The sequence below is a fragment of the Barbatula barbatula genome (assembly GCF_947034865.1).
Source record: "Barbatula barbatula genome assembly, chromosome: 13".
Classification (NCBI taxonomy): Eukaryota; Metazoa; Chordata; class Actinopteri; order Cypriniformes; family Nemacheilidae; genus Barbatula; species Barbatula barbatula.
The window spans coordinates 20658298-20729949 of NC_136776.1; the positions used below are offsets into that span (position 1 = coordinate 20658298).

The 71652-nt window shown below is 38.6% G+C and overlaps 1 protein-coding gene across 2 annotated transcripts; it reads left to right on the forward strand.

The window, feature by feature from the left end:
- The first annotated feature begins 19957 nt into the window (after window positions 1-19957).
- LOC306903076 (uncharacterized protein) lies at window positions 19958-36120 on the forward strand. 2 transcript variants are annotated; one of them, XM_079472021.1, is made up of 5 exons: window positions 19958-20170; window positions 32815-32853; window positions 34893-34937; window positions 35424-35600; window positions 35704-36120. In XM_079472021.1, exons 1-5 carry the CDS (start codon window positions 20164-20166, stop codon window positions 35712-35714), a joined length of 279 nt encoding a protein of 92 aa, XP_079328147.1. In that variant the 5' UTR covers window positions 19958-20163; the 3' UTR covers window positions 35715-36120. The 2 variants fall into 2 exon arrangements, with proteins under 2 accessions (XP_079328147.1, XP_079328146.1); XM_079472020.1 differs by lacking the exon at window positions 19958-20170 and adding an exon at window positions 20957-21222.
- Window positions 36121-71652: the final 35532 nt, after the last annotated feature.

The window sequence follows — 71652 nt, forward strand, 5'->3', positions numbered from 1 at the left end:
ATAAACAGGATTTAAATTTAATTTAATTTAATGAAAATAATGGTATACAAATGTTAATAAAATAATAATTTTGCATCTTGCATTTTCTTTCAGAAAACAGGATTAAAAAGTATTTCAATAAACAATATTAGAAAATAATTAAATGTAAAATGTATTACATTTTCATCATTTCATTCTGCAAATGAAAAGTACAATTTAAAACCGATTAAAGTACAATTTGTCTTCTCAAGTGTGTTTATTCAAGAAGTAAAACATACATTTTGGCTGGTATGTTCCTATTAAAACCAGGCAGGTGGTATTCATTGTTTATTGTGTACATAGTTACGTTGTGTCTATATACAGTAGTTGTATAAACAATTTAAAATGTGTTTTAAAGATCAATGGTTGCATTTCTTATCACACAGTTCCATAGCTGTTTCTGTGTCGTGCCATCTAATCTCTTCATCTTAACCCAACAGCTTTATCAGCTTGAATTGCTCGATACAGACAGATTTTTCGCTCAAGCGGTGAATTCGTGAAAGAAAGTGAGCTGTGTTTTCTTTTATAAGCAATTTATTTTTAAACTTTCAGGAACGACGTCGCTTACTCGTACCGATGGGATGAGGCGAGTGGTGAGCATGTAATCAGTCTATTATACTCCTTCATTCTTATGCCAGGCTTCTGTCTCTAACTCTCTCTCTGCATCGATTCAAGTTTGTTTGTTGGCTGTCAGGGCCCACGTTAGAAATCTATGATGCTTTGATGAATTAAACGCAACGCAACCTATATGCCTTTAACTCTCGTAAACCTGACAATGCGAGAGACGAAGTATGTCTACAAATGCCCTGCGGTCCGTTTATTTATAGTTGAAAGATTACATTTGTTTTGATAAGAATGGAGGCATTGTTTGAAACACATTCACGTATCGATCTTTACTCTCTGCACTTGAGAAGTTTGAATTAAAACTGTGTTTTCAATGGCTTGAGATGAGACTTTTTCATGACCAACATCTGTAGATCATCCAGTTCCTCAGATGATTAAACATCTCAAATGCACGAGCAGAGGATATCTTGAAAAAAAAAACCCACGCCGAAGTTTGACGTCTTTTTGAAGCAGCTCTTTTGTCTGCCAAATCTACAACGAACGCGCATCCTGCATTTCATGGCAGTCCACATCTGGAATTGCTTTAAAAGTCGGCTGAAGTCTCAAATTAATGACCCCATTTAACTGCGTATTAAATGTCCTTGGTTTCAATGTGCTTGATTCATAAGTGTATGTTATTTCAAATAAAACATGTCTGCTTTCAACAAAGCATGACAAAGTTCTCCGCCTCTGAATCTTCTTTTATCTGGCAATTTCACCAAGGCCGCACAGGCTGGGCAAAGAAATTAGCTGTATAATATCTAAGGAAATAAATGTCTAGAAATATATCTAACGTCTCTATAGTCTTTCAATGTACTGTATTTGCTTGTTTGTTCAGAATTGCACACCCATGAAATCTTTCATCATTTATTCATCCTCGTGCCATTTTAAATGTGTATGACTTCTGCAGAACACAAAAGAAGATATTTTGAAGAACGGTGGTCAGCAAAACAACATTGAAACCCATTGACTTCCTTTGTATGGACACAAAACCCCAGAGACATTACTTAAAATATCTTCTTTTGCGTTCCACTGCGTCATTTACAAGTTTGGAATGACATGAGGGTGAATAAATGATGTCAGAATAAAAAATGTGGATGAACTATCCCTTTAAGGTTATTGTTGAATTGACAAAGTAAAAGTGCACATTAAAGTGCAGAGATCCTTGCAATGGCACGTTCACTTTGAACGATCCTTGAGCCTGAAAAATGCGGTGCTCAATCTTTTCAGCCTCGCAATACGTTCGCCGCAGCCGGTAATATAGACAGGCCTTTAGCCCCTAAGGTAATAAAAACCAATGAGATCTCTGAGGCACGCCAGGTCTCGAACTATAAACTCTCTTTTCTCAATGCCAGCCACGCACCTACAGACGGAAGCGGTCCTGTTCAAGTCGTTTAAATAACAACTTTTATTTCTACCACCCTTGCAGCATCACGGCCGTTTCCTTCCACAGAGAATTTTTCACAGAGCGCTCAGCATCTCATGTTTGTCTGCTCGAAGCCGCTTGCAGAAAAATCTGCATGACGGCTCCTTTTGCCAGAAACAGCTGTATGAAGGGCATTTTTAATGCAAACTCGCAGCTATACAAATCCCTGTGAAATCCAAAGCTTCCAGGTCATCACATTCTAGCCTGGTTTTTGTGCTACGTCCGTGGGATCGTTTTCTTTCTGATTTGATCGTCTGAATGGGTCATTTACCTTCTCTGGATCTGTTCCACTTATGTGGAATGATCTGCCCGCTGAAAAAGATCGGCAGATTATGTAGCCATTTTTAAGAATCGTCGGAAAACGCATCTCTTCGGTCAACAGCTGACCGATCAGTTTTGACTTCTATCTCTGTTCTCCTCTTTAAAAAAAAACTAGCGACTTAGCTCTGTATACTATGGTAGGCTATATAAGAGCAGTTTTTGGTTGCTCTTAAGCTTTTTGTTGACCTTATGTTGTCTCTATTGCTTCCATTGTTGACAATCTTCTGTAAGTCACTTTGGATAAAAGCATCTGTTAAATGACTAAATGTAAATGTAAAGAAAAACATCAGCATCGTGAATTCTTTGTTCAGTGTGCTTTGATGTGACTTAACAGAGGTTTCTCTTTTATAGCTTTGGAGGTCTTAATAAAGTTCCTCTGAGATCTCTGACTTGTAAGCACAGTCGTTGTCTTCTCAGTTGATGTGCTATCTATCTTGTCCTTGATGCATCTTTTTCTTCCTTTTAATCTAAATGGTGACTTGAGGATAACAACCTTCGAGGTTTGGTCGGGGGTTATGGGGAGGATTTGTTGCCCATCAAACTGATTCAAAGAGATGGTATTGATCCCTTGGCCTTATATGACTAATTCCAGCCGAGCTTCACACCATCAAACATTCTTTCAAACAGCTTGATTTATTATCAGACACAATGACACAGAGGTGGAACCGATCGAGATGCCCATCTGTCCATCACTTCATGCTGTAATGTGCTTTAGAATAAGCTGTGGTTGGCTTGCCATTACTACGCCTTTCACAGCGGTTGTCACAGCACATCGAGATTTTAATTTCAGCTAGCGAGAAGCTAATTTAGATTTTTATTTAATGTGCTTTGTGTGTGCTGTCTATATTTGGAAACGTTTTTTCAGTTTTTGTTTCAATTTTCAAGTGTCAAGTATTGAATATTACAGCTTCACGTTCAAGATCTGTATGGATGAGTGGCTTGTTTTTAAATAATTCAGTAATTATTAAATGATTCATAGAACGGATGAACCACATGGTCTCTGCGTTTAGCAATCCCGGCATGCATCTCTCCAGCTGTGAACCTGGCAGGTGTATTTCTCTTATCACGTTTCTCTTCCTCCACGTTAAACCGTCATCAAACATCACAGCCTCCCTCACGCTGCGCTGGATGTTTATGGGAAGTTATTTTATTGCGCAGATAAAATCCGAACAAGGTGAAAATGTGGAAAACTACAGCGTTTTAACAAGTCACCTGCAGTTTAAAACAAAGCTGTTCAGGACGGTTTTATAACCCTGTATAACGTTTCATTGGGAAGACCTGAATTAGCAATTAGTTCAAGAACCGTGGTTAGTGTCGCTCGGTTTCTCTTACGATGCGTTCCTGTCATGATCATCTACTCCAAAGTTTACTTTGAAATCCCGCAGGTGGACAGAAGGTCATTCCATGCGGGCCTGAGCGCATTACCGTGCAACCGCTTATTTATTAATTTTCCGCCGGCGATTGGTCACAAGATGCTTTTGAAAGCCGAACGGCGATGCCTGGAATAAGTATCGAGTGTTTGTGAAGGCGTTTGCACGAGGGTGTGTGTGATAGAGAATGTAACATTTACCTCCAGAGACACAGCATTTATTATGCTCCGCTTGCATGCAGCCCTGACCTTTACCCACAATCCCGCAGTCTCCCATTGGCACCACGCAGTCTTTAACAGGGTTTAACCTTTCGTGGGCATCAGGGAAGGGAGAGGAACGGCAAGAGTCCTGTTACATATTGGTTTTATAACACAGAGACAAACGTCTTACCACAAAACCCTGTATAGTTTAACCAGCAGCCAAAGCAGCTAAATCCCAACACAAGAATTAGCGGGAAGGAATGATAAAGATAGGAACCAAAAGGATGCTGGGAAGGAATGATTAAACAAGTTCAAAGACGCTGATAAATAGAGCAGTCGCCACCATCAGATACTGAAAGAAACCAACATGTCGGGTAAGAGAGAGACAAAGAAAACGATTAGACTGGAGACGGTTTGGCCAATAAGATTACCAGCTGCCACTGGAGACCCAGCTGGAGCCGCGGGTCCTTCAGAAGATGCTAGTGAAGATCGACCCTCTGATCAGCACCTTATGAGAATACCTTTCTAGATCTTCTACAACAGTTCACACAACCCTATACAACAAAGCTATGGTAGATAGAAATTCTGAATTTCTATCTACTTACACCTTACATGGAATTAGTCCTGTTGTTTCTACAGTTGTCCTAAATGGAAAAATTGCACTGCAGAGCGCATTTCGATAAATATGTTATCTCCTTCGACAAAGAAACGAAAACGTGACCACTGTGTCAGTCATCGTATCGTGCTTTAAAAAGGGAGCGAGGAGTCGGTGGAGTGAGCAGTTGGCTACAATTCACAACCATACCGCTAGATGGCGTTAAATTATAAGCACTGGACCTTTAAGATGGTATTGTGATATTAATAAGTAGGCCTCTACCAAACTGTGTACCAAGACCCCCTGGTAACAAGTAGAGGGTTTGTAAAGAAAGATAAAACTAGATTATTTTTTAATTTCATAATTCTTAATTATTTGCTTTTTATCATGTTTAACATTATTAAGGTATGTTTCTTACCAATGCGCAACTGTAGTTGTTTTTTACTGTTAGCCTGTGGTCCAGATAACCGTGAAAGCAAAATAAATTGGATTGCGCTAAATGGATTAGCAAAACTGAATATCTGTTGGCTAATCGGCTCTCTGAGCGCAGAGTAAATAACGCAAAATCGAGTTATAGTAGCCTATTTGATTCGCCATAAATCAGAAGGAAGACATGCAGGACAAAAATTCATGTCATCTTTATTTGTATTGATCCACAGTGTTCTGGAGTCGCTGTTGACAGCTTGGTTAGTCTAAAACCGTCAGTTGTGTTCATTAGTGGCGTGGGTTGCGAACAAAAACATAGCTGGAGGCTGCAGAACTGCTGCTATGTTAATTGATGCTAAAAATGTTAGTTCGGGTTTAAACTCACAAATAGCTCTCAGCAATGAATTCTGGGAACGAGTTGGGATACGAAGAACAGATGAGTGAGAACGAACAGTCACAGGAAGTAAATGGGTGGTGATTAGACTTTATCCAGAGAGATCGGATTGGTTGGGCTGGATGATTGACAGCTCTACTTTATCTTAGGTCGTGGGTTCTCTTGTTATTCACCTCATTGGGAATGTCAGGATGTGTGTTTAGTTAACATAAAATGAAAATGTTACTTTTACAATTTTCCTAAATATTGTTTTACTTACTTGTTAGACAGTACACATACTTCGTAATGGCATTTATTCATATAGCAGACGCTTTTATCCCGCATGACCTTTTGCTTAAGTAACACGAAAAATAAGCTTAATTTAAAGTGAAAAGGTCATTTTCATTATTTTCAATTGTCTTTATGTTTCAAACATAAACTTGACCTAATTAAGCTGTGTTTATTTAGATTTTATACTAGATTTGATAGACTAAAAATTATTAACTTATTTTTTGTGTTAATTTTCGTAATTTCTTTCAGTTTAATTTTTCTTTCTTTATTTATTTTTAGTTTTTATGGAAATGTACTTACATTTTTGTGGCAAGTTTTTGTAAATCCTACTAGTTTAAAAAATGTTCAGTGCAGGAAGAATATTGTTCAAAACATTTAAGCACAGTTCACCCACATATAAATATCTATTATTCATCCTCATGTCATGTCAAACCTATATTACTTTATTTCTTCTGTTGAACACAAAAGAAGATATTTAGAATAATGTCGGTAACCAAACAACATTGGACCCCATTGACTTCCGTTGTAAGAACACAAAACCGCTGACACATTTCTCAAAATATCTTCTTTTGTTTGAAGCCATATACATGTTTTTGAATAAATGAATAGAAATTTAGCCAACATTCATTAAGCACTTTTAACATTACTTGATGACAGCAAGTATTCATTTTATTCCCTGTGTACAAGACAGTAAACCATGCTTTCATTAATTATTATATTCCTTTATTTTTCCAGTGTTCGGGGAACTTCAAGAGGTTTGGAAAGCCATGCTTCATCATTCAGAGCAGATTCCCGCGAGGAAACGCTGGAAATCTCTCAGGCACCTCTTTGCTGAAAATATCTCGGCAGACACACACACACACACACACACTCAAAGGCAGCACATACTGTCAGTTTTCTACTGTTGGCTCTTGATAAGCAGCCCATCAGAGTTGTGCAGAGGTTTAGCAGTTTGAACTTCACAGCTTTACTCTTACTCTGGGGGTATAAAATAGAGTCAAGGTTTTTTTAGACACCGAACATGCATAGGAAAAATCTACAATGTTGCCTGCCACACACGCAGACTCGCATATATATGCACACACAAGGGATTTTTTTAACCAAAGATAAGGAAGGGTGCGTCGGGAAGACTTGAAATTATAAAACCTTTGTCTGTTTTTCTATTTAATGGTTCGTAGTGTCCTGGGAAATCAGAATATATTGCCTTTCACGGCTGATTTTACGCTGGAAATGGTTTTGGAAACACAACGCTTTGAAGGCGTTGCACTGCAAACAGTTTTGTTATTAAACGGGGAGCGTTGGTGGCGGTTTGTGTGTTTTGTTGTATAGGGCTGTGTGAACTGTTGTGTGTTGATCAAACCTGTGGAGGAGTTTAAGGTAAATGTATAGTTTAAGCCGCGGTTCGAAACCAGTGCCTTCGGTTTGCTAATACTCTCTGTATAGATGCTGAGACAGGGTGTAAAGAGGAAGAGAGAGGAAGAGAGTCTGAGAAAGACTGTGTGACATATAAACAATGAAAACAAGAAAAAAAATCTAAGAGAGAAATGTGCGAGGATGTGTGAAGTAGTTTTGGATAGAATATTAGTGTTCTCTGCATACTGCACAGTATGTACTGTAGTATATAAAAATGCTAAATGACTAAATGTAAATATACTGTACATTGTAAAAAACTGTAATCTACAGGACTTTACTGTTTTATTGAACAGATTTTCAATAAACTTAAATTTAGGTTAAATTTTAAATTATTGTACAGAAATTTGCTGCAAATGCACAAGTTAAGGTGGTATAAAATAACAAAAAATGTATATATAAATATATAAAACTAAAAATATATAAAACTATATACAATAAATACAAACTATGTGCAAAAAGAGATTTAAATATGAACGCAAGCATTTCAAATTGGTTAAAAGGGATGTGCAACGGTGCATTATGACATCTACGTGTTTTACATCCACTTTATAAGCCAAAATGAGCTCAGACATGCCTATGTGCATTATTTTATGTTTATTGCACTTTACTCCCCATGTATATAAATAATTGTCTCTTTTTTATTTCTCATAGAAAATGTTAAATAATCATTGAATTTGTTTCTTTTCTCAGGAGATAAAGTTGAGACTTGAACTCCCTCAACATCACGAAGGCAACCGTCGAGCAATTTAACCGTCTTCAAGGATAACTACACCACGTAGCATGTTTAATTCAGCAAGCGGTGTCCTGTTATCATCTCATACATAAATACATTTATTTTGCACTTTAATCTCATTTTACTTTCCCGAAATAATCGAATTATGATAATGGTCACGCTAAGCACATTGCATTGTGGAATATTGTTCTGACATAATGTACTCCGCCCGCATACTGCACGTTCCGACAAATGTTGTAGGTCATCCCTTGCATACTAAAGTACGGTAATATTGTGTAGTCATACACAGGGCACAGTATGCACACTACATACTACGTTCTTTCAAAACTAGAGGTACTAGTACTGTATGTCATTGCAAACATGAGATGCTCGTACATTCACACTCGCTTCCCACCGGTATTGTCATCCTTTGAGCAGCTGATATCTCAAGGTCTTCTGTAGAGGTACGAGCGATCCTTAAACGCCACAGTATATATTTACCTCCGTGTTTTTAAGCTGTCTCTACCCCCCATGTGTGAGGATAATAATATTCTGCTCTATTTCTCATTGTCTCCGTGAAGCAAATTGCTTGTCGTCGCTTATCGAGGATGGGGAGGCGGAGAGGGAACACAAGAGTGTTAAATGATCGTCATTCCTTATGAAAGTTGGCTCACGTGTGCAGCCGAAAAACACACGCTCGGGAGTAAGCAGTGACCTTTGACGTTAACTTGAGATTTGAAACATATTTTGAGACGACGTGCCTCTTTAAATATAATTGTTAAAAATAGCAAATTATAGCATTTACTGAACAGCCAATACAGATGTAGATATTTTTATATGATTTGATGTGTTGTGTTTTGTTCTCTATAAGATTCTTCTACACCATTTCATTGAATTGAGCTGAAACTATCCGTTATTGTTTTTCATTTCATCGAGATGTAATGTGCCCAACTTCTTTTAAGAGGTCTGTTCTCTCTCACTTTTTTGTTTCCTTCTTGGCAGCGTCTCGGGGACGGCTCGTGTGTGCGTGGGGAGGTATTCTCCTATAACATTCCCCCAAGAACATCGAGAAATTAATTGCTTCAGACTTAAACAAAAAAACAAAATCAACCAATTTCACGCGTATCGGAAGGCCCTTCAAGGTTTGTGCACCTCGTCTTATAAAAAATAATAAAAGACAACTGATTATAGAAGTCATGTTTCATAAACATCAAGCATGCCAATCACAAAAAACAATTCTGTTTTGCCGTCACGAATGTTGCATTGTTTTGTCATCTATTGTTTTTTATTGTTTTGGAAGCTCTTGCATTTTTCTAGCTCGGCGTTTTTTATGAAAGATTTCAGTTCGTCACAAACTGATTTCGATTGTCTATCACGCGGTTTAACCTGTTTCTTTATCTGCCTGACTAAGTCGAGTAATCAGGCTTCGACGTTGCACAATAACATCGATATAGATCCAAATACAGCTGACTTGCTTGTGACTTTTGTGGGAATGGCAGGCGATTACCGTGAACAGAAAGCGAGTGGATGTGTTACGGCGGTACAAACTGTTTAATTAAACCCCGTGTCGGGTCATTGATTTCTACATGTCAAAAGTCACACAGATTATAAAAGATTTCTGGGAAGATTTGAACACCTGGGTGATGTAGCTATTCCTATCATGTGTTTGTGAATTTATGCCTAGAGGACTCTGTTATTATAATTATAATAATAATAATCTTTGGCAAAAAAATTGAAATATGGAGATACGAGGTTTCAGAACTTACCATTGTTTTTTTCCATGGGAGTGGCATTGCATATAAAACGATTTTGATTTATTTATTTATTTGCATATAAAATATTTTTTAACGTTATAAAAAACTTTCATTCCTGCCCCTTGTTTCTGTCTCGGGTTCTGTTCTTTCTACACATGAACGATTCACCTGTCAGCGAGAGAATGAAGGAGATTTCTGCCAAATCACTCCACGACCTTTTCGCACCGGGGGTTTCACGGCGGTCAGACTCATCAAACACGGCTGAGATGACGGAGCGTGCTGGTCGACAGAAGAGAAGCGGGGTCAGGTAACGCACACAATAAACACGTGTTAAAAAAGCACAATTTCACAAACGCCACTTTAAAGTCAACATGGAGTCGAATTTGACCGTACCTGCATTCTTAATACATATTTATCTGAATAATTGCAAAACTATCTTCACAATCTTTGAAATTTAATCTTTGAGGTTTATTCGTCAACTACCCACTTGCACATATGGCGATATGGAGTCAAACGACAATACCTAGATAGCTCTATCTATTAGCATTTACATGCTACGTCACATTATAATAATACAAGTAGTATTATTTAATGTTGACTTGTAACTCCCTAGAGGAGATGTCCACAAACAAAAACTCACACCACACTTTTTTAAGAATAAATACACAAACACAACAGGCTTGGATGGCAAAGGACTGTCGCTTGACTCCATTGATCCTCTCTCCGCCTCTGGTTCCATCTCTTTCACCTTCTCTCTAAAGCACTTGAGCATCAGACACTCTTGTCAGTCAGCAGGGAAGGCACCTCATCTAACCCCTGATATGACCTCCCATGGGAGGGGGACAGAGAAGGGGGACCCCGGGGTGTAGCCGGAGGTTCTGGAGGTTCATCTCTACCTTCATAAATCCACTGACAACCTCGCTCTGACCTCTCGGTATCTGTCGATACGGCATCTGTAAGGCAGCATTTCTCACGGTACCTGCTCGACGGTAGAGGTTTGCATTTGTTATCTGACAACTCGTGCCTTAAAGGTTAGTTTTGCTCTCACCTCAAAGTTGCTCAAATAAAAGAAATAAAATCTCCTACGAACTACAGCAGGTATGGCAGAAAAAGGTAGTGGGGTCCCATGAAACCATAAAAAAACATTGTTCTACAGTAGAGTAAAACAATACAAAAACACAGTATTAAAGACTTAGAATCTAATAAGAGACACCTACAAAAATGGGGGAGAAATTGCCGAAAATCTGCAATTTAAAAAATATTTGTGCATTCACAAAAAAGATGTGTTTAATATTAACCATTTGTGTTGATTGTGCCATAATAAATGTAATTGTTATAAAGGGAATTGTATTGGTTTTGAATGGAAACCATAATGGTGTCTATTGGTGTGTGATTGACTCTATTTGTGGGGTGTTATGGGAGATTAATCTCATTAATGCCCAAAACACACCACTAAAAGGAATTTTGTAATGGTTTTAATGGAGAAAGCCAAAGGTTCATGATGGTATTTTAACAGAAACCATTAGAATTTCTGTGGTGGTTTTTATTGGATTTCTAGTTATTTTGAGCAGGCAGTGCACTTTAGATCTAAATGCTAAATATTTTATAAATATTTTTTCCTGAAATGTGACCTGCATGTGTTTCTAGAGATTCTGCAAATAAATAAGCGAAAGAACACCGCCAGGGTCATGACACCGCCCGCTGATGGCCGGTTCCCGAAGCTGCATGAAAACAGCCTAGTCACAGTTGTGCTTCCTCCGGCGTTGACAGTTTCCAGGGAGGGATTTTCATTTCCGACTTGATGAATGATGATTGCAGGTAAGAGCTCCAGTCGGTGTGCGGCTAATGCACTTGTCTAAGAGGTTGTTTTGTCAAAACCCCCTATAGCGGAAAAGAAAAAGGTGCAAAGTTTGTTTTTGGTGAGCTTAATAGGGCCACCTGCTTTTCCTGGTGTGGGAAAAAAGCATCTGTAAATATCACAGCTCACGGTACACAAACACATTCACAAAGTTTATCCATTCAAATTACCAGGGAAGGTACGAGGGCCTCGCATGAGAAGTGAATACCGCATCGTAAGAAGGCAAGGGTCTTTGTTGAGGGAGTGTGTTTGCACTTCGTTTGCATAATATGAAAAAGGTAAGAGCAAGAAAGGAATAGTTGTTATTAAAATAAAAGACAATTTAGAGAGAAGACTTCAGGTCAAGAGCCTCTGTCTTGCGCCGTCATTGGACGGGTTTTTAATTAAGAAGCCATATGTCTTTGTTGCCGAGTAACTCGGCACAGAATCGTGGGTAAGGTATCGAGAGTATAATTAACTTGTGTTTTGATTGTTTAGGCGTAAGTGATTTTAATTGATGAACATTAGTTTGTTTATTTCGGTAACAAGGTTTTGCTGCCTAATTGGTAACGTGTGTGTGTGTGTGTGTGTGTGTGTTGCAACAAGTACCCACAAGCTGACAGTGACACCTAAATAAATTAAATTACATTGAATAATGTAATGTAGTATTTTCTGCACTATTTGCAGTATGTATTTTGTTGATAAAACTTTACCACAAAGTGCTATTTGTTAACAGTAGTAAAAACACTGAACAGTTTAGTTTGCATTTATAAATCTTTGTTAATGTTACACGTGTTAGTTCATAGTGCATTAACTAATATTAACAGACATGGCATTTGATTTTAAAAGTGTTTTAGTAAATGCTGAAATTAACATAAACTAAGATTAATAAATGCTTAAAGTATTTTTCCTTGTTAGTTCGTGTTAGCTAATGCACTTGTTTACAAAAAGCACCTTAATCTAAAGTATTACCATTTTGTAATATTTTTGACAGGTTTAAAATATCTTCTATTTTCATTTTGGGTGAACTACACCTTCCAAGGCATTTTATTCACGCACACACAGGTCCATTTGGTCATGTTGCCAGGGATGACATCTTTAGGTGCGTGTTCACTCCCGACGGGAATCCCGTGACGTGCAACCTCTCAAAACGTCTGCCTGGATCTATCAAATGCACCGTCAACGTTTCATCCATCTCAGTTTGCGTTTTTTCTTTTATTCATTCCATTCCCCCTTTTTAAATCCCCTTGATGTTTCAGGTTGGCAGCGTCCTCTGGACTGGATCCATGCGTTGCTGCTCACTGTCTTTCCCCCATTGGCTCATCCGAGTTGAAAAGAGAAATCCAGATTGAAAGAGCCAAAGGATGCAGCTAAGAACCCTGTCGGTTCTACAGGTGGTCCATGATAAGTTCGAGAAGCGCTGTCGTCATCTTGTGCTCATTAGAGCCTCCTGACAGTTCGGAGAAAGAAATCTGAAGGGGGAAAAACAAGAATAGGAGTGGAGGAAGTTCACGAAGATCAGCTTGGAGATGAGACATGGAGCAAAAGATAAAACGGAGAAGAACCGCCTTTATCTGTTCATTCTTCTGCCCTGCGAGAGCCCTCCTGCCATTGTTACCTTGTTGTATGACACGGCTGAGGTTTCTCATTATATCATACGGTTATATTTTACCACAGTGTCACCGAGACCAAAATATCACATTTCAGAAGGCGCCTTCAGGAGAAACATTAGATAAACAGAATAATTCAACGCCATTTGGTCTCAGTTTAATCTCTTTTTTCTCATCTGAGATGTAACTCAACTAATGCAGATGTGTCTAGTACATCATGGTTTATTGGTATTGGTTGTCATTTGCTTAATGTGGATGGTACAATTTAGTTTGCACGCATTTTGTAATAATGACTTGTGTAATTATGACTTCCAAATGTAAGAAGTTCCCAGGAGGACACGGAGGTAATAAATGTAGATGCAGCATTTTCACTCCATCTAAATCCCGTCCACGCTACATGACATAAATGACATTCATTGTGAAAACCCTGAGGTGTGTTTGAAACCAATTTCTAAGAAAGAAAATGCAATCCTTAGCTTTTGCCTCTCTATCACCATCTCTGTTTGTATCCTATATTTCAGGTTATTTAAGACACTTGTGTGGTAAAGTCAAACGACGTCACGCTTGACATTTTTCCAGAAATCATACCCAACATCAAAATATGAATTATTTTAGTAATGTTGATTCTGAACCCCAACTGATTTTAGTTTATCTTGAACCAAAAGTTATGGATTGCGGCTTCAAAAATCTGTGAGAAAAAGAAAATGACGAAGGAAAACTTCTTCATGGAGAAGTTCTGAAGTCGTTCCAGTTAACCATCAAAGAAACTCATCCGCCTTTCGTTTTTCCATATCTTTGATATTCAGATGGAGGTGTCGTGAGAAATGCATCCTTATATTTGTTTGCAACTTATAGAGCGAGTGAGCGCGCTGGAAATGTCAACGTTGTAAATACCAGCATTTGTTCTTCCTCTCTCGATCGATAGAGAATATCATTCTATTCCCTGTATCCCTCCGCTAGGCGCAGGCGTGCAAAGTTTCCTGAACTTTGCGTTTATAGCTCTTGCTCTTCTCACATTTTCATGAGAGGAGACGAGAGGACAAAAAGGAATCCCTTTCTAAAACACGAGAAAGATAGACGGAGCAAGAGAGCGAGAAATAAAACAGGCGAAATATCAAATGAAAGAGAAAGAAAAGAGAGCAATAGTGTCCTGATCTTATCTGTTTAAAACAGACGAGAAGAGAAAAGCTGAGAGTTGATTCTCCCTCTTATAAGAGAGCGATGGAGAGAGAGAGAGAAATAGAAATGGACCGACAGTCGGTCAGTCAGCAGAGCCGGTAACAGAGATTTATTACTGTAACAATGACGCTCCTGAAGGAGCCGTGAGAGTCAGAACAACAGGAAAGCGTGTCCCAGAATCCTCTCTCGTCAACACTGTAGCATCATTGCATCTCCTTTCTTTTCTCCCCCCTACATCCTCCATAAAACACATCATCCGTCATTACACGAGCCCTCGTGGTTAGAAAAAGTGATCGTAAAGCCACAAAGAGTGAAATAGCGGTGAGGGTGTGGTGATGCATGTCTGTGTTAACCTGGAGGCTTCATCCGTTTGTAGAGATGTCAACAGCACCACCAACTGGAGAGTTCTGTTTTCATTGTGGCACTTTTGAAGTCTGTTTTATTAGCATGTGTTTTTCTCTCTTTTCATGGATGTCTGTGGAAGGCTGCACGCAATTTGCGCGTTTCCTTTAGAGCCCGCTTACGCAATCCCTTTTATCTCCAAAAGAAAAATATTTATCCCCCGAACAACGACGGCGGTTTCAAAACAACTATTGGTTTAAATTTCACAGTTCACAGCCGAACCCAAGCTTCCGTTTAATTAAACATCCACGCGGCGGTCGGCGTGTTTGAATCTGTAAAATCCTCTGGGTTGACCCCGCAGTCGTGGAGTTTTCGCCCGCTGTGTGGGAGAGAGATAATTGGCTGGCCGTTCGTTCTCTAATTGTGTTTTTGTGGTAATTGTCCTCTTTTTCATCATTAATTCGGGCCGCTCTGGATGCGGTAATGAGCGGCAAGGAGTCGCGTGAAGTGTCCGTGGGTGGCGGAGGACACGGGAAATGAATTTCAACGGAATGAAAGCCCTTTCGTGAGGCGCGCGTGTGGGTTGTGGTTTGGCTCGGACTGGAATTATCTCTGATTTTCAGCTACAGTTGTGATGTGGGCCAGACACGCACCTTTTGCTGCCAGAAATCCCACAAGGGTCTCGACGTAGTTTTTTATTGAACAAGGTTTCTTCAGAAATTGCTCATGAGAAATAATATTGGACACGGATGAGACAACTGTTGACCGAGAGCGAGAGAACAACGCTATAAATTGCATAAATGTGCATACAGAGCACTTTTTTCTGAAGCTTTTCTGAAATTCGGAATGATAAACATTACTAGAGCGTTTTGTTTCTCAGGAAAACACAAAGAAACAGACATGCCTCGGTTTGCTCTCTATTTCATCTCATTGCTTGAGCATTGGAATTTTTTACATAATCTCTTTCTTTTCCTGTACATCACTTTTATTTTTGTGGCCTTTTTCTTTCTCGCTCCTTCAGGTTGGCATTTCAGTATGTAGGGCACACAGATTTAGGGCTTGCGCTTCTGTAAATGTGCGTCTCCGATCATCACACTTTGTCTGCGTCCGAAATCACATACTGTGACAGTAAGTACTGAATTTGAAGAAGTGTCTGGTCTACCTATCGGCCATTAAAACACTACTATAACGTTTGACTGGGAGTAGTATTTCAGACATACTGTGTCCGCCATGTTTTATGGTCATGTGACCCGTGTGCTCTTTGACCTATGACGTATTAATAACAACCTACACGTGAGCGCTGATAAAAACATAATTTAGCCACATACATTAAAAACGGATGTCCGCCATAAAAAAATGTTCATCCTTTATTTGGTTTACTTTTACTTGACCGTCGCTCAGCTCCCGTGGCATCATGGGATCGAGAAGTGTCCATCCGATCCGCACTCACGAATCTCGGCGGAAGCACTAGACCATCCGGGTATTTCTCGCCTACTGTTTTGTGCATACTGAGGTTTTGGACATTCTATTCATGACTCATTCTCATTTTGACTACTGTATAGTATGTAAGTAGGCAATTTCGGACGCAGCCATTCTTTCTCTGCAGTCAGGCCTTTTTTCAGTTTTGCGCACTGATTCGGATTTTAAGGTGTTTACGGTGTTTGTTACCGTGTTGGTCTGGGCTTGACCGAGTAAGTCAAATAAGACTTTCTTCGAATAAAAATAGTTTTTTGTTACGTGAAAAATTAATCGGGGACCACGATGGTTTTACTATGGTCAAATTTTTTTTACTTTTGGTTTGCCGTTTATGAAACCATTGTTTGAACTATACATTTTATGGTTAAACTGGTTAGCCTATATTGTGTACCATGTGTGATAATAACGTTTAATACAAATAAAACCCGAAAACTATGGTTACTACAGTATAGCAATGTGGGAATGTTAGCGGCATCTAGTGGCAGAGCTGTGAATTGCAACCAATGGCTCACTCCCTGCTCACTTGCGAAGCACGGTGGCTGACACACAACTAAGAGGACATCATGTTTTCGCTTGTTTGCTGAAGGAGACAATGTTTTTATCCGTGTAGGGCTACTGTAGAATCAAACTGGTGAATTCCATGTATGGGGCATACTGATAAGCACCTGAACCTGTTTTTTTTCCTCCCAGAAAATTGTCAAATACATGTACAACCATAATGAATGTACACCAGGCAGTGTAACCAGAAAATTAGCTTCAGTTATGGTCTTCTGCCAATGTCAAAATACGTGAGAAACATGATGAAAAAAACAATATACCACACTCACGGACACTCCTGTCCGGGCAAGATTAGTTTTTCTTTAGTGGATGCTTCAGTTAACTGAAAAGTGGTGGGTAATTTACTCTTATTTATACGGGGAATGTGCCAGTAAAACGCATGTTTGGTTCAGATTCAAAATTACAATTTATGTTTTCTCCTCGGGAAACAAACAATATCTAGAGCTTAAAGTATAGGTAATGCAAAAACACTTATTCTGTCATCTTTTTTTCGCCTTCATGTGGTTCAAACCTGTATGTTTTTCTTTCTTCTCCAGAACACAAAAGAAGATATTTTGAGAAATGTCTCTGTGGTTTTGTGTTCATTCAATGGAGGTAAGTGTTGTTTGGTTATCAACATTCTTAAAAATTTATTATTTAGTGTTATTCAAACGATTAAACGTTAAAATTTTTGGGTGAAATATCCCGACAACCGATATATGGCCGATATATTGTATCTAAATATTAATCTAAAATTGCTTAAGACTTAAACAAAAGGCAAACAGTGGCCAACTGCTTTTATTTGAAAACATTGACTGCAGAAAACAAGGAACCATTAGTTATCTTTTCCCCCTGAGAATCATGTACCAAGCCTATACTTTATCAACAAACCTACACTAGTTGAAGATTCTTCCAAAACAAAATTATTTGATAAACAAAAATTATAGATGTTCTTCCAGAACGACCCAAAAAATGTCTTTATCTTTATAGTAACATCATACGGCATTCAGACAACAGTTTGATTCGAACTATAATTTACACATCTATAAAAAGCAGTAAGTGAATGATCACGACAGAAAGATACGGTACTGTACTGTATTTTAATTTTGAGCAGCGTGCAGCTGATGAAGTTTAACCAGAGGAAATTATTTTTGATTTATCGGCTATAATATTTCGGCATTATTCTTTATAATCTGCCGATACGATAACATTAAAAATTATCATTTTTCGCCGGATACCGATATGGCCGATAATTGATCGTGCATACCTATTTTTTATCACACTCAAAGTACAACAGCCATGCATGGATAGTTTGATTTAACACTTATCAAATCATTTTATTATTTCCCTTAGCGCATTAAAACCTTGATATTTACAGAGGATCTATTACAAATTGCTGAGGCTTGTGTGTAACATTTAAATGCCAAGTGTTCGGTCTTATTTTAAAGGGGTCGTATCTTTTATTATTATTACTATTATTATCTCAGGTCTATTTAATGTTAGTCAAGCATTGAAATTGTCGTAACTAACCATCTGAAATACAATATGGTGCCAATTATTAGTTTTGCAACTTTGGACTTGCTGTCAGGTCTAAGCAGTTACGTGAGTGGATTCGGTTTCCATTGTCCAACTTTGAAACAAGACATTTTGTGCCCCTTTATATAAATGTTCTTTTTTCACGGTACATTTTCAAAGCACGTCAGGATCTTACATTTCAAAAGATGTACTGGACGAAAACACGCTTTCTCATTTTCGACCTCTTACGTTTTCTGGAAGTAGATGGAAACAGAAGCTGACACCAGCAGATGTTTAAACGCTAGCACCGGGTCACATGACATCCACGATGACATTACAGACAAACAGAGCGTCGTGTGCCTGCACATCTAAACAACGACATTTAACAGAGAAACGAACACCCACGCTAATTAATTTCTCAGTGAATATGTTTGTTTGAAAACACAATTAGCGAAAGCCACGCAATCATAAATAACACGAGTCGAAGCGATCATTGTTTACTTTTCAGTCATCCACTACGAATCTGGCAGGTGGGTCAGTGTGTTTTCACAGTAATTAATATCCTCGCCTGTGTGATCCAGCTGTAGCCGGCGGGGCGGGGTGCGCTGTGCACCTCTCCTTTCCACGCAGCATGTGTGGCTCTTGACAGCCAGCATCAGTTCATTTTTGGGCGGAAAATGGCAGTAATTAAAAAGCCATTCCGGCTACCCTAACAGCTTCTGTCTCTTACCAACTTCGAGTAAAACAAGCTGGATGCTTACTTGGAAAACAGAAGATGATAATCACGCGGTGATGGCTGAAGCTCAGTTTGATTACCTAGAAACATAGTTGCTTTGAAGATCTTAAAGGGACAGTACGCACAAAAAAGGAAAAGTCATTCATCATTTACTCAACCTCATGTCATTCAAAACCTGTATGACTTTCTTTCTTCTGCAGAACACAGAAGATAGTTTGAAGAATGTCGGTAACCGAACATCCTTGGCCCATCCGTGTTATGGACACAAAACCACAGAGACATTTCTCAAAATATCTGAGAATATCTGTGCTGCACCAAAGAAAGAGTCATAAACAGGTGAACCACATGTGGGTGAAGTCTCTTACAGTCGGTTTTATTTAACAGTTTCTCACCATTTCCAGAGCATATCAATTCTGCCCCATTTCTATCAGACGTGTTGCTTCAGAGGTGAGTGAGTATGGAATTTCTATTTCGCTGCCGCGTTGAATAAAGCCTCCATTTTGTAAGATATCGAAACATTGTAGTTTTTACTGTCAAGTGTTCAGAGAGTAACAGAACAGTTATAATAGATGAGCAGCTGAATTCAATGACGCTTGGATTGAAAGCGTCAGATCTTTGCAGTGATGTGTGAACATTTGATTCATGAATCTGGGGCTCTTTGTAGTTTCAAAAGAGCGTTATTGAAAAGTGGAGAACTTTGAGTGATGAATGGAGATGGGTTTAAAATTGGCATTGCTTATCAGAAATGTTGTTTTGGGGATTTTAAAATACTTGCCTTTGGTTAATGTACTGTTAAGGGAACATGTACGTACAGTAGCGTTCTGCTTTTAACACAACTTTGAGTCCGTTTTCAAGCATTTCTTTTTATTTTACTTGTATCTGCTACTATTCCATTTTTATTATGAGGTAGAAAATAATCGGCCTAATAAAATTAAAAGTGCAACTATATTACAAAATTAATTGATGTACTGTACTTTATCATTAATCTTGAGAACTAGTTCACTTTCAATTCAATGCAGTTTGTAAGAGGAAAAACATTTAGACTACACGTTAACTGCAATAAGTCAAGGCCAAACTAACATCTGTGTTGACTTCTGTCAACTTCCTCCAACACGTGTGTTTGGGTGTGGGTCGTTCTCTCTGGAGACCTTTGCATTTCTTCTCCAGAAAACAACGACTTTTTTCAATTCAAAGGGTGGGGCCTTATAAACCATGCTACACATGTTCAGATAATCCAACAAACATCATCACATCCACAACCCACATATCAGAAGACGAGTCAGTGAGACATGCAGAAAAGCAAACACATTCAGCCCACAGCCCTACAGCCACGAACGCTGTCAAATTCGTGAGAACTTTCACAAACTTTGCAAAACTTGCTTTCAGTGGACATCAGTCCAAAACAAGGCGGTCTTCCACAAGACAACTTATGTCGGGTGAGTTTCTGCTGTGTCATTTACAATATGCAATAGGCTGAAAACTGTTAGACTGAGACTGAGATAGACTGAGTTCCCTGAGAAAAGTTTGAAATAAATTCACAGAACTTTAATTAGCGGAGTAGCCCGTGTACTGTATTATGTCTCAAAATGACCTTTAAGAAGGATGTGTACCAAATTCTGTAACAAAGGTTGGCGAGACGCCTATATAATGCACACAAATTGTCTAGAAAAGCAATGTTGCTGTACTTCCGCTGGTAGAGCATTGCTTTAGCGAATGTGAAAAAATGTCGCTTTGAAATGCATAAATATAATTTTTATAAGTTATTGTATAGTTTGTATCCTACACTGTAAAAAAAATACATTAAAATGTGACATTTTCTGTCAGCTGGAGCGACAGAAACATACGGTAAGAAAAAAAAATTCTTGTAAAATTACAGGATATAACCAATTGTTTTCCTAGGTTTTCTTGAAAATTAGCTGTCCTTTCCTGTAAATTTACAGTTTTGGACCGTGTTTCAAAAATAAACCAAAAAACTGAAATTGTCTGGCAGCTGGGGTAGTAACACTCAGGGTTTTTTTTACATGGAAAGTCTGTAAAAAAATATCAGAATTCTGTAAAATTCCTCAAGATTTAAATTCCACAAGCTTAGTTTCTTCTTAGTTGAATGTGTTCTTGACTGATAAGTCTGTGTGGTCGGCTTGCTTTGACAGCCAATCAGATGTGACAGCCAATCAGAAGCCAGCTCTGATATGGAGTTTGTCTGCTTCGGTTAATAGGTTCGCAGTCGGATATCTGTCAGCACTTTCTAATCACAACTAACTTAAGTCTTAAACAAGTTCATGCATAGACAATCCACAGTATCATTTCAAAAGGAAAAGTATAGTTTGTCTTATCTTCTGGTCTAAGGCAGTTTGTGCTGTTGGACAACAAACGTACAATTCATTCATGATGAATGGGACAGAAACTCCTTTACTGGACGTAACTTCTGACAGTCTTTATGTAGGGATCACTACAAGGCCTCCAGTATGGATATCATCAAATGACACCTGTAAGTGTGCTTCTCTTGCGTCTGAATAACTGCATATATTTATTTGTAGTCTGTGTTTGCCTTTTTTGTGATTCCAGGCTGGTAATGCTTCCTTCACGTTGCCCTTTGATTTAGCGCCACTGAAAAGTGCACCAATCGTGTATGTTCACGAGGGCCTTTCGTAAAATCTGACCTTGAGCGAGCAGAATGCCACGTTCAGAGAAAGCCTTTCTGAATCAAGCTGAACAACATTCAAAGCGAAGTAAGACTGTGACAAAAACGCAGATTTAAAAGAGAGAGAAATTCTGTACATAACTAGGACCGTCACAATATCAGATTTCATTGTATGGCTATCTTGACCAAATATAGCGAGAACGATATCATCGCGATAGCTAGGGTTTTCAACCAACACACACTATGCACTAAATAATTAATCGTTTATTGATTCAATTTGCACTTTTTCACCCAATGAAATGATTGAGAAAGGTTGCGAAGGTTTTATCATACGTGAAGTATTAACATGATATTGTTAATTGTGGTTTTTAACTTATAGCACTACTATAGGTTCATATATATGATATACTGTATTAGGTCATATATAATGTTTCTCCAGTTTCTTTCTTGACTGTACCTCTATAAAAGCCACGACTGACAGCATGAGGCATCGTCGAAGGAGAACGCATTGATTCAGCACCTGTCAACTCGCTATTCATGCAAACAACGTACACTGAGCACAGCGACTCTTTTGAGAAAGTCTGAGCTTTGCCGTGACTGGCAGGAAAGTGGAGTGGCTGTATATTTTGCCGTTGTCTGAAAGATCTCGGCGCAATAAAAGCCCTTTCTTCCAGTGACGGTCCTCACTTTAGCCATTATGGAGTGTCTCTCTGTAAACAAATTGCACACCACTTCAGCACACAGACCACCGATGAGAGAGCAATGTTTCGAAAGCTTTATATTATTGGCCTGCCATACACAACTTACAGAAAGAGAGAATGAGGGAGAATACTTATTACCTAAATAAAGGACAATGACGTCATATATTAAAGTGTTATTTGGACTGCTGGCCTCAAGCTGATGTTCTCCACAATTCACCATTAACTCTTTAGAAATGCATTTCATCTTCTTGCTAGAGGCTTGCTAGACACATCTGAACCGACTCAGACCCGCAAATATTGTGTTCGTTCTACACATACCGTAATATCGCAAACTGTCTCTCTGCCTCACTATTTCAGTGTGATTCATTAAGCAAATTAAAGATAAACACAAAATAAACCAAATGAAAGATTCATTTGTGTCGGGATGTGGTTATGAGTTTTAGCACCTGCACCGTTGCATTGCTGACACTCAAAAGAGAACAAGAACAGGAAATGTATACATTTTGTGTATATACTGCATATAGCTGTACGGCCGAAAGTAATTGTCTTACGGACGTGTTGTGGAGTGCGATTGCGATTGCGAATGACATCCACAGCATTTGAACATGAGTGTCCATGCGTGTGCACACCTACATGGAAAAATATTAGCGTAACAGCTTAAAAATGACCTAACGTGTATATTGTTCACAGTAGGTTTGGTGTGTGCGTTTTCTATTCCTCAGGGGCTACTGGAAACAAGTAACATGCTACAAGAGTCCATTGATAGAATAGAGAAGGTACAATTGAACTACAATTGTGTGGGTGTGCGGGATGCACATACACAAACACACCCACACTGTGGCTTCAGATAAAGAGGGAGTGTCACTTTATCATGGACGCTCAGAAAGTCACCGACGCCGAGCCGTATGTCTTCCGAAATGTGTCTTAAAGTCGTGTTTTCACACGTAAAAGCCGTTTGAATTACTCTTGTTCACCTCTGCATTCGATGAAAGTCTTCATGTCACATATCACTATAAAGCAACATGCAAAACATAAAATATTGGTGAGAGTTTACCGTACGTTTGTATTTTCTAACATTCGTTTTACAGCGTTTATTCATTTTGATTCAGTGAATAAAAATAAGTGCATTTACAAATGTTACCAGATACAACTTTTGTTTGCCAAATCTTCCCGAATGCTGAAATTCACGTGAGCTAAGATGAATAAATGTCGTGAAAGTATTGTTCGTTGTTAAATCATATTAACAAATTGTGTTAAGTAATGTTAACAAATGCATCGTTGTAAGGTATTACCCAAATATTTTCCTTCAAAAAATGTGAACTAAGCCTGACTGTGAGGCCGCGCGATCTTTTTCTCGTTGTGTTCTCAAATCTAGAATTTCTTTTGGACATTTTCATGAATCATTTAGCACAGATGCCACATGTATTATAGATACATGGATATTTGTGTTTGTCCACTTTTACAGAATCTAAAGTCCATTACCCCTTTAGAGCCCTCCTGTGCTTAAAATAATAGGTGTGCAATTAGGCATTTACCCAGAATTCCATAGTACTTCTGCACTCCCCTATCACTGATAAAGTTGACACAGGAGTCAAGGGAATAGTGGCATGTTTCCGATGCAGTCTGGGATGTAAGCAGACAGGAGTGTTGGGAGTAATTATTGGCTTGACTGTGCAGTGCATCTTTAAGCAGGAGGGTACAGTAAGATCTGCCCCGGATCGATTCCCAAGATCATTTACTATAATAATAATCATTACAAATTATTTTAATGGTTACAATACACATCTCAGTAATTACAATAATTGTATTTATATAAAATATAATTCACTTATTTTAATGACAATAATAAAAAAAACAATAATACCATTACTACAACTTCTATAATTATTAGTAGTACTAGTAGTTGTGGTAGTTTTATTACACTTATACTTTTTGTTGTTGTTCATATTTACAATATTATTATTATACTTTATATTATTGTTATTATTAGTAGTAGTAGTAGTAGTAGTAGTATCTATTTGAAGTTCACATCTTTGAGATTTCTTTGTGTGTAAAGTTAAATTGAAAGTTGCTGTCTTTAATGGTTCGTGGAAATACATTATAAGATGACCTGGACAGACTACAAATCCAAAATAAATTCTTCATTGAATATGAATAGCAAAAAGAAATTGTCTCATTATCTAAAAATGGAAGGTGCAATTACAGCACTGTTTCGCCCACCACTGAATTAACATCTAATGAAAATCAGTTTTCTCACAAGCACACAGGAATTAAGATGTTCTTCACCTTCAGCTTCCAATTTATTTCTCGAATAACTTTTTCTTCCTGAATTGTCTATCTTAATTGATCCGTTAGGGAGGAAAACAATATTGACTTGATCGTGACTTCATGGTTACCATGAGAATGACGGGTGGACACGGGTAGTTGTTGCGCTGTGCTATTTCGACTCTTTTCTTTGGTAAAAATGCGAATTAATCATGATAAAATGGTTTTCTACGGCTGAACCTATTTAAATGTTTATGGAAATCTAAGTTCCCGTATTACATACGTTCCCGTATTACATACGTTCGATTGAAAGTCGTGCTGGGTGACACGGAAAAGTGGAAATTCTTGACCATGAACACGTATGAATACAGTTCGTGACAATGTCACGAATTCCCGTGAGACTATTCAGAGACCACTTAATCATTCATACTTCAGGTTGATATTCCCGAAAACTGTCAACTTTGTATATTCTGTAAAACACGCTTCTGAGGAACATCATCCATTCTTCCCATTCTCTCAAAAATAATGTTCTTCTTCCCCAGAGTGGATGTGCGGAGGCCGTTTTTACGAGCGTCCTTATCAGTGCCCGAGATATCAATTTTTCCAGAAAAGTAGTTTTTGCAGGAAAGTAATTTCATCTTCCCCTCCGCTGAAACGCAAAGGCTGATCTAAAGAGATCACCAACACGCCACTGGAACCAACCATCACAGAGATGATGTTTTTTTAAAGGTAGTTTAGTTTGTTTGTCATAAAAATTGAAAAAAGTCAATTTTGATCAATTTGACCGCTACTGGAAATCAATAGCTCCACAGTGGCGCTACCATACCTTTAAGATTTCTAAATACTTTCTAGTGAATGGACACTAGTTTATAGACATATCCAACACATTTCTACTGTGTTTATTTGTTTTACTTTACATACTTTTCCGTTTTTTTCTGACTGATAACTTCGCACAGTATCTCAAATATGCACACCAACCTAAAAACCCTTCTGCTCTATACCTTGTATTTCTCTTTATCACGCCACTGTCGCGGCATATGTGACAAAGACAAATCGAATGATGAATCAAAGCGTCGCGTACCGCACGTCAGGTCTGACGATCGTGTCTGACAGCTCCGCGCAGCCACGCGTTTGATGGGACCCTTTGATCTCCTGAGAGAGCGCGTGTGTAACAGAAGTGGAAATGGCGAGTCCATCCTGTCAGGCAGGTGTCTGGAAAAAAGAGGCACGTCCTGGTTTGCCTGTACACGCCTGTCCAGACATCTCAACGTTTTCTTATCTGCTTGGGTGGTTTTGACACTCTGGACAGACTGAGTCAGTCGATGACGATTTATCATCATCAGGCCTTTGATTCTGCGGGGTTTCACCTCTTATCTTTAGATGTCATATATATGTCGGATTTGTAGCCTACATATTGAATACAAAAGGGAATACATTTATATGATGTGACCTATAGAAAAGTGACCTATAGAAGGTCACTTTGAAGCATTTAAGGAACTGGAATTGAATCATATTTACGTTTACATTTATTCATTTGGCAGACGCTTTTATCCAAAGCGACTTACAAGTAGTTTTTTTACAGTGGCACATTACTGCAGAGCAATCAGGGGTAAGTACCTTGCTCAAGGGCACTTCAGTCATGACCTGCTGGGACTGAGATTAGAACAGGTAACTTTCTGATCACAAGCCCAACGATCTAACCACCAGGCCACAACTGACCAAGAGGGACACTTATGACATTTCTGTTCCCTTGACAAATTCAGTCCCTATAGGTCCGTTGGGGTCACTTTTACATTGGTGCTACTCCAGTTTATAATTTGAGGTCACTGAGGTGTAAAAGCAGGCCCTTTCCTGTTAGATTTTCTCATTTCCGAATGAACCCATTGTGTCTTATTATTAATTGACCTGCTTCACAAAGAATCGTCCCAAATCGGGTCCCTTGTGTGTCCACGTGACTCTCTGTCTACGTCCGGCCCTTTCTTTTCCCTCTCGCCTTCTTCCAGATCATACCAGAGTTAATGAGAACAAGGAGAACATCTGTCAGATGTGCGAGCTCCATGCCCCAGAAGTAGCGTCCATGTTTGTGTAAATGTGAGTGTGTTTCGCCTGTAAAAGCTCTGTGTCCCACTATGACTCGTAGTGCCACTGTTTCGGGCCCTCGGAGAGCCAATGACATGCTGCAACACGCCACTGTGACAGCTGGGAAATGATGGTTCAGATAAATAAATCAAATGCAAGAAGAAAGAGAATGTTCCATCTAAATCAGGCCATGCCTTGTATGATAAGCTTGCATTCTTCATAAGAAGCGTACTCTACTTGTCTTCAGTCACAAGACACGTTTGTTACCCAAGTCTTCCGTTCGCGGTTTCTGACTCGAATCTGATTCGTCTTGATTCATCTGAAATCATAAGGATGTCACTTTTTTCAGAAGTTATTAGCTGCATTGAGCCCAGAGGAATCATGGGATTTGACACATTCGCTAAGATGAACTCAGAATAGGAGATGAAACCTCTCAGTGCTGGAGTTGGCTGATCTTAACCTCAAAACGCAAGCTCCCTTTAATTGTCATTTCCCCTTTAAACATGTCAAAACACAGCGCTGCTAGCTGTTAGCGCTGGTGCGCTTTAGCAGTTCTGAACTTGAGAAATCCATGTTAAACGAACGCTTGTGTTCACTCATTTGAGATTGACTTCAAATGTCAATTCAACTTAATCAAAAACATTTAACAACGAGGTCGCGTTAAATTGTTAGCACAGTTTAAATTGCGAACGTGACCTCTGTGAGAAGTTTCCCACAAATCCTACAAAGGCGCAATTTCGACCAATGGTCTCCAAAACTAAAAATCTGTATTTTATACCTTGATTTTTATCAAAACTATTGTTGGAATATAAAACGTATAAAAGTTAAATAATTATCATTAAGTTTGGCAAAGACAAGAACCTTTAAAGAAAAGAAAAATCTTAACCAGCCACCTAGCAACCACCCAGATCACCTTAGCAACCTCATAGCAATGCCTTGGCAACCCCTTTATATTGAATCATTGAGTTTTGCACAGGAAAACATGCCTTAAGACGTAAAAATCCGGCTGACGGTGAAATAGTAAAAGATATTTACGTGATGTGCTGATGCCAGAACTGCGTTCAATAATGTCCTACTAAACATCTTAGCTCTGTTGATCAAAACCAAGCACTGCAGGTTGTCCGATAAGATTCACTGATTCACAGTCTATCAGTCATTTCCTCCATAGCTCATCTGAGTCATATCGACGGTGCTGACGGAGAAATGTTACATTGTACTGACATCAGCTGACGGAGGAAGCTCAAGCAGTCAATGTGGAACATTTCATTCTGAGGACATTATCTTCTGTGCTGAAAAGCACTAGGCCGCGTCGCGGTTTACCGCCCGGTTAAGTGAACTGTTGTGTTCTGGTGATGTCATGGGTGCAAAGGGACTTTTTCAGTGAGTATTTTTAACAGGATGTTAAAATCTCAGGAGTGAAGTTGTGTCCTGTTTTAGCTTAGGCTATATTTCTGTATGATTCATACAATGCTGGGAACAAATAAATATTTACTAAAACAAAACACCGTGTTAAAAATATGGCCGTGTTATTATAAAGTGTATTTAACGTATGCTGTCTATTAAATTTTTTTTAATAATATGATAAACAGAATTCATTATGCAAAAACATTTCAACACAATCACACTGCAAACTATTTTACGAGGTGGCTAAGTGGTATGAATTGGTACGATCCATTCTTACATTTTTGTACAATTGGCTTTCGCGCCTGTGACGTTAGAGTTAGGGGTGGGGCTACAATATTTCCTTTTAAAATGTCTGTTTTTATAAAAATCACAACGTGCAAATTCATGCTGTAGATCAGGCTGACCGTTTTTAAGTGTTGTGACGTGACCTTACATGTTAAATTGAATTTGGGACGATGTGATGATAAAAAACCTTTTTTTGCATTTTATGTACAGATTGGTATCAAAATGGGTCAGCATTTGATGTTGACACGTATTCTGGTTTGTCACTCCACAAATTGAAGATGAAAGTTTGTTTGAGAGAAATATCCATATTGAGAGCACTATTAACGTTAATGTCTAACTTACGTTATCCCTCCGCTGCACGTAAACCTGAGGCTTGTTTTAAGTTACGGTGACGAATGCAGCATTTTATGTTATTTTCCATGGGACACCGTCTCTGTACAGGAGCTTTTGTCACCGTCGTTTGCTGGAAAAACAAGTCTCTGGTATACACGCAGCCGAGGCATAACAGATATATGGATATCTATCTTAAACAAACGCATTGATTCGCTTCAGAAGACATTTGTTAAGACCACAGAGCCGTGTCCAGGAGTTCTTTGATCGATGGATGCACTTTTTTGGAGCTTCAAAAAATTGCCCCTATTCCCTCCCATTCCACCACTTGGATGAAAAATGAAACGTGGCATTATTACTCCGACTGCATTACTCTTCAAGAAGAAAGTTGAATTCCGTCAGGGTGCCTTGAGGGCGAGTAAAACACGGGGAAATTTTGTTTTGCCTCTGAAATATCCCTTTACATTTGCATCTTGTTTCTGTAGAAGTTGTAGCAGCATGCTAACATATCTCACGTCTCTGTATTCTGGCACATAACTGATTTCCTCTTTGCAGGTTTCTGAACTGTTGCTAAATTTAGACTCCACACAAAAAAGGACTGTTCATTGTTCATTGTTCGTGAATGTGATTTTTGAATCTGTAATTTTTCAAACATCGCAATATTTCGCACATCTAAGTCAGCGCTTCTTTACTTTTTATCTCATTTCTTTGCTAAAGTATCTGTTCAAAGAGTAACATGTTTAAACAAAGACCATTTATTTCCCAGCGCTTGGGACATTTTTTTGGGCCAGATGTGATTGCCACTCAGTTTTCAGACTTTCTTTGAGAAACCTGCACATTTCAACTGAACCTGCTAAAGAAACATTGGACCTACTCTCCAGTTGTTAGAGCTACACTTACAGTTTCTAAGCCCATGCTGTTGTCGCTTGATAAACCAGGTACAGTAACCTTGGCAACAAGGATGTAAAGATAGTATTTAAAATAGATTGTAGGATTAAATGATGGAGAAAATTTACTCGCTGTTAGTAGCGTTTCAGTACAAAAACTTTAGGCTTTTGTGTTTCTTGTTTAAAGGTACAATTCACCGCCAAAGTAACTTATATTCCCGTTAACTGTACGCATCTGAGGATGCTTTTAGATTACAGATTTACAGTACAGTGGTTTGAAGATGTACATTTGACAGCCACGTGGTTCTCTGGGAATCGAACCCGTGACCTTGACGTTGTTAGCATCATGCTATTCCAGTCGAGCTCTGACAGAAACGTCCAGCCGCGGCCTCACCATATATTTTCCGAGTGAGTGGCTCGACGTATGTTTGCTAAGCTGTCTCTTCATGTGCGCCGGCGTGGAAAAAAGCTTTTCGTTCCTCCGAGGAAAATATTAACGGCTCTTTTAGCTTTTTTCCACAACCAATCATCTTGTCATTTTGATTTATCTGAAGTGTATATCTCGCCGCGTGCGTCTGAGAGCGAGAAACTATTAGGTGAGATTTTTATGAGCAGAACAGAGAGGTACAAACTACTTCCAGGGGGATGAACTTATGGCTCGATCCAGCGGCTCAATTTCATTTCTCGCTCTCGTCGTCTTGCGAGACGGAGAGAGTAAGTCTGCGTTAATATGCTTTAAATTATAGCAGTGACTACGGTAAAGACCTCACAATTACCACACGCAGGTTTATCATCCACGTTTGATTCTTTTAATATCGCTGTTCCCAAATTCACTTTCATTTCCTTAATAAAAGCAATTTAAACTATATTATAACAAACTTTTTCTCACTTAGTTACAATATAAACAAAATGCACCTTTATGGTTTTGTTTCCACAATGGAATTTGATAGGCATAAGATATTCCACCTGATGGTTGAAATATACAGTTTTGAGACTGACATTACACCGAATATCTTTGAAGTTGTATATATTTTCAAAGTTATATACAGTAGTTTTTTTTCAAAGAATGCGTTAATTTATTTATTTATCTAGAAAATAGGACTTCAGAGCTCAAATAACTGTAATATATAATAATGCTGTATTGTTTACTGTACTTTTTCTTACGTATTCCACAGTCACACATGCTGGTGTTTGACTTTCTTTATAATGCAGTACACATACACACAGTCGCTCTTAGTCACACTTTTATAGTCATTAAAATTCATACGTTGATCTTCATGGGTGATTGTTTACTTTCATTATTCTGGACGGCAATAACATGCGGTTTTCAACTCTCATTGCGCTCTTTGTATTACAAACTATTAAAAACCTTTCTGCTGACCATGAACCGTTTGCAATTACATATTTGGTTTTTGGAAACTTAACCACGACTATAAATTATTTGTTTAGAATCGATATAATGACTGAAATACTGTTATCTGTTGTCATTATCCTTGGAAATAGCAAGGGAATTCATTTCTAGCCAATACAAATTATTGGCTTGTAAATAAAAGCATAGGAGACCTCCAAAAAAGTCCATAAAGTGCATTAGACAACAAACAAAATATTAGTCCTCTCCCTGCGGGTTCGGACCCCACATGGGTCAGCAGCCCACTCTCGTGATATTTTTAACAAAAATGCCACTTTCACGAATGCTCAACGCACGGCCGCTGTCATCCTCGTTTCTTACATCTATCAATTCCTACTTCACTTTATAAATAAGAAATATGTTTTTCTCATCTTTCCATTTCAACTCTAATGTAAGAAATGGAATAACCAGAAAAGGAAAGACGCCGGGCTTAAAAATCATTCCGCGGTAACTGCTAAATTCATCAATAATACAACAAAGCCGCTAAAATCGGATGCAACCGATTTCAGCGAGGAAAGTATGAATTCTGTAAAGTTGGGTCATTTTAAATTGATGCGACGTTAAAACCAAGCCGGCGGAAAACAAAACCTACAGTAGCATCAGCGGCATAAAACACAAGTTTAGAGTGAGGTCATGTGATCGAGCTCTAAGCTTGTGGAGGTCTCCAAAAAGAACATGTACAGTAAAGTTTTCTTTATTAGGAAGATATTGTTGGAAATCTGGAGTGCTCGCTTGTGTTTAGCTTGTGAATAAGATGTTTTAAAGTCATAAGTTGTGTATGAATCTTTGTAAGAAAGTGAGTGATCGACTATCACAAGATCAATTGTGAAAGACATTTGAAAATAGCAGAGTTTTCCTCACACTGCTAAAATAAAATAAAATGTAATACAATAAAAAGTGGTTAAATTAAATAAAATGTAAGAAAATAAAACATAATTTGCTTGTTTTAAGCATAAAATTCCATAATTTGAATAATATTCTTTTATTCAATCTTTAATAATTCTTCTCAAGTATATGTATCTTGACTTTTTTCTTAGGGATTTGTACTGGAAAATAAGACAAAAATCCATCCCACCCAACAGCCTCCGCAATCAGAAAACCGTCTGCCGTGCATCCAAACAGCCGCCTCTCGCCTCCATTAATTTTGCAGAAATCCATCAGAGAGTCTTCATCAGGACCCATGCGAGCTGTCTATCAGCATGCCTGTCTTTAAAAGACAAGGTCTGTTCGGGCCTGACAAACAAAAGCCGTTATTTTGACAAATTGCCCACAGATTAGGGGCGTTTTTAAGAGCTGGGCCCCTCGAGGAACCACGGGAGTGAATCTGCACTGGGTGTTTTATTGTCTTATTGTTTACTTGTGCTGAATATGGGGCAGGTGGGTAGGGTTACAGTGATGGAGCGACTGACAGTCTGAAGGGTCTCGACTCTGTAGGGGAAGTGCGCAGATCAATAGAGGCCCTATTTGTCATTCTGCATCAAAGAGAGGTTTTGAAAACAACGTTTAAGTCGACAATCAAAGAAGAAACGTTCGCGAATCTCGTTGCTTTGATTTTAATTCATTGTGGATTTGAGGTTTTTGTTGTGTGTTTGTTTGTAGCATGTGTGCACTGGCAATATATAGCCTAATAATCTATCAAATACATTTATTTTCACGGACTCTTGTACACATACACCTTCAGTAATCGATTAAGCAACACTAAAAAAACTAAAATGGGACAGATTTATTTCTTATTTTAGTGAATTTATTTTGAGAATTATTTCGTATTTTTGAAATGCAGTGAAAATACAGAAATAAATAGCAGATTTAAAAGTTTTGTTTAAAGCAACATTATATTTTTTAATTTTATTTACTTACAAAACGTGTTTTTTCTGGAGCTCCAGCGGCCGAAATGTGACAGTTTTTTTACTGTACTTTTTAGCAAAGGAAATGTTTGCTGTGAATTGAAAGTGAATTATTGTGCCTACAAAGTTTACAAAAAATTATCAAATATAATGAATACTATATACGACAAAGGCTACTTCAATAAAATAAAGAAATGAAAACAATATTGTTATAAACGTTTTTTTCTGTGTTTCAGTCATCAACCTCACAGACACCATGAAGGACCCTATGGCTGGTAAGAACAAGAAACATTTCACAAATTCACACTACTGTAGGCATAGATAATATAACCACTAGCCGACAAAACACATCTGAGTGTTACCTAATTTACAGAACGGTAAACAGCAGAGGAAGAGATGCGATCTGCCGGGTCTGTCATGCATCGAGTGTGTGTATAAAACAGATGGACGTGTGTAAATGAGGCAGTGACTGATGTAATGTTGAGCCGCTGACGAGAGATTTAATGAGGCTTGGAATTGTGGGTAGTGGCGTGTGAGGGGAGATGCTAAATAGAACCGAAATGAAAAAAAAGGAATCAAGAGATGAAAGATGAAGATAGAGAGAGCAATATGAAAAACAGAAACGCGCAAAGGCTCCGTGCCAAACGTAGGCATCAGCCATCCAATGCTGTCACGCAAACAAGTGTTTGCAGTCTTAAAAATAAAGGCGGTAAAAAGGTTTTTATAGTGCTAGAAGAAATGTTTTCGTCAAAATAACCATGTGTTTTAAGAACGTTTGTGCTAACATTTATACAACGGTATAAAAACGTTATTTCTAAATATTTTGGACAAACCACTTACCATGTGTGAATAACGTTTGAATTCCTATTTTTATAGTATAGCAATGACATACAGTATATTATAACACTATTATTATATAACTTTGAGAGAATTTTTTAGGAAGAACGTTCTTTGAAGATGTGTTCTTTGTAAAGTAGGACAGTAAAAAAGGCTCTTCACGCATGACATAAAAAACTATAAGCATCCATAATTTTCTAAAGTGTATCTTAAAAGGCATCACGATCGTGCTCTTTCCCTTTTTTCAAATATCCTTCGTGTCGCAAGCACACCCATTATGTGTTAAAACTCTGCCTACGTAGGGAGCTCACTAGTTTTTGGAAGAGAGCCACAGACACCTCTCGCTCAATTCTCTCTCCTCTAGTTCCAGGTGCTTCATTACCATGATTTCCTCTCCGAGGCTCTCTTTTTTTCTCGCTCTGTGTTATTGACTCTTGCTCTTTAATGGCTTGGAGTGGGCAGTGCATTTTAAGCTCTGATTAATGATGCTGTAATGATAGGCTAACACCTAGATGTAGAAGGTAATGAAGCATCGAGGAGCCGTACAAACACACTCACACACGCTCCGAGATCATGTCACACATAATGACACAACACAGCTGAGGTCTTTCAGGTTGTTCTACAATCATTCAGCAGACTTAATTGAGTTCTCAGTTGTGTTTCAGTTAAGTACTTTGTTTCTAATGAAATTCGAGTAAAAGTGAGGTGATGATGTTGACATAGTAAAGGAATCAAGTAAACTTAATGTGAATGACATCATTCGGATAACCGAGAAAGGGATAGTTCACCCAAAATAAAAATTCATTCAATCATTTATTCACCCACAAATCATGTCAAACGTGTATGACTTTCTTCTGTTTTGAAGAATGTTGGTAGCCCAACAACATTTGCTCCCATTGACTTCCATTGGATGGACACGAAACCACAGAGACATGTCTCAATAGATCTTCTTTTAAAAGGGGTCATATATGGGTTTTTAATGGCGCGTGAAATAAATGATGAAAAATAAATGTATTTGTGGATGAACTGTCCTTTAAGATACAAGATCTATTTCATGAGAATCCATGAAGCTTTAAGTCTCAAAAGTCTGACCTGACATTCCATCTTCTCCTCCATTAAAAAGAGATAGAAACAGGTTTGGAATGACAAGAGTAAATGACAATTATAAAGGAATTTAACTCTTTAAAAGAGAAAGCCCCGCAATGGATGAACATTTGTCTATTGAAACCCAAGTGCAAACATCTGCTCTCCACTCCACGCAACTTCTTCATCACTTATCCCCTAAATGATCCTCTTCACGGTCCTTCCTCGCCAACATGTGCTCTGTCTCTAAAACTACAGCGTCGGGATAGTTTTCAAGTACAGTGAGATTTCACACTTCCTGTAGGAAAGCGAGACGCTTCTGGAGCCAGTAAAAATCAAATCAGTGTCGATTCAACGAAATTATATTTCTGAATGTTTTTTGCTCTTGTTTCAGATGTGGCTCAAGATATCTTTGAATCGGTGGATGCTGCTCTGTTGGGTAAGACCGCAATCAAACAGTAGTTCTGATACAACTATAAACGTATCACACTTATTATATAACAGAGTGTTTGAATGAATGCTTTTGATATTTCATTTGTTCAGGTGGGCATCACTGCATATATTTAACAATATATACAAATATTAAACACGTTCACGCAGAGTGACTTTTTCAAGTAAAATCAAGAAACGAGAAAATACAAACTGAATTAATTTACAGACACTAGATTATCATTAAGATTGGGGAGCACTTTTGATTTGGACCTGTAACCCCCTAGGAACCACACAGGGCACCCTAGCAACACCTTAGCAACACCTTAGCAGCCTCATAGCAACTGCCACTTTTCTCTTTTTTTCACACATTATTTTCCCCAAGCGTGCCGAGCGTTAATTTGATGACTTTCCCTTAATTAGTATCTCAATAAATACATTAATGTGATTGATGAGTAATACTATCTCGTTCTATTGTGGCTGTTCCTTTAACTAGGAGTCTCGGTTGTAGCGGTCATCGTGGTGATTTTGCTGTTGATGATAGTTGTTCTCCGGTACATGGCCCATCAGAAAGGCACCTACTACACGCACGAAGAGGCCTTAACATTTAAAAGTGACCCGGATGTGCAGATAGTCCAGGAGATCCAAGACATCCAGGAGGATTCGGAAGAAGGTTAATGTCATAGGAACTTATACAGTTTGTGCGTCAAGTTATCAAATACGTTCGTATCAGTGTTTTACAGTGATGTTGCTGTTGAAAACGTTGTGTTTTACAGAGGAATCATAGTATCTTCTGGCAGCACGTCTGTCAGGATGTTTCCTGTGTGAAGTGCATCACCGTGAGAGAAAGAAGGATCTGTCGTGCCTCCACTTGCTTTTCACTCTCATATAACAGCCACATCTCCAGATGTCCTTTTCTTTCTGAAAGCTTCTAAAAAAGAGAACAGATTTCCATGCAGAGCGCTCTCGTGTCTAACATATCTTACTTCATTATGTGCCGCACTGAATACTCGTGTACTAACAAAGATGAATGCTGAGTTATTTTCGGGTGTCTATTTTAAAGAGTCACTTTGTTGTTTTGGGATTTTGTCAATTTCTAATCTTTATTTTAAAAATGTCCAAATGCAACAGTGTATGTAAGATAAAAAAGTTTCAGTTTTGTGTGAGTGTTAAATAAAATCTGATGTACTTTTGCTGTAGACATAAAATGAACTTTTTTCCTGCACTTTCCACAGACGTGATTGGATATTAATATCTATACATGAGTAGATACCGATGTGAAGGTTAATTAATGTATTTGTGAGCCTTTCGCTATGCCTAGAAGTTTAATTATTACTTCTCTTAGTAATTATTTAAATCCTCAACAGATCGCGTTGCTGAAACGTTATATTATATGGAACAAGCGTTGTGTTAGACTTGAGCCAAGAATAGGAACCATGTCACTGCAGTTCAGTACAAATGAGGTCAACTGGGTGCCCGGTTATCATTACGTATATTTATACGCGAACCGTACATAACATAACCCATCCTTTGTGACATTTATTTTAAATATAATTACATGTATTTTATTTAATCGTGTATGTGTGAAACTTTTCTAAGTCTATAAATAATGAATGTGGGAGCATTTCAAGTAAATGCTTTAAAATCACCATCTTTACTACACTGCTTTTGATACCCACTGATATCTTCTGAACCGCTTAACTCCTGCAGAACCCTTTTAAATCCCCCTTCAAGTCGGTAGTCACACATCACATATTTAAATAAGTCTGAAATGTGTTTGCTGACCAGAATGCAATGTAGATTCAGTATTATCACTAAACTCTATAAATACACATAGAGGAGAATGCTACGCACAGCGATTTCTAAATAACGTAAACAATGCGCTTTCGGCGATATTCCATGTACAGATCTAAAGAAAAACAAACAGCGACTGTTGTTGTAGACGTTCAAAAATAGCCACGAGAAACCAGAGCGTTCGAATTAAAATCCACATCAGCGCAAACGCACCAAGACTTTCTTTATCCGAAGCAGTTTGTGGAAACTGGTACATCTCGGTACTACGGAAGCCAGTGACCTGATTAGGGCTGGATGAAAACTGTTTCTAATTAGTGGTGAACGCCGTCACCCCCCCCCCCCCCCCCCGAGAGTTGAGCTGAAATAAAGTGTCAACAACAGCAGGAAACTTTGAAAGAAAGCTCCGATATAGCATGAACACTGGGGAATTTGCACGTACCCGAGCTCGCGACTATGCGTCCATGCAAAATACAATTTAGGAGCGAGAAGCTCAAACTAAAATCTGGATGATCGAACGTAACCGGTTCTTTCTAAACCATTTAGTCCGCATTTGAGATCTCTGGTTTCCAGAGGTGTAAGCGACTACTTTGTTTGTTGTATTAAAGGTCCAGGGAGTAATATCTAGTGGCAAGGTTGCGAATTGCAACCGACCGCTAACTCCACCCCTCCCTTTCCAAACACTACGACGGCTGACAGAACATGGCAAATTATGCAAGGGTGGCCCGCGGTGTATGTATATAAAAAGTAGCTCATTCTCAGGTAATAAAAACATCACGCTTCATTATGTAAGGTCTTTATACACCTCTGAAGACACGGGTATGTATATTATATTGCATTTCTATCAATGGATATTACACACGGGACCTTTAAATGGTTTAATATGATTGAGAATCAAGCGATTACCTGAAGTGAGCTTTCAGAGAACACTTTGTAAAAAAAATTACACAATGGAGCAGATTTGATTCATCTCGGCTTGGACGTGAATCATCTTCAAATGCACCAATTCGCATTGATTCCTCGTCTCCGAGGAAACCATTAGGGGGAATCAAAGCGACATCTATGACAGAACGGGTTTCAGGCCTGTTAAGAGAGGTCAACCTTCATCTGAGTTTCTGAAACAAAGACATCCTCCGTCAGACATCACTGTACTATTGCAAGACAATTAACGATTCATGTCAGTCGCTGAATTGCTAAGAAAAAAGGAGTTTCTACTGTGGAAAACAACCAGGTGCGTCTACAAGATGTCTGCTAAAGATCTGGAAAACATCTGCTGTATAAACGTCTTAGAAAAGGCTGTTTTACACACATTGTAAATCATAAACATCTTCTAGATGTCTATATGATATCTGACATTAATCGACAAATTGCAGATGAGCAGACATCAAATAGACGTCTCCCAAATATATGTGTGCTATCAGGGAAACAGGGAAACGGATATTCATAAAGAATCATCAATCTGGAGGGACATTAAGGTTAGTAAATGACAGACCTTTTTACTCTTGGTGGACTGTTCCTATAAGAACCTATCTTAACCTTTAAGCTCGATTATGATGTAAAACGCAGTAAAAATTGCTTACAAACAGGTCATTGTTGTGCATCATTTGTTAACAAACCAAGCCTTGTGTCACTTAACTAAAATGTAACAAATTAGGCATCTCAAAGTTTGTTACATTTTCATTTTCGGAGAGAAGATGCTGCTTATTCATCAGACAATCTGGGTGTATGAGCTGTTGATAAGGCCAAATGTTTTTAGCCTTAAATAATGTCTTAATGTGATTTTGCAAAGCAGCTTAGCATGGATTTCAGTCCTATATTTTCGTGAAGCCAAAGTTGAGCGTGTGTGTGTGTGTGTTAACATGTCCGGAGGACAGTTCTGAGTGGCATGAATTTAATCCCATTTCTCCATCTCCAGCACTGCGGAACCAGAGATAATTTACCCCGAAACCATCTCTTCCTGCGTCGCCATGGGTGCGGAGTCGACGCCAACCGGAAATTAGCGCAGGTTTGGGTGAGAGCAAATATTGGTTTATCTAATGCGTTTTCATTATCCGAAAGGAGACGGTATTCCCACACTCTGGGAATCTATTGTCTCCAATTCCGCTCTGGAGCTGAGCGAGCCACATTTTCCAAATGCCCCAAATAGGATCGGCAGAATTAGTGATAAAGCTTTGGCACAGGCTTCTGTTGAAAGTTCAAGCTGTTAGATGCTTTGTGAAAGCAGATGATGCTGTTTCCATTTTATTCAAGCATCTTTAAACAGGGGCATGTTGTGTAGGCCCGTTCTTAATAGCTGAAATAAGAAATTATATTATGAAAGGAAATTAATCATTTTCTTAGGTACTGATGTTTTGCTTCGCTGAATGCACATTGCCACATCTCACTTTCATTTAATGTGAAAAGAATTGGTACTCTTTGTTGTACTGCACATGTTTATTAAATGAAGACATTCAATACTGAGAATAATTATTTACACTGAAGCAAAATACATACAAAACTCGAGCATATGGGAGGTTCTTGATGCCACAATGACGTTTTATTCTCTTTTTGATAATTGCCCCTACGCAAATCCTACCCCCCTTCGTTTACTGTCGCTATGTCCGACAAGCTTTCTGTATCAGCCATGCTGATTTCAGACAAGGTCTGCAATATGGATTCAAGGGATACAGTTTATATTTATAGACTTTTTATATTCTTGTGGCTCAGTGGTTAGATAATGGCGCTAGCAACACCAAGGCATGGGTTCGATCCCAGGGGATTGTATGTACAGTAGTCAGAAACAAATGTATAAAACAATGCAATGTAAGTTGCTTTGGATAAAAGCGTCTGCCAAATAGTTAAATGTAAATGTATATTTAAGATTTGAGATAACTGTAACAATAATCATACCTATATTTACGTCCACTCCAGCAGACGAGAACTTACGTTATTTTAACCTCACACGATGCAGTCGGCTGCTAGCGTTACCGTCACCGTCACACAAATGGATGTAAAGCTAACAGAAATGTGGTGTATAAAGTGTTTATGGTAATTCGGAAATCTAAAAATCTACAATCTATATCATCTATAATTCGTACATTAATGATTCCACCAATATCGTCTCTCGTATCTGTATTGGTACAGTTGTGATGTTAACTCCTATTCTCTATATATCTATATATATATCTCTGTTTACTATTACAATAATTAAAAAGCAATTTCTTTCCTATTAATCGCCAAGGCTTTACTACGCCAGGTTTCTCGTACTAGTTTATTTGTCAAACAAAATGTTGGTCAGTCACGAGGGCACATAATATCAGCGTTATGATTGGTCAGATTGCCTGTCAATCACACTGCTTGCTACAGGTCAATTGTGTAAATTGTTTTGCATGGTTTTCTTGAGATTAACCCAACATTTATTTGATAAAAGGACACGTTATTTTCCCCGTGTGCACAGAGAGAAATTTGAGTTGATTCTATTTGAGTTTATTTTAACAGTACACATTAGAAGGACTTAATTTACCGCTCGACACTAATGTCTTCAAACAGCTGACGTCCTTCGAGGAGTTTTTCTTCATAAAAACAGAATCTATCAAACTTGATACGCAAGTAGAAAAAGAGAGTTATAAGCTGTTTTTCATATTCCTCGTAGAGTTTGTTGGCCCACGGTTACATCAGCAGGAAACAATAAAGCAAACATCATCTGTCATTCAGTAAATTCTTGATTTCACCGATCCACTGATCTGCAGGAGAACCTCAGAAATATTGTGGTATAATCTCAAATACACAAATCCTGAATGGCTGTTTTGTATGACCGTAAAGTAATAGTTTGCCCAAAAATTCTGACATGAATTACGAAACTTCAAGTTGTTCAAACCAGTATAAATGTCTTTTTACAAAAAAAAGATATTTAGAAAAATGTTAGCATCTGAGATTTTGGGGGCACCATTGACTACAATAGTGGGAAAACCATTTTAGTCAAAGGTGCCCCAAAGCAGGTGCCCAAATATCTTTATTTGTCTTCAACAGAACAAAAACATATACAGTACAATATCTTTTCACTGTGGTAGTCAATGGTGCCCCAGAAAACTCAATTGCTAATTTTCTTCCAAATATCTTTATTTGTGTTCAACCAAACAAAGTATGTATTCAGGGTTTTCAGGATGAGTAAGTGTAATTCCCTTTAACTACAAATACATTTACATTTATTCATTTGGCAGACGCTTTTATCCAAAGCGACTAACAAGTAGTTTTTTACAGTGGCACATTACTGCAGAGCAATCAGGGGTAAGGTGTCTTGCTCAAGGGTCCTTCAGTCATGACCTGTTGGCACTGAGATTTGAACCTGCAACCTTCTAATCACAAGCCCAACGCTCTAACCACTAGGCCACATCTGTGGCCAGTTTCGCACTTTAGAGCAACAGAGAAATGCAGAAATTCAGAGAAAGACATTATTTCCCTCATGCAGTTCCTGTGTCACAGAAATGATTTGCCTTCGATGCTCCGGGATTTTCAAAATGTCATTTGAAATGGCACAAGGTGGTCTGTAGTTTGTACGAACGGCAGAAAAGGTTTATTTTTCTCCCCTGGCCTTTGAGTACAGTGCGAATACCTTCATAACGCAAAAATCAACTATGCTATTAGGGCAAGCATCCCTCCAGGGTTTAGAAGTTTTTCACTATTGCTTTAAAGTGCTTCCCTGTCTCTCGCTCGATTTAAAGAAGAGCTTTTCTTTTTTGAAAGTTGGAAATCATAGTTATTGAAAAGATAGGTCACAGCAAAAAAAATCTGAATGTGTGTGATTGAGGGTATGCGTCTGTGTGATGATTTTGCTCTCCAGTGCTTTATTTCCAAAAGGTCAAGAAACAGACGTCATAAATGCTTTTGCAGCTCTGGTCCACATCAGACTCCTTTAAAAGTCACCACTTCAAGAAGCATTGATAAAATTTGGATATTTTTATGCCGGTGTTAGAATAACAAATTGTTATGCACATTCGGTTATTATTAAGGATAATAACAATACTTATTTTACATAAGTACTGCCAGCAGGCATCTCCCTGAAAAATCTGAAATAACAAGTTGGGACGATTCCCATGAGCCCTCCATACTTGTTCTAAAGATATCTTTACAAATTTTATCAAACTATTTAACTGATAATAAAAATAAGAATGTGACATGTCCAAAAAAACAGCTTTCTCTTTAAAACTAGGGCCGTCACTGTAGCACATTTTCACTACATGGTTAACCTGACCAAAGGAATTTCCAACAACTATATTATCGCAATAATCCAAATTTTGTTTGTTTTCTCTTTTTTTGTCAATAAATATAGTAATAATAATCTTGTGCTGAATTATTTACGATATTATCATATTAGTATTAATACAAAATCGATAATCATGTCTTCGATGTCACAGTTATTGCCGGTGCCGGTATACTGTGACACCCCTAACAGTCATCTAATTGAGAAACAACCCTATAGATCTCCAGACAGTTTTACATCTACTCTAAAGTCATAAGCGGTCAGCATTTGTAACACCACGCCTGGTCCGAGCCGAAAGAAAAGTGCACTGTCAAGAAAAAGAAGATTAAAGGCGAGGTGGCTTTATATCTCAGCGAGATGTCTCTTGAATTCCACACACACGACTCCAAAACACACCCTTGAGACCCTGCCCATTATCTGTCCGGTGTGTAAAATGTTCCTCGGAGCGATCGATAAAGATCCAAAGAATTGATAACCTTATAAAGTCTGTAATTACTTTCCTTCCTCACCAACGAGCAATAAAGTTTTTATTATGGATCTCTTCGCTCACCACGCGAGTCGTCGACAGTGAGGGATGCTGGAAATTAAAACTCACGGGCGGCGATTGTTCCGCTGATTGAGGAAACACAGATGCAGTTCGGTTCAGCTAATGGACAAGAGTAAAAGAGTAATGCAAGGGCAGCTTTTCGCTATCGGACAGCAGCGACTGTGAGCAAACGTAAAGATGAGCACATGAGGAATGGCGTCAACATTGAGGTCTGGCAAAAAACGCTTTCGACTGTGGAACTTGAAATCAGGGACGATATGACCCCTGAGAGAATGTTTAAATGTCAGGAAATGTTGAACTTTAGATTTTGTTCCTTGATAGCAGACTATTCTATGTCTATTGGATGTCTGCATTTACATCTGCAAGACTTAAATGTCATAAAGACGTCTAGAAGATATCTGTAAGATGATTTTGAATGGATGTAAAACCACCTTTTCTAAGACGTTTATCGGATGTTTTTACAGCGCAGATGTTTCCAGGGCAGGGCCGGTTGCAAAAACTTGGCCGCTAAGTTAAGACCAATAACTGACTTAAAGTCAGTTTTGAAGAAACAAATTAGATGACTAGTCCAAGCATTTTTTGCAAACAGATCTCCAGATCTCTAGCAGATGTCTTACAGACGTACCGTCTAGGTTATAACGGCAACCTCACTTTAATTTTCATTTACAGCATTGTGGTTGTGACAATTTTTTTTTGTTTTTTAACATGAATTTCTTGTAAGTAACATTGTCTCACCTCAGAGCGATAACCTTTTCCTCTCTATCAAACATTGCATGGGTCTTAAACGAATTTCCCTAATGCTCTATTCTGAAACCTAACTGGTAAATTCACTCTCATTCACATAGGGCCGAAATGCGTTCAGTCCCTGCAAATACGTCTGAATTCGTTCCACTCGCAAGTGAGCAATATGCAACCTAAACGGGAAGCGGCGACTTCATTTTGAGCCTGCTTGCAGTGAGCGCATGCTTTCCTGATAGAGCAAATCCATTTCGGTTCCATTGAAAATATCAAAAGAATAGATATGTGTTCATTTCATACTCCACTCCAGAGCTCAAAGTAATCTGGGCTTAGTGGGTCTGTCTCATGCGAAATAAGAGAGGGGGGAACGGATATAGAAACTGTTCAAACAAAGTGAAGTGGATGAGACATTAAATGTTCTGTTCGGCGGCCTTCCGGATTCTTGCTGAAGGGTTTAACATAATTGTAAAACAAAAGGTGAAAGACTGGCACGGCTTTAGCTGCCCGTTTACCCCTGAATCCGGTGGGCTCCGGTAATCAAGACGTCCTCCAGAAAGAGCCGTCGTGACATTGTGCCGCCGCAACGACGCTGAAGGAAAGAAGGTTGAGCGGCCACCACACTTGAAAAGCCATTCTGCCTTTGATATGTGGTAGCTCTGGGTGCGAGGTTGTGTCGGATAAGCACTTCCCTTTCGCAAATTGCACAACGGAGAGAGCGCTTGTTCAGTGGAGCGTAGCCGGCGTGGCAGTAGGTTATAAACTTTAATATTTGTGGTGGTCGTTCAAAGAGAAAAACACACTAGGAGATGGATGCCAGACGCTGCACAAACTCTCAGCATGTCTCTTCTGAATGTCACAGAGGTCGAGTGAGTGTTTGTGCGGAGAAAACAAGGGATAGTTTTAGTTCCTGTGTGAGCAATTGTTCTTAAGGCCAAGTGAATCCTTTCAGTTTTATAGTGTATTATATTAACGGGGGCTGTCTGACACATGACAGATAATTGTGACTTTTAATTCTTTAAAGGGCATTTTAAGCCATTCACCACCAGGTTATTTTTTTTGAAAAGTTAAAAAATACACATTTCATGCTTTTACCCCCTTTTTGGGGTTTGTATAGTGTTATTCCAGTAGGATGCATTGGTGTTAAATTGGTTAGCATCCACTAACAAACCAACGATTTCATTATATTTGCCATTAAAACCAATGCAATTCTAATAAAAATGTAAATGATTTCAACTGGATATAGTTATATTTAAGAAAAAGTAAATAAACATGTCTAAATGTTACTAGAATGCAATTTTTTCTGTGGTAGTTTTAGCTGATAGGATTGGGTGGACAACAGATGAACACCAACAGCTATTGGCTGAGAAAATGTAGTCCCGCCCACGGAACGTCAGTTTCCAAAGCAATTGTACTGACAGGTACGCCCACCTTACTTGCGTTTGCATGTGGGCGGTCTTAGTCAAATCACACCACAAACTGATGTAGATTTGTGGGGGTGTGGTCACCGAAGGCGTTTCAGGCAGGTCTGGGTGAGCATTCGCTTTTAGGTAGAATGCATCTTTTGTTTCGACACGGACATTTTTGCAATTGTACATGTCTAATGCATGCATGGGCAACTTATGACACACCAAAGACACAGAAAGAACCTTTATTCGAGCCATATGACCCCTTTAAAGGTAAGAGTAACTTTAACCAACATTTCTTTTGGATTTTCAATAAATGTTAGCGAACTAATTCACGAGGCAACTTTGAGAACTTTTGGGTCGTAAGTGTAGCGATTTATGCATGTGTCTGATGAAATGTAATGCCGGTTGCCAGGTTTCTATCGAGTTTTTAGTTCTGTCAAAGCAAACCATTAGAGTATGTGGCTTTTAGTCAACGGACATGGCAACAGGTCGGCGTGTCAGTAACCCACATAACAAACCAAGTTTACGTGTAAATTTCCTTTTTACTATTCTAATATATAATAGTGAATTTTAATGGTAAACTTCATGATTGTGCATTTGAAATAAAGTCTCCAAGATGCAATAAGTTTAGATAGGCTACCATGCATGGTGCATTTAATTGATGTGTAATGATTTGTTATTTATATCATTTTAATCTTTGTTATATAATGGGTAGGATGATATTTAGTTGATGTATATATTTGAATTATTGTGACTAAAATGTGGCCGAGCAAGCACATGCAGATTTTCTGTTTTCCACGCAGGCCCGTTTTTCTCAAGCATTAGTTTAAGAACCATATGAACAATTCAAAATAATAAAGGTTTGCCTTCAGTTGCTTGACAACACCTCGGGTTTGTTTTGTTCTCAGATATTTTAATGCAATGTTTTGCTGAATCTAATTGGTTGACTGCAGACTCTTAATAGTCATTAGTCTAGGTTATAATTGATAAGTGCATCTGAAATTGGTCTCATTTTAACAAGCAAAAATGCAAGTTGATCTACTTTGCAAAGCAGAAATGCACGAACAAGGGAAAACAATGAAAATGAATGTGCCTGGAGTTTTAATGAATACCTTCGCTCTTTTGAAATTTAAAGTAGTTCCCATTCTTCTCTTCCCTCCTCAGCTTGATGAAAAACACATGCCGCATCGCTCACAACAGAGGTGGACTGATCCATCTTATCAGGACCTCGGAGGAAGAGATTCCTCAACGGGCAAATGTACTAATTGAAGTTAAAGCACCATCTTGGATAACATTCAATCATTTTGTCGCATACAGAGGAGACAAATAAAACACATACGATTTGAAACTATTTTGAACAGTGTGCAGAAATTTAGAAGAATTTAATGTATTTCAGACGGAAATATTAAGAAGACTATCATTTAGAGTAAAAAAAACTAAAAGAAAAATCTGCAATGATGTGTATTAGGGACGAAGGGTCATTTTAAGGGAAAGTTATTATCAGTGTCTTGATGTATGAAGAACATTCAATCTTATTGATTATGCAACTTAAACGTATAAACATATGTTAATAATGACACTAGATGCTGAAAAGGCTTTCTATAGGGGTTTCTATATTTCTTCCATCACAGCATTTTTTTCTTGAAACTTGTTTAGCATTATTAATATAAGCAGACAACGTGCATTATTGAGAGGGACGAGACAAGGGGATCCCTTGTCACCTCAGATTTTTGCTTTATGTATAAAACCCCTAGCACAGAGTATACGAAGGAACTCTTTAATATAAGGTCTTAATATTGCAGAACATAAAATTGCATTGCATAGCGGATGATGTGATTTTGCATTTAACAGATGTAGAAATATCATTGCCCTTAGTGCTGAAAGAAATAGAATTATGGAGATATATCAGGATATAAATTAAATTAAGCTTTGGAAATTGGGGGTAAGCTACAAAAGAGTTTTAGAGAGAAATAGGACATTAAATGGAATCGAACAGAGAGCTTTGGGGCGCATCGTGTCATGTTTCTCTTGGTCTAGTGGCGGGATCATGACAGAACCTCATATTTAATGTGAAGAGAGGCGGCTATTGTTTATTTGGCTTGCCATATGCTCCACACGAGAGACATAATAAAGCATACAAAAATAAAGAATTAAATAGAAAGGGACTTCTGCAGTCAAAGGGGTCTGGTGTCTTCGGTGGAAATGAAAACTCGGTGGAGGTTGTGTTTTTTTGTTTTTATTTTGGTATTCTTCATTAAGAAGACTTTGATGAACCTCTTATTCAGATGAGGTGGAAGTGACACCATGGTGAAAATGATGATTTAGTCAAACTACCAAAATGACTGCACTGATTCTATACCATTTTGGACACTAGTAAACAAACTGGTGCAGGAGTTTATTTTCCGCAAGTTCCCAGGCCCCAAAAGTGTCCACGGTTGAAAAAACACAGCGTGTGAATGTGTTGTCGAACAAACATGCACTTCGCACCGCACTTTATCAAATCACACCTTCAAGGTCACTATTCCAACAAATTCTCCCCCTCCAATATCCTCTGAAGCACTTTTCAGCTCTTTTCCGTTTTCTGAATGAGATAACGTGCCGTATTCCCCCAGCTGTCTCCGCGGCTTTAAATGCATGACTACCCATTCCAATCTCCCTATAGGGGAAAAGAATGAGTCTGCTTTACTTTGGCGGGGTCCGCTGCAGGCCGATGGATCTCTCCAGGGCAGAACGCATTTTAACACGGGGCACCTGCCCACCAGCTCGTAGTGCCCACCAGCAGGAATCTTTTGGCAAATCATCACTTTGGTGCAGAACATAAAAAAGGCATAATTATGGTAGACTTTCCAACTATATCCAAACAGGTTAAATTGTCAACCCTGTTTGTATCATATTTATAAAAAAAAAAAGAAAATAGGTAAAAACATCAGAATCGAATTGGCTTTGCACGTCCACGACCTTAAACCCAAGTCTTGTAATGTCAACTGAAACATTCAATCCTATACTGTACAATCAGCAGGTAAGGGACATGTTATTATTGTTTGAAATATGTATGGATTTGCCCATAAACATATTCCCAATATGCACATCTGGCATTATAGTACACCTGAGCCTCTGTAACAGGATGCAAGACAGAAATAATCCAGCGTGGAGCCAGCATGCTAATCAATACGCTTTCAGACTCGCCGCCCACATTAGCTTGGACGGCCAAAATGGCTAGATCCTTAAGATTAAATTCATTCTGTCGGCTGGGAGCTGTTTTGTTTCGCTCGTGTTCGTGTGTAATTATGCGGACAGATAGTCCCAGCCGAGTCATTTGTTGCTTGTTTTGGGCCGTTTTGTGTATTTACATATTCTCGCGTGGCATTGTTGTGCTTATTATTTCGAAGGCCGTTGGGAGCCATCCACCTGAGTCTATATTTTGGTGTTCATAAACGGAAAGAAAACAAAGCCTCTGATTGGACTATGGAAATACGTAATGAAGGATCAAAGGAAACAAGCTAGCATGCTAATGCGGGAACGATTATTTTATTGTGTGTTAGCCCGTATGGACTGAACCGTGTTTTTAATCAAATTTGAAAGGCGTTGTTTTATTTCTTTGTAAAATACTTTCGGAGTTGACTATAAGATTGGATGACACAACCACAGGCTGAAACGTGAGGCTTCAGTTTGACTGTTCACCAAGCCACCAGGTTGATAAGATCTAATTCCTGGAAGGTTAGCTTGAGAGACATTGAAAATACAGAAAGATTCGCAAATAAAGACCTTTGTTTACCTTGATGCGCAGCAAAAAAGCATTTGAATTCACAAGTCAACGTCAACCCGTTATGAAGAAATATGTACGTTCTGATTCTCTAACTCACGTTTAACAGAATGTTAATGTTTTACGGTTTATCTATATAATATAATAACCGTTGAAAAACTCCTACAAGCCTGCGCTATTGTTGCCACCTCAATTCCGTCTCATCTCATTACGTGTTCTTATCACCTAGATTAGTTTGGAGTACGAGAGTGAGATAAGTGTAGGTTTAAAATGATTTTAGCTCTGCCTATTGTGAGAAAAAAATTACAACATGTCCTCTTATCTTTCGAGTATACGAGTAGCCTCATCTTATGTCAATGTATGTGAGACTCTGGAGGAATTTGAGAAAGCAGAATTGTGGGTTAGACGCTTAAGTCGGATGAGGAATGATCTTTGAATTAAAAATTGTGAAAAAATACGTACTACTGACAGAAAACTATTTTGAGGTTAATTTAATGTTCATTGAAGTCATTGAGTGTTGGCTTGCTCCTCTGTCGTTGGTTTATCCACTCCCTCCTTTATCTCATTGGCTCTCGTGTCGTCAGGAAGTAGCGCCGATTGTTGTTGATAATTAGAAAGCCTGAGGTACTTGTCTGCATCTGTGAGACACCGGCAGGTGCATGTTTACCTCAGGCTGATGGAGTTTGCGCTGTGATGCTATGAAGCCCTGCAGCCATGTGTCATTTTCCCTTCATGTAAGTCTTCGCTCCGACTATTATAGAGGGATTTTAACCACAGGAAGGTAAATTACAGTTTATATCTCTCCTGGATCACCTTATGGTGCGCGACACGAAACACTGACAGTTGTTTTGAAGAAGAGGAACAGCAATGAAACCGTGATTCTAATTAATTTTGTGTCACATTATTTCTGAATAAAGGAATTTAGGATAAGACTTTATTTTGTCTGTTTAGAAGTGTTAGAAATAGTGAACGGGGTTAAAAAAGAGGGATTGTTGTTGCCTCAAAAAGAACGTAGCAAAGTCTTCAAAAGTCAAAATCTACACATATACTTGACAGACAAATCAAAGAGGAAAAGAAAAAGGTACACCAACCCTCTTCTCTTAACAGGTGGTGGTCTAGCTTTTGTTGAAACTAGTAACTTTGTATTAGCACCTATTGTACCATTGCTCTTTAATGACATATCGCTTATTGCTCCGTGAACTCTCTGTAAGTCGCTTTGGATAAAAACGTCTGCTAAATGACTAAATGCAAATGTAATGTATATGTTTTAACTTTTACATTTACAAATATTGATTGTGGGCCTGGTGGACCCACAACTTTATTTGTTTTGATCAATACAGCCTTAACATTTTTGCAAAAAGACTTTACAGATGTTTATTTTATTCCATTTACATGTGACAGACACCATATGAAGAGTTCATTTGCAAAATGCATAACAAAAACATGTTTTTTTTATTCCAAGAAATGTCGATCAAACTGCTGTTGGGTTGTTCGGATTAAGTAACAATAACTCAAAACAATAAACACAATAAAAACATAACGTAAAATAAGATTTCATTTTGATTTGCAAATGAACTCTTCATATATGTGTAGAAAAAAAGGCTATTCGTTTTCTGTCATGATTCTGACGCATCATGTCATGTTTCTCTTGGTATAGTGGCAGGATCATGACAGAGTCTCATGTCTTGTGTGGACAGAGGCAGTTATGGCCTTCCATAGGATCTCTCCGGTCTCGTCTCTGTTCCCATCCTCTCGTTTCCTTGTTATTGATTCATGCCCTACACCTGTTCCCCTCTTGATTTGGTTCCTTATTTAATGGCCTTGTGTCTTCTGTCTTGTGCTGGTTCATTGTGGTTGTGTGGTGAGTTCCCGTGTTGTGTCAGTTAGTCATGTGTAGTGTAGTTAGTATTAGTCCTGTCTTGTCGTGTTATTGTATACCTGTTTTGTTTTGTTCTGTTACCCCCTCGTGGGTGTTTGTTTTGTTTTTATCATTAAATATCTGTTAACCCCTTACCCGCTGTCTGCACCTGGGTCCTCTGTCCTCTGTCTCACCACCCGTGATCATGACAGTTTTCCATTGAAATTGGAAACATTAAGAAGACCCAAAGAACACCTCATAAATGGTGTCTCCCTTGCAGACAGATATTAGACTATTAGACCAGATATACATTCATTGAAAGTAAGCATTCATGAAATCTGGTATACGTGGTTTATTTTGGGACGCGACTCATACAACATCAGCCGGTTGTTGCGTGTGTTGTGACTTCTGCAATCATCTCTGAGGAGGTGACTAATAGCCACAGCGGGGAAAGAGGAAACATCAGATTTTCAAGACATCGAGCCGTCTCAACACTGCTGTCTCTAACCTCAGGAGGATTCACAAACTTCAGGAAGACATTAGCCTCGCAGATAAACCAACGGTGAAAAGAAGCAGACTTTGAAGTTGAGGGCATCAGACTGACGAAGTCTTTGAAAACTCATAAACTTTGATAGATCTCACAAAAGTCGAAAAGAGAGCCCTAAAGATTTTTTATGTATGTCAGTCACATTGTTAGGAAGGTTATGGTTTTGCATGGCCAGATCTTTGAGTTGCAGCATACGGTTTGATGCACGCTTGCAGGTTACTTTCCAAAAACAACCTTTTTATACTTGTTTACAAACTCACCATTTCCAATCTAGACCCTCAACTCCAACATCGGTTTTATCTAGACTGTTCAAAACAGTTTGTGACCCCGGCCCACCCCACACCCGTTCGAAAATGTACTTTGGAAATGTTTCACGCCGGGAGCAGCCCCGACGTGGAGGCGAATTAAACTCGCCTGTCCGGTTGTGTTTGTTTTGATGAACTCCGGAGCCGATAACTCGCAAATCCAAATGTCCAATTATGCGGTGGACTGCAGGGCCACTTTAGATTGAATTAAAGGCAAGAAGACTAATATTACTTCAGAGCACACCTGACAGAACGCCATTGTGCCAAGCAGGGCAGTATGGAGAATTCCGGGCCCCCTGAAAAAAATGTATGTGGGCCCCCACATCACAAGTTGCAAGGTGCCTCTGATTTTTTTTCAAGTACTTTGAACTTTTTAAAAACTATTTAAATATCAATTTATGTAAAAATAAAAATCTTGCATTGCAGTAATTTTTCGGAATATATATCGTACATATCGCAATACATATCGCAATATTCGGTACAGTACATAGAATCTAATGAGAATGAAATGTCAGAACAATCATTAATTATTATTAATATTGTTATGTAATATTAATTGAGTATATTATTTATGTTTGTATCTTATAGATTTTTGTATTTATAGAGATTTTGTTTGCTAATATTTTATTTGTGTTTGTTTGTAGGATCAGGTTGGCAGATGAAGAAAAAACGGGTTTGGAATGAGAGGTGAGTTTAGACCCCAGAATGGGGGGTCAGAAAATGCCATAAAATTACATTTTTAAAAAAGTTATAATTTTCACGCTATTTTACACCCGATTTGTAAATGTGCAGTCCATTTTGTTCTCTGTTATTTTCTACCGTATCTCAAAAATATGTGAAAATTCTGTACAAAAAAACATAAAAATTCCATATATTCACAGTTTTTTACAGTAAAGAATAAATATGGTATATTTAAAATATATTAAATATTTATATATAAGAAATATTTTGGCGTGAACTATTACCTTAACTGCGATCAAAACAACATCACAGATGTATTTGTAATGTAACAAATTGCTTTTCTCTTATAAATCACTATATATTGTATATCGTGACCTCAACGTGTTTTGTCTTGAGAGGTCGCACTTAACCCTTTATTGGCTGGTTGATGCATTTCACATTTGTGCATGTGTTTGTTCCTCTCAAACAAACGTAATAATGTATTTCCACTCCTTACCCCTGATGTTCTGCGGAAGAACTGCACAGCCCGAGATGTCAATTACGATTCTGTCTTTCATAACGTACGAAAAGCATGAGTCAGGGATTACATGGAGTGAGATATAGAGAGAGTCGGAGCAGGTTGTGCGGCCTCTGAAGACTGCAGAGGTTTAGAATGTATTATAAGCAGTGTCCCCCGCCACGGCTTTAATTGGCTCAGTTTCTCTTTTGTGTCACATATCACAATACAGTGAATTAAGGGTTGCTTTATTAGCGCCCGCGTCTCCCCCGCACGAGCTTCCCTGACTAATTGAAAATTGGTGGAACAAGGAAAGCAATTTACTCACCTAGAAATTGCTTTTCATGATAACAATGCCATTTTTCAAAGCCGGTCGCTGCCGTCCACCGCCTCACTTCTTAAGAGGGAACCATTATTTGTGTTGGAGGGAACAGAAAAGCCTATTTGCATTCCATTACAAGTCCAATCGGCAAGCAGCGATGAGGAAGAGTGTGAGAAACCGAGGGATGTGTATTTTTACAGCATCTTGGAAAAATCTCGTACTTAAGTTGTGCTGATTGTGTGTTATTGGGCCGGAAATCAAACCTTTATTTTTGTCTTATTTAAAGTTTTGTAAAAGCTGGACGGGAGATGTTTGAAGTCACATCCAAATGAGCACCATGCAAAGCCTTGAGCTAGCCGCTAAATCACGGCATTTTAATATTTTTTCATGCTTTTTACTCGTTTTTCAGTTTTGCAACCGTCAGGTTTCAGTTGAGTTGCAGTTTATTTACGAAGGCATTAATTGCTTGTGTTTGCTTGGTGAACTATCGTTTAATTCCTCTAGCGTAGGCGCGAGAGGAATTGCGTTTTTGCAATGTGGACGCAGGGGAGAAATAACTAAAATAATGTTTTTTTTGGCTTTCAAGAAGCACAATGTCAGCTGTGAAAGACAAATCCGAACATCTTATAGCTCACGTGACAGCGGGTACTTTTGTTTTCACGAAATAGTTTGAACAAGAGTGCAAAAAAGAACATACAGTAACAATGCGGTATCAATAATTTAAAATAGAGGTTTGTGTATTAATTTCATATAATTTGTGCTCATTTTTTTTATATTAGTTTTTGATTTCATTTTTACCTCATTTGTTTTGCAATGTTAGGCATTAGTGCCAAAATTGCAAAAAAGCAAAACACAGTAAAAATACAGTAGCAATAATTTAAAATAGAGGTTTGTGTATTAATTTCATATAATTTGTGTTCAGTTTTTTTTATATTAGTTTTTGATTTCATTTTTACCTCATTTGTTTTGCAATGTTAGGCATTAGTGCCAGTTTGAACAAAATTGCAAAAAAGCAAAACACAGTAAAAATATAGTAGCAATAATTTAAAATAGAGGTTTGTGTATTAATTTCATATAATTTGTGTTCAGTTTTTTTATATTAGTTTTTGATTTCATTTTTACCTCATTTGTTTTGCAATGTTAGGCAAACATTTAGTGCCAAAATTGCAAAAAAGCAAAACACAGTAAAAATACAGTAGCAATAATTTAAAATAGACTTTGTTCATTTATATAATATATGTTCAGTTTTTGATAATACATTTTGAATTGTTCCCCCGGTTAGGCATTAGCGCAAGTTTTAACAAGAGTGCAGAAAAAGCTAAATACAGTAAAAATACAGTAGCAAAAATTTTAAATAGAGGTGTCTGCATTTGATTCGTGTAATTTATGTTCAGTTTTTTTATATTTGTTATTTGATATGGTTTTTACTTATTTTGTATTTCATTTTTTTAATTGATGTTATTGTTTTTATAGAAAAAGGAAAAAAGACGAGGCTTCTCTTAAAATTTCCTTACCACATCTTTATTCATGTACAATAATTTTCACATAGTTTCTTTTGTGATTTTTTATTTTAGGTTTTTGTATTTTTAAATTTTATTGAAAACAAAATGTATTGTATAATTGTATGATCTATATATTAGTCTATTGATAGACTACGATTTATATGTCGTGTTCATTTAAAATACGACGACATTTCCCAATGGCTTCAAATAAAGAAAACTAAACTGAATTGAAAAAGGTTTGAAAAAATACATCTGTATCTGTAATAATAATTTTTTCTCCGTATTTCAGGTCTGTCAACATGATAAATGTGAAAGGAGGTGAACACGCTGTATGATGAAGGTCTGTGAAGGTCGAGCGAGTATGCGATTGTCCCCTTGGCTCATCTCACAGGTTCTCTATACAAACATTGAACTTCCAAAGATTTTTGGAACTGGAAACTAAATAAACCAGCGGTAGTCCATAAGAGATTGCATTTCGAGACTAATGGAATCTATCTTCTTGTAGGTTTCTCGAGGTTCTTGTCCGATGTAATACGTTGGCTCCGGTTTCTTTTGAGGTACAATTGTGCTGCTGTTTGCCAGATGCCTCTTGCAGCCCGATGGCCCTTGACAAACACAAACTTATATTCTAGGTCAGGAAGGTTTCAATGGCACGACAGTAGAGGTTTCTCTCTCTACGTTTCTTTTTATGTTGTCCTCAATATAGCCAGCATGAATTTCCATGCTGGTTTGGTGCTGGCCTACTTGGTCAAATAGTGTGATCAGTGATGCTGTAGATATTTTTGCTTACTGAAATATTTTACGGCCTAAAAAATCGAGCGTTGAATTGATTTCTTACTGTGGACAGCGAGAGATTTGCACCTAATAACACTCATTTCAGACCAGGCAGTTTTATTTCAAGAAGGGGCTGAACATAATTCCTTTATACTTCGGGTTGTGTTTTTCCCTCTTTTGTAACACTACAGTGGGTGAGCATTGATCTGGTGTCCAAAACTACACGCTGCTTTAACCTCCTTTCGTGAATTTCATTTGAAGTATTGAGGTTCACAGATCACAGCGGCCTTTATATTAAAAACCTGCAGATAGTGAAATAGGTTTGAGTGTGCGCAGGGTCTTCTGTCTGTTGGTTGTGTATCTTTGGACACCAGCTGTGTCAAACAGGAAACAGATTTATAAGAACAGGAAGTGAGGGAGCGGCACCAACTCTGGACTTTGTTTTTGTTGTCACACACGTTTACTTATCTGTTTTTATTTTGTTGTTATCAATATTAAATTGTGTTTTAATTCAACTGCAAAATATGCAAAGCGCTATGAGAGGCATTTTTAAATTGAATATTATATAATAATAATAACAATAATGTAATAATAATAATAACTACTGTATTATTATTATCAGTGGTGTTTTTGTTATTAACTACATTTAACTATTGACTTTATTCAATTATAAACATTTAAGGCAAAATAAAAAGACCAAAATAAAATCTACAAAGATCATAACACAAATCTAGATAGACATACTAGACGTGATGTAATTTCTTCGTTTATTCTGACATTCTTATACCAAAATGTCACATTTCAATTTTTTATTGATATTTGTTCTGCTTACTTTATCCCTCCTTAGTGGGATTATCTTGCTTTTTGTAATAAACCCACCGTGCAAATATGCAACTGCTGCATATATTTACTATATGTGTGTGTGTGTGTTAGACAGAGATGATAGAATGCCGATGCTTTCAAAGACCGCTGTGTGTTTGTATAATATAATAAAGTCTGAGATTACCTCAGGGCTCGACTGGAGTTCTCCCGAGACTGACAGTGAGTGTCTGAGGTCGAAGTTCACATCTCGGTTTGGACCGGCACGGACCACACACACGCACACAGAGTGAAGTTTGATGTCTTATTCATTGTGCTGTCTTTGTTTTTATTATCTAGCGACTATATAAAGCTTGAGCAGGTTCGAGCTGAAGTACAATTTCACACACACACACACACATGCGAGAATTCATATTGACAAGACAAATCTATCTTTAGACATTTTTGCCCAAAATGTGCATTAATATGTTTGTGATATCTCTCCAAAAGTATAAGTCACTCGTGTGTCACGATCAGCTAGATCACTAAGTACAAATGTGATTTTTGATCTTTGGCAGATCTGGGTGTCCTGTCACTTTAAGACATAAGATCTTGATCCCAACAAAACATCTGACACCGGCTGGTTCCAACCTCGCGTGTAGTGGATCTCATATCGCCGCGTCGTGCCCCCCCCCTCCCCCCCCCCCCCTCCCCCCCCCCCCCCCTTGGAGACATCCCCTCACCTTTCTGCTCTTCTGCAATTAGACCTGACAGGATAGCTTGCACTGTTCGCCTGATGCCAGCGCTTATCAAGACTGAGAGAGAGAGAGAGAGAGAGAGAGAGAGAGAGTTCGGTTATGTTCATCCATCAGTCACGGCCCCTTTCCAACCACACACTCCATCTCAATCCTTACTGACTGCTTTTATATCCCAGTTTCTCAGTTTTTCTTTTTCAGAACCCCTGAAGTTCTACTTCCTGTCGGTATAAACGCCTTCGACATGACACGTTCAATATCGCCACGTCGGTTCTGTACCGTCTCTGTCATTCTGTCTCGAACATCCAGCTGTACCAATCAATCCAGTCTTCCCCCTTCCCAGCATGCCACCTGTCCCTGCTGCGTGACTTCCCGGAGTCTGGCATTTCTAAGCTTTTGGATTTACATTTTTATTTCGAAATTTAAACACACGTCGCAATTGAAAAGAACAGACAACATCCGATCGCTCAAGTTTATACAATTAAAGTGTGTGGAGAGACCGTGGCTCTCCACACATTTCTCACATTTGCTTTTCGGAAGTACATTTCTATATGGGCCTGTAAATTCAAGTCTCTTCTACAATAAAAGCAGTTGACTGTTTCTGTTGGTACTGCCCAGGAAAAAATTAACTTAGAATCCATTTAATAAGCTGAGATGCTGTGACAACGTGCCCCATAGCCTCCCATATATACAGTGTGTACAGAAAACAAGTATTATATCTTAATATAGTCCTAAATCAATCAAAAGAAGTGACATTGCTTCTTTAAAACGTAAGATTCTTAACATTTTGGTTTGAATATGACTTTAAAAAAGGCCATTTAATACGCTGAGATGCTGTGACATCTTGCCCCGTAGCTTCCCCTATATACAATGTGTACAGAAATCAAGTATTATATCTTAAAATAATCATAAATCAATCAGAAAAAGTGACATTGCTGCTTCAGAACGTAACATTCTTAACATTTTGGTTTGAATATGACTTAAAAACTGTCCTTTTATACGCTGAGATGCTGTGACAACCTGCCCCATAGCCTCCCCATGTACAATGTGTACAGAAATCAAGTATTATATCTTAAAACAATCATAAAACAATAAAAAATAATGACATTTCTGATTTTTAATGTGGGATATTTTTGACATTTTTTGTAAAATATGATCTAAAGGAATACAGGCCATTTAAAAGCAAACATATTGGCTTAGGCCTACAGGAGCAAATATATACGATGTGTACAGAAATATAGTATAAAACCTTAAGAATAATCATAAAAATGAAGCATGTTATAGCTGTTTTTGTGCCAAATGTGATTTGTTTTTATTGAACGTCCATGAATGGGATGCTGACGGTCTGTAGAGCATCCTTAAATTAAAAACAAAGTTATTGATGGTGTCTCTCTTTAACAGTCAACGACTAACAGGCTAACCTATATTCTTGTCAAACATTATGGCATCAAGCACTGAAGGATTGCTATCGACTGACACAAGACAGGCGGTTAGCAGTCTGACAGCATCCATTATTAACGTCGCTTTTGTAAACAGATGCTTTATGAAACAGAAATGATTCTTTTTATAAAGTCCATTATCGAACCATTTGCACTCAAAGTTGGAACTTTTCTATAAGACACCGCTATAATAACCACTCAGCTTTATTTTCCCTCAGGGGTTTTAAACATTTATATGGCAGAGATGGAAATATGGCAATAAAAGTATGAGTATTGGCTGAATGGAGAAACAAGACAGGCGTTATTTGTTTTGCGTGTGTACATTGAGAGGAGCATGGAAACAGTGTGATGCTGCCCTCTAGCGGCTATGATGCTGGTAATGCGCCATCTGCTGGTGGAGAAGAAAATAAATCTACAAGCTTACAGGAGCTATTTAACATATAATCTAAATATAAACACAAGAATTATGAAAAAAATAAATATGCAAATATGAAAGATAAAGATTCAAAATTGAGTCATATATATAATGGTGCAAGTGTCAAATTCCTTAAATTGAAAAGTACAAGAAATTCTTCGTGTCCTTTTTGTAGCTTCAGATGTCAAGATTCTTCCTCAGAAGCTTAAAAACCAAGTGAATTCACTTTTTAAATCGATAGGATCGACCCTTTCTGGCAACGTGTAGGCAAGCATGTGTTTGTTCAGGTCAGTGTATTGTCAGGGGTTTGATAGGAGGTGATATTTGACAAGTTTGTGAGATGGATGTTTTTCCGACTGTTTTAAAGCTGTGCTAACATCTGTTTCCTTGTTTATGAAAAGACCATCAGCACGCAAATAACAAGACGCATGCGATGCAGAGGACAGGTGTAAAATAACAAATGATAAGTTAAATTGCTCGTTTATATAAGACCACATGTTTATGTTTAGGGAATAAAGAGAACTTTAAACATGTGTTTTTAGGTAACGTGTTGACGGGTGAACCTGTACAGACAGATAAATGCTTGCGTTTATAGCTTAACAGATTAAAGGGACAGTTCACCCAAAAATGAAAGATACAATTCTTGGTTCTGTTGAACACAAGAGAAGATATTTTGAAGAATGTGGGAAACTAGGGGCACCATTGACTATACTAGTAGTTTATGTCTGTACTATGAACTGTTTGGTTACAAGCATTCTTCGAATATCTTTACTAGCGTTTTGCAGTCCAACTAAATTTAAGCAGATTTAGAAAATTTTTAGGGTGTTGACAAATCATGACAGAATTTTCATTTTTGGGTGAACGATGGGCAACGACCCGTCACTGTCTCACTGCTGCCCCCTGCTGCCCGTCAGATGTTTTACATTTACACATATAAACGTGTGTGTGTGTGTGTGCGTGTGCGTGTGTGTGTGTGCGTGTGCGTGTGCGTGTGTGTGTGTGTGTGCGTGTGCGTGTGCGTGTGCGTGTGCGCGTGCGCGTGTGCATGCGTCGTGTACTTAAAATATCTCATCAATGTTCTCAGACTTTCAGCCAACAATCACGTTCCAGAGAGTTCAATATGAACTCCGTACAATACCATCCACACGCACTTTATAACTTTGTACCCAACAAATTGTCTCATTTGTGTCTGATTTATTGAGAAGCTACAGTTTATGCCAGTTTTCCTCTGGATCCCTGGTCCAGATTCCACCATGGTTCGCCAACACTCAGTCAAACCTTTTGACCTTCTGCGATTTTTACCAGATGAGAAATTTTGCAAAAGGTTTGTTTTCCGCTCTCACCAAAATGTCCCGTCCGGCACAACCTGGGCACGCCAAGGTTTATTGGGCCTCGGTTTGGAAAGGTCATGCAATGAGCATGGATTTCTAATTCAAAACACATGGTACAACCTGGCCACAGTTGAATTGAGCAATGTTGGGTTTATTAGCAGGGCGTGCACAGGAAATAAATCTAGCATTAGCGATTAGGCTAATCTTTGCCAATGTAGTAGTCAAAGTTAGTATGAATCGTGAATAGTATGGAACCTAGGCGAGTAGGCGAGAAATACCCGGATGGTCTTGTGCTTCTGCCGAGATATGTGAGTGTGGATCGGATGTACGCTTCTCTATCCCATGATGCCAGGGGGCTGAGCAATGCTCAAATTAGGTAGTTGTTAATACCTCATAGGTCAAAGAGCATACGGGTCACATGACCATAAAACATGGTGGAAGCAGTCCCAAATGTATTCATACCACTCCCACTCATATTATATAGACAGTGCTGTTTAAACGGCGGTTAGGTAGGTACTTCTTCACATTCAGTACGCACTGTCACTGTATACGATTTCGGACGCATCACAAGTGTTGATATTTTGAAGAATGTTGGTAACCAAACAACAATGACCCATAGTACATTGGCTTCCATTGTATGGACACAAAACCACAGAGGCATTTCTCAAAATATCCTCCACAGCAGAAAGAGCCCCATACAAGTTTTCCAAGACGAGATGGTGAGTAAAAGATGACAGAATTTTCAATATTGTGCGAGTTATACGTCTTTAATACAGTCTCACACAAGTCTAAATACCACAGGTTGTATGTTTCCTTTATGTCTCTTTATTTTAGCTCCACCTCACTCCAAAAAGCCACAATTGTCACCAAACGCAACACAATGTTGAAACAGATTCCATAATTACACCAGCGACCCATCTGTTGTATACCCACAACTGAGAGAGACACCGGCGCTGCTATTTTTAGTTCATTCCCATTGTTCATGTGCATGTGTGAAGGTGTAGCATTCAGCGTGTGTCCTGGATCTCTTTCAAACAACCACACCTCTCATTTTGCTCCAAACAATTCTTTCTCTCCGTGTTCCTGTACGTCTCTTTTCTCCCTCGGGGATCTTGCATGACATCTGGCTTGGGGTCTTTTTTTTGGGAAGCCAGACTAATCTGAAACTAGTAAAACAGCGCAAAAAGATAGCTATCTGTTGGGATTTTTTGTTCTTAAATAGACTGAGAGTATAAACACCACGTTTCTGATGTTTGGTAATCATGGTGGTATTTTTAATGAAAATCGAATGTTCCGAGTTTAACATCAACTCATGCGTGACATCTGACAAGCGAAAAATCTTTCCAAACATACTTGAATAACAGCTACTATGATTCATTGCATTTTGAGGTTTTACAACAAGGCACAGACAGTAGGCTTCAATTTATGCTGTTTTTTGGTCACCCAACATGGGAAACATGTAGCTCTGCTGGGTTTTAAAAATGTTGGGTTATTTTGACAAACCCAACTATTGAGTTAAATAAACCCAGAAAATGTTGATATTTGACCCGACAATGAGTTAAAACAACCCAGCATAGGTTCATTTATTACCCAACGATTGGGTTTGACCTATAATGTTGGGTTGAAATAACCCCAAAAAAAATTTCGGGTGTACAGTACACATAAATATCATTCTTGAATGCGAATGCCTGCAAGAGATTTAACTCCAACAGCTAAAACTGTCAGAAAAACTGATGGTACGTTTAACCGACTGGGGGTCAGTTAGTTTCAAGGGCCACCAAGAGAGCGAAGGACCGATTCAATAAATGTCAGCTTTAATCCGTCAAACACTCGGAGGAATCGTGACTGTTGTTTTTGTGAGCTATGTGATCTTCTCTTACCTGCCTTTGCTGCTGTTTTGTCACCGAATCTTGTCTCTGTTAACTCTCTAAAGTCTCTAAAACTAATTAGGAGCTACAAAATGGTTTCGGAAAGAGCAGAAAACCCAAGACATGTCATAAAAACAGCCATTGCTTTAGTATTTTCAGTCCAAGCTGTTTTTTTGTCTTAATGGAGCACAAGAAGTTCCCAGTTGAAATGTAGACATTGATTTACTGGTTTGTAATTCCAACCCTGTATATGACTCTTTGTTCTGTGAACACGAAAGGAGATATTTTGAGGAATGTCTCCGTGGTTTTGTGTCCATTCAATGGAAGTCAATGGGGGACGATGTTGTTTGGTCACCAACGTTCTTTAAAAGGTATTCTCTTTTGTTTTGTGCAGAAGAAAGAAAATCAGACAGGTTTTAAATGATATGAGGATGAATAATAGATTTTTTGGGTGTTCTGTCCCTTTCAAGATTTTCACTATTTGTTGATCTGGCAAGGTTCTGTTGTTAGTGCCCGGCTTGCTTCATACATTCTAAGTGATAAATCCTATCAATCCTTAATTTGTGGCTCTGCAGGTGTCCCAGATCTTCATATCAACCTGAGCCGTTGTCATGACGACGCTGGCACAGTGAGTTGAGTAGTTATCTAGTCATTATTTTTTGCAATTGTCTGGTGCGAGTGGAAGCACAGAAAGACACACTTCACCTTTAACCTTTGCTAGACCTAAACACCTGTCAACCAATGAGAATTCCTAATGAAATCTGTAATTTTCTCGTTTGATTTTGATGTTTTCCGACTTGCATGTTCCTATCCATCTCCTTTTAAAGCAGTATGTTGCAAAAGAAAAAGCTGGGGAGTGCAAGAAAAAAATAAAGTCCGCATTCTGATTTTATAAATTGATGATGTCATTTCCTTTATAATGTGATTGGATGATTATTATACTATCATGTTTTGACCTCATTCACAGGTTCGGAAATGTGACAGCGTTTGACTGCTTTTCAGCGAAAACACGCCTAAACGTTTGAGGTAATGATGCTGTGGAAACAGACGGAAGGAGCCAGCGGTCGGCGTTGACAAATCGGAAAGCAGCAGGAAACAAGCGGTACGAATTTGTACTCTTCCTTGCACGACTTGTCAAGTCAATTCAGGAGGCGAGTATCAAAGCTGAGCTCGGCATGAGAAGCGGTTGGAAGTTCAGAGTGAAGGAAAAAAGCAAGAAGTAAAGTAGAAGTACAGTAGAGAGTGGGCTTAGACAGACGATTGGCGGACCTCCTGAAAGACGAAACGACCACGTAATTGCATATAATGGTCAAAATAACACACATTTTTTTAATTATAGTTACGTAAATCGACTTCGTTGACCTTAAAACAGTCGAATCCTTTAATACGCAAGAACAGCTACTTGTCAAAGTTTGGTCCTCTTCTGTTCCGACAGAGGTGTTTGTGTGAGGTTCACGAAGGGCGTTCTGAGGCCTCAGACTCTCGCCCCGAATTGTGTTCCCGCAGATAAAAATGTGATTCACACTAGCTGGCGACATACAAAAAAAAGAGTTATGAGTCGTCCATGGGAAAGAGAGGATTGCATTTCTGGGGTGGTTTGAAGTCTTACAGGGGGGAGAGAGAAATAAAGGTGAAGAGGAGATAGCACGAGAAGAAATGGGAAAGAAAAATGCAAAATTAGATGAGGAGATAAAATGAAAAGACTTCATCAAAGCTCAGCTCAAGGGAGGCAGAATTCTAATCCGCACCAGATGATCGGCTGCTTAAAACAGCCAAGGACCCAAAGTGAGAAAGAGACGGGCGAGAGAACGCTTGCACCTCCTAAAGGAACCCGCCAGCGGCCGTTCCCAGGAGCCCTGTGGATGTAGACTCACCCTCCTGAAGTCACCCCCTGAGAATGTCTGAGACCACTGGCCCACACCGCGCCTCGCGTGTGAAGAAAACAGCATGTTCGTGTTTGTGTGCGTCTGCTTTCAGACGCAGAGGCCCAGCGTTGCACCTATGCCAGACGGAGAGAGCAAGAGTGAGCGAGTCCTTTCCAACCAAACCACATAGCCACAGACTTTGGCAGCGGCTGCCTGCCAACACAATAAGAGGGAGGGAGGGAGGGAGAAGGTGGTGTAAAATAAAGGTTTCAACTTAGACAAGAGAAAGGTGCCTGGGTTTGCGTTCGGGTTGCAGTGGGCGTGTTGATGCTTTGCGGGTAAGCTTGAGTTTACCAACCACTGTAAAACCCAATATTATGGGCGATGTTGCAAAAGGAAAAAGAGGGAAATTGCAGATTTGGATGTTTGCGCAGATTACACCCAACAAAAGCAACATCTCGCTCTCTTTATGTTTCCAAGTAACTGTGCTTTGGTTGCTAGTAGGTGTTCCTTGTATTTGACTATACTGGAAATTTACTGCCAGCACACGTTTTGGTGTAATTCAGTTTGCAAACTATAAGTCATAACCTATTCGATCAGTCCCGGGTTGCTGTGACTTATCATGTTTAATTGAAATAGCTTATTGTAATGAGTGAAGTACTTTAAAACAATGAAAATGTAAACTGGTAAGTTGAAATGACTTGTGAAGTCAATTTGATTGCAATGGACAATTTACAGTGTAAAATTACAGTGTTAAATCTATTGTAAACGATCCTGCAAACTTTCATTGAGAATGAACAGCGAGGGTCGAATACACCAAGCAACTGTGGAACATCGGGTTCTAATGCAATTGTACTGACAGGTACGCCCACCTTACGATACATTTTGGTGGTCTTAGTTAGGGCTGCAGGATTTGAGGAAAATGTCACATTGCAATTATTGAGGTAAATATTGCGATTGCGATGAGATAAACTGGTTATAATGAGTCAACTCAGTGAACTCTTTTGTAAAAGAAACTGGATATAAATGTGTGGTTCACTCTGTAAAACTTAAACCTCTATAATCTTTGTTGCTACTTTAAATGGTTGTTACTCAACCAACTCGTTGAATCCTCTTTCTATAACATTCTATTTAGTACTTTATTTTGAACTTTAGTTTTGCAAATACTGCACAGTACCTCTCTCTGCTCAGTGTCTGAAACAAAAATATCGCTTAATAACAGAGCTAAATTTTTTTCTGGGCACTAGTTCAGCGTCGGCCTGCTCTGCTTCCATTTCTCCCGTCTCCGCACTGCGCCCCGCAAGTCATGTGACCAAGCACACATGGTGGCCACCGCCACGCAAGACGACTCGCGTAGAAAATGGGCATATATCTCTTAGAATAGATGTCTTGTCACGTCCACGGATGCACTTTGTTTCTTCAAAATTATCGCAATATTTTGCCGTCATGTAATCGTATAGCCTGAGATCGCGATTGCGATTACGATATGATTCATCGAGCAGCACTAGTCTTAGTCAAGTCATACCACCAACTGACGTAGATTTGTGGGGGTGTGGTCACACGAGGCGTTTCAGGCAGGTCTGGGTGAGCATTCGCTGTAAGATAGAATGCATCTTTTGTTCCGACACTCAAATTTTTGCATTTTGACATGTCTAATACATGCATGGGAACACACCAAAGACACAGAAAAACACGTTTTCGTGCCATATGACCCCTTTAAGATTTTCGTGCCTTGAGCTAATTTGCATAATTTCCTTAGTGAAGGCATCCGCACTTCAATTGTTGTCTATCCAGGCTCCTCATCCGGCAATTTTGCCAAAGCTAAGCATGTGGGAACTCTGCACAGACGCTATGTTAAGGTTTGGCTCTGAATGCAGCTGGCACTAGAATGCATTAACTAGACCTGGGCTAAAATACAGAGAGGGAAAATAGCAAGTTCTGGAAACAAGTTAAATACAGAGTAGGCTATCGCATCGCTGGTGGAAGAGAGCGGAAAAGAGGTTAGAAGAGAAGGAAACTACTGCATATATATACCAGATGATAACAACCTTTGGATTATAATAATTATGAGGATTCTGAGGAAAAATATAGTTCAATTAAATGCTGTATTTATCTGACACAAAAACAGCTAAATAAAACAAATAACACATTTAAAAAATTTAAAGCAGAGACTGTTACGTTCATATACAGTGACAATGTGATTTAGGTTATCCTCTTTCGAGTTATTCGAAAACCACCATAAAAAGATGTTTCTTGATTCACCCTCCCATTCCCAAACCAAAACCGTTATCAGAATTTGAATATAACACATGTAAATCAATTTAGGCTCGTGTAGCGTATGCAAATCAGATCAAAATCCCCCCTCTTATCTTTAATCTGAAGCCGTGCCCCTCGGTGCATTTCTTCCAAAGCAGTAAATCAAACCAGGGACTTTCTGTTAGCAAGTGTTGATTTAATAATCTGTTTTAACATGTTTGACTCAGAGATCACAGAACGTTAAAGAACCATAAGCCGACTTGAAAAAGAAAATGCAGGTAAGATTCTAGCTCAAAAGCTTTCAGTGTGAATATTATCTGACTTTGGAAAACACATAATACAGTATATTGCAAAAGATATGTACTACTTTTATGATGCTGTTGTTGCCTTTATTTGTTATTTGTGAGTCATGAAAGTGCCAGTCTCCATTTATATCCTATATATGGAAAATACCAGCCTAAACGTTTTGATAAAATTTTTACTCACTTTAAACAATTTATTGTGCTCCAGAAAGAAAGGTATACGAGTTTGTTTTTGGTTACTGTTACTTTAAAAATAAGTTTTAACACACAAGTCCAAGGATTTTTATCTCGACTTCTACTTTATCTTATACCTCTACAGGAGTTCTGCTGTTATGACCCCATGGCCTCACAATGCACTTGTCAATCCCACCTTAAGCACACAACAGAAGCAGCCCACGCTTTAAATACACACTTGACAAAGCACCTGACCCTGTTATTATAAAACCTACAAAGATATATAACCATATACATCCAAACTCTTCCCAATGTCAACATGTGGAGGTGTTAAGACATCTAGCAGTATGATGTTGGTGGTTTGAGAGGGTTGACGTTGAGGAATGATTGAAATCCAGATACTGGAAGGTGTAGGAACAAGACGTAAGCCTTTTTCCTGCTGACAGCAGTCATCATTTCTGATGGCTCCAGAACCGGGACCGTGATAATCCTTTGTTTAAACGATGAGGAGTGGATTGGAACAGATTTGTTTTTGAAAGGTTCATTTCACGCTTATGAGAGTCACAGCAGCAGTATGATTCATCAGTGAGAGCAAGAGAGCGAGATTTGGGCCCAATTCAGGCAAATAGGGGGCGTTGCGCACATTTCTCTAGGCGCGTCTGCTCCGCATCGAGAGGGAGACAGTTCAACTTTTCAGAGTGCATTTGAAGAAAGAAACCGGCTCGCGTTTTCCACGTGGTTTTAGACGCAAAATGTGAATCTGGCCTTGTACAGTTTGTGAAGGAAAGTTAAGTTGCTACTTAGTTGCTAGGATGCTAATGTGTTCAGCTAATGTGTGCTGTTAGCAGTGGCGGACTGACCAGTAGGGCATTCTGTCAAAGTCCAGAACGGCCGTCCCACCGGCAACTTGCGGCTGTGACCCCTTGTCAACGATACACATGAATTTATATACAAAGCTGATGTAACTGTCGTACCCAGATACGTCGTTTTGAAACTATGTCCGTCGATCAGGTAAAGTAGCCTGTGTTACCATAAAAAAAGTTAAGTACCAGAGCCTATTTGTTTTTAAAACATGACGTATGCCGTAAAGCAGGTGATGGCCGGTGCTTGTGAACCTACCCGCGTACCATAGTTACAAGTGTGATTTCAGCCGATAGAGGGCTGCCTAGGTATCACCGGCAGTCAAATTTGTTTTGTCCTACCACTAAAATAATTTTAGGGAGATTATGTTAAGGTCGAAAAACGGCTCGTTGTTACTTTAATAGCAGTGAAAAGTCGCATTAATAGCATTCGTTTTGACAATATATCCGATTTTCCACATAATAAATAGATATTACCACATTTACCAAATGACCAGTGTTCAGGTTATCTGAAGACCAGTATACCACGTCGCTACAACGTTCTGCACGGGATTTATTCATGACGATATTTGAGGACGTGGCAAAAGAAAAATGGAACAGTGACCAAATGAAGACGAACTGGCGATGTCGCCAGAACGGACTGTGTTTGCTGGGTAGTTGGTACTTCTGCCTCTTTTGAAACCATTGCTATGTAGTTTCCAGGGTGTTGCTAAGCAGTTGCTTACATGTTTTAAGTTGATTTTTAGCATTCTGCAGTGGGATTCCGAGATGCTAGGTGTTTTCTCTAGTGTTCTTAATGCTTTAATAGCAATGCTATCATGGTGAGGTGTCCTGAGTGTTTTTAACGCATTACTATGTAGCTTCTTGGGTGTGTTCTGTGTAAGCCTTTTAGCCTTTCACGGTGCTACAATTTTGAGGTTGCTATGTTGATGCTCAGGTGTTTTGAATGGCTTAAGAGCATGTAGTTGGTAAGGTGTTTGGGGATGTACCTAAAGCATTGGTATCTACTATCTAGTTGCTAGAGCATTGCTAAGTGCTTACTAATGTCCACAGTTGTTTTCTTAGCATTTTGAAATGTGCTTGCCAAGTGTCTGCTCAGGTGTTGTGCGTGCTTTAACGCTATTGATATGTAGTTGGTAAAGTGTATTGGGAGGTACCTGAAGCATTTCTAGCTAATGTTGTTGTTCTGGCATTGCTAAGTGGTGACCAATGTGTTCTAAGTTGTTTTTAGGATTTGCAACCAGTTGGGTGGTTGTGCAGATGTCGTGACTGCTTTTAGATCCTTGGTGTGTAGTCGGGATGGCGAGTTTTGCCCATTGCTACAGTATGTAGTTGCTAGGACCTTGCAAAAGTAAGTCAGGGTTATTTTACACGTAGCCAGGTGGTCGCTTGGGTGTTTTAGTGGTTTTAGATCATTGTTATGTAGGTTGTAAGGTGTTCTGAGTGGTGTACTGTAGGCCAAAAGAGCCCTTTCCCAAAATATTTTGTTTTATAGCTGACAGCTCTCTCCTTTGTTTGTTTCTTTTGCCCAACAGGGAGAGTTAATAGTCATCCAAACAATAGTAGTGACTGCACTAAAGTTGACACCATTACTGACTTATTTTTCACATAGACACACACAGAGTAGAGAGAAAGAGAGACAGGGATCAGTGACATTAACCCCAAACATCTGCCGCTTATTAGAGAAACAAACTGACCAGCTTTAATTGTGAAGTCAAAACACTCAAAACAGCTGTTATAGGTCGGCGTGTGTTTGTGTGTGCGGTGCGGTGCTTCTCCTCATTCGCTCTAATTCACCCCCCATATGTTAATGATAAAATGGAAATGTGTCCTGTTTTTTGGAACTTTTGAGAGTGTGCTACCAAATCTAAAGTATGAGGAATGTCCATTTTGCAGCTGTGTTTTCCCAACTTGAAACCTCATAAGACGCCCTGCAACTCATGAGTCATATAATACTCCACATAGACGCGTTCAGCTGCGTTTCACAGGCTCCGTCTGGCTCATTTATCCAGAATGGTGCTTTTCGTTCAGAAACCTTTAAAGGTTTTCCAGATCTGACCCTTGGAGAAGAACAACGGGTACTTCTGAGAAATTCTTTGGTAATGTTTCCTGATTAAGAAACGCCGATCTGTTTGGATTTGGTACAATTGTTGTTGTTTTTTTATCGAAGTGAAGAAGCAGATAAATACGAGCGGCCAGCGGTCGGACCCTGTGGTCCGTCACTCCAGGATTAAACCGGCCTGTACTGGTTTGGTGGTCTCGGCTGGTTTCCAAGCCGAGCAAATCTGCCATTAACCATCATTTTACTATAGTAATAGTGTACAGTACCATATTTTGGGTCAGACTGATGATTATTTGTATTACCAGACTTTAACTACAAAAACTATGGTTAAACTATGTATTATTGTAATGAGAGCCAGGGTCAAAGTATGGTTACTACGTTTTTTATTGTGAAACCCTGATTCAGGATTTAAGGATTTAATACGGTGGCAAACACCTAGCATTGCACAACGGTCTTCTTGGAAACCACATTAAACTGTTTATAAATGCCTCGGAAACCACCTACAAAACCCAAAGCTTTTGCACCTATAGGCAAGAACCGCTTATTTATTTTCAGTATCAGTAACTGCACAATCATCTTTCTTACTTTAGTCAAACGACTGGGAATGCAGTTATCTTTAGCTTCTTTTCAAAGCCGCGGAAAAATAATGTTTGTTTAATGTAAAGAAGATAAATAGATAGAAACAGAAGATAAAAACAAGAGAGAGAGAGAGAGAGAGAGAGAGAGGAGAGAGAGAGAGAGAGAGAGAGAGAGAGAGAGAGAGAGAGAGAGAGAGAGAGAGAGAGAGAGAGAGAGAGAGAGAGAGAGAGAGAGAGAGAGAGAGAGAGAGAGAGAGAGAGAGAGAGAGAGAGAGAGAGAGACTTGCAGTGACAAAAAAGGACACTAAAGGGCACTGTTCCACTCGGTCCTTGTTTTGATAAGAGTCTTATCACTAAGCTCTATGGCTAGACCACCTTAAAACAAACAATTGAAGTGTACTTCACATGTTCTTCCAAGATTCTAGATTTGCATATTTTATGCAAAATAAGTGATACAATCATACCAGCTTTGATCATTTATGGACTGAGCTGCAAACGGTCAATTATCTCCACCTTTCTGCTTGAGTGTGAAACAGAAGACATTTATGTAAGGAAGATTTATTGCATATCTCGATCTGTCATGATTTCCCCATAGCAGCTCGCCGTCCATGCATGCATGACGCTGCACGCTCAAACTGGTGTGTAACGTGTGTCAATGCAATTACACAAGTTTATACTTAAGACAACCTTGTGACTACTACAGCTGGGAGAAATGAATGGAGCTGTTATCTAAACTGTTTTGAGTCAAGGTAAATTGATTGACAGTTGCTTACAAACTGGTCGAGCGTCAAGTTTTCTTCTTTTGTAAGTTTTACCTGACAGGAGTGAGAATATTACTCAAACGTCGACAAAAGGGTTTATTTAAGCCCTGGATAACCCCTTTGTTTGTCCTTGCATTTGCGGGGGGGGGGGTTATTAATGAGGGCCCTTGGCTTTTGAGGGGTCATAAATCACTGAAATGCAGTTTTAGGGCTTAAAGGGTGATCCATAGCACAAATGTGCACTTTACCTAGGAAAGGTCATATGTAAAACACGCTTTGTGACTTTGAGTGTTAAAAATGACTCTTAGACCCTCTGAATGGGTCTGTATTTTTTAAGTTGTATGGGTAACTCTACGGCTTTTTAGTTGAGGAGTTCGGCTCTTAAACAAACAATAGCCAACAATAGCCCAAGTGGATATTGTTTGTTGTCAATGTGTTTGTAGCACATCTCTGTTTGTAAACAGTTTACAGTGAGTGTAAATCATCTTGGCATGTTTTGTGGAAATTTTGGGACAATATGCGGTTTTAAAGTGAAAGCGTAACACATTATTACACGTGTCGTGAAAGGAACACAATCTGTCTGTTTTAAAAGATGGCAATTGGCCTTCGTTTTATCCAAGAGCATGGATAAAAGATTGATTTGTGAAGATAACCGTTTGAATCGTTTGTGAAATATTGTTTTAATGCAAAAGTATAATTCATATATAGGAGAACTGTTTTGAACTATTAAAAGTGGTACATGACTCATAACCTGATGTATTGATATCCCCAATTGTGCATGTTTTTATTTTTGGAGAAAAATTACATTTTTACTTACGATTTTTAACCTGGCAGAAGATAAGATCTGTCCCATTGGCATACAATTGACAAAGCGAATAACTCCTTGCCTTAGCAACCACATAGCAACGTATTTAAAACATTTTCCATGTCACCCTTAAACATTTTAGTGGTTTTGGCTGTGGTGACCACTATTTCTACTTTCTTTTAATTTACAAATCTTATTTGTGTATTTGAATTAATATTCATATTTTCTGTTTCACTCTTCCAGCGCTGAGGAATCTTGGCTTGGTGTGTGTCTGAGCCGTCTGGAAATGTGGATTCTGGAATACGGCATCATACGACAGCAGAAAACTCTCCTTTACCTCATCTTACCTCTCTTGACCTCATACTGTCTGTGCCTCACTTTCTCTCATTTGGTTCCCACTCTCCTTCCAAAGCTTTTCCTTTATCCCAACTGTCTGCTTCAGTTCACCCGCGTTCACCCAAAAAAAAAATCTAAATTCTGTTTACTT

What these genes read in the sequence shown, in the direction of transcription:
- LOC306903076 (XM_079472020.1), top strand. Translation starts at nt 21,120, where the DNA reads ATGATGAATGGGACAGAAACTCCTTTACTGGACGTAACTTCTGACAGT. An exon ending in CATGAAGGACCCTATGGCTG is followed by an intron (nt 32,854 to 34,892) that starts GTAAGAACAAGA and finishes CTCTTGTTTCAG; the next exon opens with ATGTGGCTCAAGATATCTTT. An exon ending in GGTGGATGCTGCTCTGTTGG is followed by an intron (nt 34,938 to 35,423) that starts GTAAGACCGCAA and finishes TCCTTTAACTAG; the next exon opens with GAGTCTCGGTTGTAGCGGTC.